Source organism: Carassius auratus, unplaced genomic scaffold, assembly GCF_003368295.1.
Source record: "Carassius auratus strain Wakin unplaced genomic scaffold, ASM336829v1 scaf_tig00023713, whole genome shotgun sequence".
Lineage (NCBI taxonomy): Eukaryota > Metazoa > Chordata > Actinopteri > Cypriniformes > Cyprinidae > Carassius > Carassius auratus.
Window position 1 is genome coordinate 7,423 of NW_020525293.1, and position 72,089 is coordinate 79,511.

At 35.7% G+C, this 72,089-nt stretch overlaps 4 protein-coding genes and 1 long non-coding RNA gene across 5 annotated transcripts in view; 1 reads left to right on the forward strand and 4 right to left on the reverse strand.

Moving 5' to 3' along the window:
- Positions 1 to 558: 558 nt before the first annotated feature.
- Positions 559 to 11,041, reverse strand: LOC113077985 (ethanolamine kinase 1-like). Its single transcript, XM_026250243.1, has 7 exons — positions 10,664 to 11,041; positions 4,363 to 4,622; positions 3,237 to 3,377; positions 1,897 to 2,039; positions 1,149 to 1,232; positions 893 to 1,053; positions 559 to 701 (listed from the first exon to the last, which is right to left on the reverse strand). Exons 1-7 carry the CDS (start codon positions 10,841 to 10,843, stop codon positions 624 to 626), a joined length of 1,047 nt encoding a protein of 348 aa, XP_026106028.1. The 5' UTR covers positions 10,844 to 11,041; the 3' UTR covers positions 559 to 623.
- A 2,169-nt stretch (positions 11,042 to 13,210) lies between these two features.
- On the reverse strand, positions 13,211 to 18,083 carry LOC113077988 (uncharacterized). Its single transcript, XR_003281440.1, has 2 exons — positions 17,993 to 18,083; positions 13,211 to 13,649 (listed from the first exon to the last, which is right to left on the reverse strand). It is a non-coding gene; the product is annotated as an uncharacterized LOC113077988 (long non-coding RNA).
- A 79-nt stretch (positions 18,084 to 18,162) lies between these two features.
- On the forward strand, positions 18,163 to 26,637 carry LOC113077987 (EF-hand and coiled-coil domain-containing protein 1-like). The gene is made up of 9 exons (XM_026250246.1): positions 18,163 to 18,327; positions 18,431 to 19,000; positions 20,050 to 20,584; positions 22,010 to 22,116; positions 22,917 to 23,052; positions 23,138 to 23,255; positions 24,509 to 24,607; positions 26,127 to 26,196; positions 26,279 to 26,637. Exons 2-9 carry the CDS (start codon positions 18,433 to 18,435, stop codon positions 26,431 to 26,433), a joined length of 1,788 nt encoding a protein of 595 aa, XP_026106031.1. The 5' UTR covers positions 18,163 to 18,327; positions 18,431 to 18,432; the 3' UTR covers positions 26,434 to 26,637.
- Positions 26,638 to 28,344: 1,707 nt separating this feature from the next.
- On the reverse strand, positions 28,345 to 51,902 carry LOC113077984 (solute carrier family 41 member 1-like). Its single transcript, XM_026250242.1, has 11 exons — positions 51,691 to 51,902; positions 49,492 to 50,206; positions 45,177 to 45,284; positions 38,441 to 38,512; positions 37,249 to 37,393; positions 35,534 to 35,680; positions 33,494 to 33,641; positions 33,275 to 33,354; positions 33,037 to 33,171; positions 32,764 to 32,912; positions 28,345 to 31,818 (listed from the first exon to the last, which is right to left on the reverse strand). Exons 2-11 carry the CDS (start codon positions 49,954 to 49,956, stop codon positions 31,633 to 31,635), a joined length of 1,635 nt encoding a protein of 544 aa, XP_026106027.1. The 5' UTR covers positions 49,957 to 50,206; positions 51,691 to 51,902; the 3' UTR covers positions 28,345 to 31,632.
- A 10,491-nt stretch (positions 51,903 to 62,393) lies between these two features.
- Positions 62,394 to 72,089, reverse strand: part of LOC113077986 (kelch domain-containing protein 8A-like) — a 14,605-nt gene continuing 4,909 nt past the window's right edge. Inside the window, 6 exon segments of the mRNA XM_026250245.1 lie at positions 62,394 to 62,748; positions 62,836 to 62,937; positions 66,062 to 66,172; positions 66,175 to 66,279; positions 66,862 to 67,026; positions 67,658 to 68,059. Of these exon segments, the coding sequence (XP_026106030.1) occupies positions 62,546 to 62,748; positions 62,836 to 62,937; positions 66,062 to 66,172; positions 66,175 to 66,279; positions 66,862 to 67,026; positions 67,658 to 68,033 (1,062 nt within the window). The 5' untranslated portion in view covers positions 68,034 to 68,059 and the 3' untranslated portion in view covers positions 62,394 to 62,545.

Consider the following 72,089-nt stretch of genomic DNA (forward strand, 5'->3'; position numbering starts at 1 on the left):
GATCGACTGCCAAATTCACAGAGGATAGCAGGCCGCAACTTATTGTGGTTAAATCTACTTTTCACCTCTTGAAACAAACACCATTAACTGGTTTCTATGGGTAATAGAAATAACAATCCACACTCATTCATTTTACAGTATGTGGGGGAGCTTCATATAAGACCTTTGCCTCCAACTGAGACTTTCATTCAGAGATTCAGATCTTATGTATTTTTAAAGTGCAACGACAATAGACATGGTATTGGGACTGTTTTAGCCATGAACCCAATGTGATTCTGTCTGGTGAATAGTTAAGAATTAACTTTGGTTAAAAGGTTTCTGCTCAAGAATTACCTAATTATCTTTTGACTTACATGAAAGAGTAAAAATACATGAATGGACATTTGGTTTAATTTGTCCAAAAATGCAATATCAGGATTTATTTCCAGTATACATCTTGCTTGGGTATTGGCTGCATTAGAAGTCACCACTTCCTGTCACTTACGTATCACTTACTGTACATTCTTTATCTGCCATTAATATCCATTTCTCTTAACACAGTCAGAGTTGATAAAGATCTTTATGCCTGTAAATAATTCCTCCCCATAACAGAGATGAAAGGTTTGCTGAGCTGGGTACACTGCTTACCCGAGGAAGTCAAACTCGATGGTGGAGTACTTGGCTTGGATCAGGGCCCAGAAACCCCAGAAGAAATGTGAGGCCTGCCAAAGCGAAAGAATAATAACTTCCAGCTAAAGCCTTCTAGCTCAATCCATAAACAGCAGTATCACTGACACCAATCAACATGCAAAAAGCTTTTAAATCCAAAAATCAGTATAAACAAACATAAATCGACTTGCTAAATGCAGCATTATCAAAACACTTCCTCCTCTTTGATCCTCTGCAAACTCACCAGAGCAAACTTGTTGACCTGTACATAGAGCGTCTCCAGTTCGAGCTGGCTCACCTCTTCACCTTTCTTGGAAAAGAGCTTGTAGGCCTGCAAGTAAGTGTGCAACCAGTCCAACTGCATCTCTCGACTGGGATAAAGGTTATAGTCAGGTTCACTCATTCCTGATAAACACACACACACACACAAACACAATGAGGTTAATGCAAAACAAATCCCCAAGGATTATTTTTATAAATTATATTTTAATGCTGCTCACCTGCAAATTCATTAAAATGATTTCCAATGTCAAATGCTTGGTAGTTGTAACTGGAGTATTCATAATCGATACACCGAACATGACCTGAAAACAGCACGGGGGGGTTGATTTGCAGTAAATAAGACAAAATATTAGACTTGAATGCATTTTTGAGACTAAATCTCAAAATGTAATGCCTTAGGTGAAAAGGCACTTTGGCTCTATGGTGTTGTCAATATTTCTTTGTTTGAGTTTCCCAACATGTAAAGTTCTGGCTCAACCAAATGCAGGATCTCATGTTTGCCTAAACAATAAAACCCAGGAGGCAGCGTGGACGGAGCAGCGGTAGTGTTTGAGAAATCTGGAAACTTGAGATATATAAATGCTATTCTGTTGCACACTGCAGATTTTAAAACAACAGAAAAAAGACATTCACGGTGCATTAAACTTGAGTACTATGACATAAGACACTACCTTCCAAAAGATTCAGATTTTTTTTTTTGAGCAGCAAATCAGCATATTAGAATGATTTCTGAAGGATCATGTGACCCTGAAGAGTGGAGTAATGATGCTGAAAATTCACATGCTCCCCTTCCCACATGACTGATTACACCCGAAGACCAGAAAATCCATTTCAGAGACAGAGAAAGATTTTGATACCAAATGACTCGCTTCTTATACACACTTTTGTGTACAATAAGACCAGGGACATTTATTATAAATGTAAATAGCGTAAGTTTGATTTCATACAGTGTTTAAGTATACCCACCCTCCTTTGCGTTGTGAATGATGTTCTTGCAGAGCAAGTCGTTGTGACAGAGCACTACAGGAGAGCCCAGCTGCGACAGGTGTTCCTTCATCCACATCATTTCCTGTTCTAGCACTTCCTGACTGGGCACTTCCTGCTGGATTCTATTTCCGAGAACACAGAAACAGATCAGTGATTCACATGACAAACAGAGAGTCAAGAGTGCATGACAAAAGAATAATGGCACAAAATGTTATTTATAGGAAATTAATGTTCCCATAACTAAATAATGTAATTCATCAGGTTTAAAGCTGCGGTAGGGAACTTTTGACGCTCTAGCGGTTAATAAACAGAACTGCTTGCGTCTTGCGGAAGAACATCATAGCCGGAGCTACTTCTCTCTGTTTATGTCTATGAAGAATCAAAAAGGTACTGGGTTACTCCGCCGCGGTATCCCCGAAGCAATCTAAAATAGTCAGAATATAAACACTTATTATAGGTGTACCCTAAAGATTCAGGACAGGCTAAAAACACGGTTTGGAAAATGGATTCATGGTGTACTCACTTATTATATACATTTTTCTACATTTTGAACACAAACAAAGTTACGGACTGCAGCTCTGATTGGTTATTTTTTACCGGGAGCGCATGACTTTCTGCAAATGGCAAAAGGACCACTGGGAGGAGTCAGAGGAGCTTGATTTTTTTCACAGATTATCTGTCTCATATTCTACTGTCAGGACATAATGACAGGTTTAACAAATATGTAAAAAATATTTTTCTACAAAAGTTCCCTACAGCACCTTTAACTTCAGAATGTAGTCTAGTTCAGCCAATGAGAGAGAAAGCCTGTCTGAGTGACCACTCTCCCCTCATAATGGGCTTAAGGAGCTATTTCAAGAATCTTCTTTTGTGCTGCAGTGGCTCACTCAAAACCTAGCAGTGCTGATCTGATTTACTGCAGAAGTTTATGACTTGTATAAAGTAACGGCAAACTACTGCATGAAATCATCCTTTTAGACTTGGGGCAGTAACATAACCTCCATCAGAGAAACTATGCTTATGAAACTAATGCTCGAATGACTGCTGATGACTTAAATGACTTCGCATGTGTATTATGTAAACAGCTGCCAACTTTTAAGAGCAAGCATCTTTGTTAATGCAGACAGTGGAGATGATTATGTGACATAACAGCTCTGTGCATGAGATTAGATGGACGAAAGCAATCTGCACCGTGAAACACCTGTCTAAGCAAAATCATGCTTTAATGGGTCTCATCCAATCTGATTCTGAGCTGTGAACTATGTGCGTTAGAACATTTCATGAGATAATTTAAGAGAGGTTCACTCTCTGGGGGTTACCTGACGTTGGAGGCTTGGTCTGTGAACTCAGTGGCCACCAGCGAGAAGTACTTGCGCATTTTGATCCACAGGTTGGGTTTGGGAATGCAGCCGTTGTGTGCGTGGATGGCGTGAATGCGGGCCATTTCTCGTGCGATCAGTCTGCCAACAATAACAAAGGAAGACGTTGGTCAAAATGGCAATGTTCAATCTCAGCTTAAACACAATGCCTGGAAAAAGCTGTTTTGTGTGGAAAAACAGACATCAGCCCAGGGTCACCGGCGCAGATTTTGATACGGTTCACTGTGTGCCTGGAAGGAGATTACGTGACCCTCATGAAGCGCAAATTAACTTCACTCCAAATTTGCAGTTAACTCAGAATATATAAGGAATGTTTGCACAAACCATTCTTCAATATTTCAAAGGGTGTCTACTACGTCAGCTTTGTTCTTGTTATTTCTTTTTCAACAAATTATGTTTCAAATAGGGATACTCCAACTAATTAAAATGTATTCATTGGCATGTATATCATTGGCATTAAACTGACCATAAGTGAAGACAATTTATTTTTACAAAAGATCTCTCTCTCTCTCTCTCTCTCTCTCTCTATACACACACATACACACACACACTATTTATAAAACATTGATAATGAATATTGATAATGAATATCAAATCAGCATATTAGAATGATTTCTGAAGGATCAATGTGACATTCAAATTGAAAAGTTATTTTGAACTATACTAATATTTCATGTAGCAATTTCTACTGTATTTTGTTATCAAATAATTGGTTAGCATAAGAAATCCCTTTTTATTAAACCATGCAAAAAAAAAAATTAATGCAATGCATTGGGATTCTCTTATCATAGAATAGCATCTTAGAATTTGGACAAGTCAGGTATAAGTAATTAGTATAATTACAAAACAGAAAGTAGCATAAGGTTTTGGAAAAGAGCTAAGGTCAGTTTTAATGACTTCCTTATTATAGTCACAAAGGGGCACAGTATTTTAAGCTCAAATCAGATTGAAGCACTCTGTGTTCTAACCCAAATGCCGAAGTCAAAAGACCAAACAGATGTGTTATTTTTAGAACGAACACCTATTTGGATCCTTCTATTTTGTGCCTTGTGCGGAACAGACCAACCTGAGTAACACGGGGTCCCTGACGTCTTGAGTATCCAGAGCGCGTCCTTGCATGAACTCGTAGCAGATGCCATTCTGAAAAGTGCAGTAAAGTCGTGGTGCACAACCATTGGCGTGCAGAACCTGGAAGCTCTTCAGTTCGTTGTCTCGGTCCACTATCAGCTCCGTCTTGTTGCCGTACACCCTCACCAGCACCGTATCATCAAGGCAGTCCTCCACATAACACCCCACCAGTTTGTTAGTTGTGCCATCTGTGAACAGCTGAAGGGACAAAAACACATAAAAATACAGAATGCAATCATGGCTACTTTTTGTTGCAGGATGCATAAACTTTACAGCCAGCTTGAAATGGCATTCAAAACCTTTTTTTTTTCTGTAATGTGATGCATTTCATGCATCAAGAACTGCACGTTGATTTGCCAAAAATTACAATTTACTAATTATCTGGCCATCCAAGAGTTTGTTTGTTCTTTGGAGAAATTTCCATCATTCCATCACCTGAGTCCTCCATCCATAATATTGCTTTATACAGTGGAAAATGTATCATCTGGATCAGGAGAGACATGTGCACAGATCAAGCGCTGCTAACAAGCAAAAACAGTTCTTAACCATTAACTCTGTGGATTTTGATGTGAGAGGACAATAGCATTATTATGGAATATATTTTGGCCAGAAGCTTGAGTTTAAAGTTAAAATGCCTTAATGGATTAATTTCTTAAAAACACAACATAGCTAATAAACGTGATAGTCGTGTGGATTACTATGATGTTTTCATCAGCTGTTTGGATTCTCATTCTGATGGCACCCATTCACTACATTTCTCCAAATCTGTTCCATGAACAAACAATCTTGTATACATCTTGGACAGCCAGAGGGTAATTCTTTTTTAGCAAACTTTCTTGGGTGAACTATTTCTTTAAAGAAAGAAATAGGCTATTTCAAATGTCAATCACGATGGAGCATATGATAAACTGGCAAGATTTCAAATGCTTTGTGTCTGTAGCAATGTATCCCACAATTCAATGCACTGGCCTTGCCACCCACCAATGCATTTCTGAGATTCCTGAAATGACTAATGTACAAACAGCACGACTGGTCGACATACAGAGGATGAATTCAACTCTGAGCAGGTGCCGTTCTGACTAAGTGTTGTTTTACAGTAAATGGGTTCAAGATAAATTGCTGACAGCAAATATTTCAGAATTATATGAATAAGTGCAGGATAGTTTGAATAGTAAAAACTGATTTAATTGTCAGCGTTTACAGTTGAGCTCAGGTCAACCACAACATAATGTCTAACTCTTTCAGCAATGTCGTATGACCATGCCGAGCTCCTAAACCGCTGGAACGCCAGAGCTCATCTTGTTGAGATCTGATGAATGGTATCAGTATGCCATGTGCCAACAGAGGAGCTTTATTTTGAGCATTTTGGCTTCATTCAAACAATTGCACCAAAGCAGCTGTGAACAATATATTTGGGCACAATGCGTGTTTTTCATTGATGAAAGCTATGCTGGCTATCTGTAAACAGTGCTGTGCCACCCACGTGGAGGTCGAACGGGATTAGGTTCATTCATCCTGGCTTCAAACCTGTAGCAAACACAACTCGTTATTGTCCAACAGTATGGGAGTGACCCCAAAATCTTAAGAATAAAATATGAAAATGAAGCTTATCTTGGGTCAGTGTAAGAGTTTTGGGCTATGTGTTATTGTCTCATGCAAATTTAGATAAATTTATTATCCCTTTTGTGTATTCTGAAGATTTGAATGTCACCAAGGTTAAATTATCTAGCTTGCTGACTTTCGTTGAAGTTTTGTCAAATTCACAATAAGGGCTTTTGAAAGGAATGAGTTAGAAACTCATAAAAAAAATAAAAAATAAAATAAATAAATAAAGGAATCAGAAGGTTTGCATCATATGTCATCAATTTCTTGAAAAAAAAAAAGTGTGAATATATAATTGCATATTCTCAATGTATTCAACTGTATGAGCCATAAAAGCCTAATGTATCAAATATGATACTAAAAAAATTAAATTCTTTTTTGCCTAAAGGTTTAATGAAGTGTTCATTTTCTGACTTATATTTCATATGTCATGCTTTACAGGGTTAATATAGTTGTATAATTTCTGGCATATTAAATCTATAGCATATGCCAAAAGACAAACAAAAAATAATAAGACTGTACAATAGCAACCTTCACTTCCCATAACATCATAACTGATAACACTCAAAGAGAAATGACAGATAAGGCTGACAATCGGTGCAATAATGCAAAGTTTATAGTTGTGTTAACTGTGTAGTCCATGTGGTGATGGGTGGAGACATCAGGCCAGACAGTAAGTGTGACTCACAGAGTCTGATCAGCTGCATTAGGATAAACTACTTTCTGATGAAGTCTTGAGATTGATCTGATTACGCAAATGGAAAAGGGCGATCACTTTTGAGTCAAACGTGGTTTTGGGTTGAGTCAATCTAATCAGATCAACTAGTTTCAAAGCAGAACGCCAGGTTAGTGATAACCTCTCATTCAGAGGTGACCTGAGTCAAGAACAAAAGAAGAAAGTGTGTAACTGTTGCACCAGCATAGTCCAGATTGACCATTGTGTAAAATATCCATGTGTATACACAGAAACCTAAGCACCACAACCGGCAACAAAATGTATTGACACCAAGTCTGACCAAAAATACCTTGTTTTTTTTTTTTAAATCGGTTTTCTGTAATATATGAATTTATATAAATGCCACATCAGTACATTTACATGATGGCAATGCACCTTACTAAGCAAGCTCATTTCACCGTACTTAAGAGATTTATTGAGATGTGTCAAAATGCGGCTGAACTGGAACATGCAAACACAACTGTGTTGACACTATAATGAAAGCACAGTTGAACATAACCTTAACAACCATCATAACCTAAACCTTTTAAAATCCCTTACATTTTCAAATTATCAAATTTAGATTAACTTTCAAGCTCATTGACAACCATATTGTACAGACTATATATACATATACAAACTGTACATACATATGTCACATAAGGGGTGTAACGATATGCCACGGTTCAGTTTATATCACCCTGTTGGAGCCAAAGTTTGGTTGTGTTTAGTGTGTGGAGGTAGGGTTCATGGCATGGAACCAGCAATGCTAAAGAATACTAGATTCACTTAACTTAATAATAATAACAATAATATCGATAATTTTTCTCTGTTAGTTCATGTTAGTTAATGCATTAACAAATGAGACTTCAAAACAGTTGCTTTGTAAAGTGTTAACAAAAAATCTACTGTCTTAAAAACTTTTTTTAATAATGCAAACAATCATTGGACAGCATTTCTTAGTCTACATATAAAAATACATGTGTCAAGCACAAATAAAATTTAATATCCGAATAATAAGGAAATTATTTTAATCAGGTTCCTGTGGCTCAGTGGTAGAGCATTGCGAGAATTCCTCAATCACATGCACACAGGGGAGCAGTTGGGTGTTCGGTGCCTTGCTAAAGGGCACCTCAGTCGTGGTATTGCCGGACCAAGACTCAAACCAACAACCTTAGGGTTAGGAGTCAAACTCTCTAACCACTAGGCCACAACTTCCCCACCTGCTTGAGTAAATATATTTGATCTATGGTATTCAAGTTTAACTGAAATGTGGTTACGCAGTAGCTAGATAGTGAATCAGATATTAAAAATGTAAGCTAGTTAGCCCTATTTCATTGACAATTCATGACGCTTGGTATCATGTGTAAGCTAGCTCAAGCTGTGATGCTCTTTCTTGTACCTTCAGCTAGCCAGTTTTCTGTTAAACATAAGTACAGTACTGGTTATAAGTTTGACAACTTATTATAACTGACAAGCTACGCAATATCGTGTTCATTATCGCAGATGAATCGCCTTGGATAATGAACGTGATATTGCGTAGCTTGTCAGTTATCTACAGCTTAAAGGGTTAGTTCGCTCAAAAATGAAAATTATGTCATTAATAACTCATCCTTATGCAGTTCCAAACATGTAAGACCTCCTTTTATCTTCGGAACACAGTTTAAGATATTTTAGATTTATTCCGAGAGCTCTCAGTCCCTCCATTGAAGCTGTGTGTACGGTATACTGTCCATGTCCAGAAAGGTAAGAAAAACATCATCAAAGTAGTCCATGCGACATCAGAGGGTCAGTTGGAATTTTTTGAAGCATCGAAAATAAATTTTGGTCCAAAAATAGCAAAAACGACGACTTTATTCAGCATTGTCTTCTCTTCCGTGTCTGTGTGAGAAAGAGTTCAAATCAAAGCAGTTTGGATATCCGGTTCGCGAACGAATCATTCAGTTCACCAAATCGAACTGAATCGTTTTAAACGGTTCACATCTCTAATACGCATTAATCCACAAATGACTTACTGTTAACTTTTTTAATGTAGCCGACACTCCCTCTGAGTTCAAACAAACCAATATCCCGGAGTAATTCGTGTACTCAAACAGTACATTGACTGAACTGCTGTGAAGAGAGAGCTGAAGATGAACACCGAACCGAGCCAGATAACGAACAAAACATTGACTCGTTCATGAGTCAAGAACCGTTTCTGTCAGACGCGTCCGATTCGTGAACCGAGGAGCTGATGATACTGCGCATGTGTGATTCAGCGTGAAGCAGACCGACACACAGAGCGTCTGAACTGAACTGATTCTTTTGGTGATTGATTCTGAACTGATTCTGTGCTAGTGTTATGGGCGCGGGTAAACTGAAGGCTTGAATCAAGGGCAATCATCGCCAATGACGCCATTACGTCGACCGCAAAAGAACTGGTGAACCGTTTTCTTCAACCGGTTTATTGAATCGAACTGTCCAAAAGAACTACTGGTGATCCGAACACCGATGCAACCGGTTCTTCACTCGTGAACGAGTCAGTCTATTGTTCGTTATCTGGCTCGGCTCAGTGTTCATCTTCACAGCAGTTCAGTCAGTGTACTGTTTGAGTGCATGCATTACTCCAGGATATTGGTTTGTTTTAACTCAGAGGGAGTGTCAGCCACATTAAAAAAAGTTAACATCTTAAGTCATTTGTGGATTAATGCATATTAGAGATGCGAACCGTTTAAAACGATTCAGTTCGATTTGGTGAACTGAATGATTCGTTCGCAAACCGGATATCCAGACTGCTTTGATTTGAACTCTTTCTCACAACAGACACGGAAGAGAAGACAATGCTGAATAAAGTCGTCGTTTTTGCTATTTTTGGACGAAAATGTATTTTCGATGCTTCAAAAAATTCCAACGGACCCTCTGATGTCACATGGACTACTTTGATGATGATTTTCTTACCTTTCTGGACATGGACAGGATACCGTACACACAGCTTCAATGGAGGGACTGAGAGCTCTCGGACTAAATCTAAAATATCTTAAACTGTGTTCCGAAGATAAAAGGAGGCCTTACATGTTTGGAACAGCATAAGGGTGAGTTATTAATGACATAATTTTCATTTTTGGGCGAACTAACCCTTTAAGTGCCGCTTCAAGGTTTTAACATATCTTTTAATGTGGTAAAATATATATTTTTAATAATGAGTGCTGGTGGCGTGGTCAGATTTTCCTGACTTTTTTAACTTTTTTGTCTCTAGTTGCTCACAGTTGGCCAATTACAGCAGACTGCGCTTGTCGGAAGGAGGGACTTTGTAGAAAACGAGCGTTTGAGAGAGGCTGGGCATAGAGGACCTACAATAATCTACAGTATTTGAAAAATAATGTTTTTATTTTTATTTTTTTACATTAAAGCATGTCAGCATATTCTGTTACACCAAATACACAAAATAATGATCTTTTAAAAAAAACATTATATGATCCCTTTAAATGTTTTGTTCTCTGATTTTCAGCTACATCGCTGACTGGCCAGTGACGTATCCAACAGACGTGCATCGCGTCAAAAATTTAAAATGAAAACCTCTTTTACCCTGCTCATTTCAACCACCATCTCCTCATGCGTAACGCTCATTGTTACATTATTTCTTCATACTTGTTTTATTATAGAATACGTATGATCAAATGTCATTGCACTGGATGTAATGTTAATGACTTGCAGCTGGCTAAGTTAGCAAGGCTAGTTTCCAACGTCACCCATGGGATCATATCTAGCAATATGACGTGAAAACACATAACAAAAAAAAGCTTCAACGTAATTCACACCATGTTAAGGACGATATTCCCAAGTGGAAAAAAAACGCAAAATACATTTATACAAAGGCCCTAAAGACGCCGGGAGTGACCTGCTCAAGCTACAGACAATCACACCTAACGTAACGTTAATTTACCTTCGTCCGAATCAGGTTCGGGTCCCAGCCCGGTCTGAGCTGTTTAATCAGCTTCATCGCCCCCTCCGTCACGTTATGTTCGTCCACGAATATCTGGAATTTTCTAATCGTCGGTGATCCAACCGGCACGTGGATCTCCGTCTCCATCATATTATTTAGCTTCCTATTAATGCCCGACATTAAAATTTCTGAAGTATTCAATACCTATATTAAGTATTCCTGGGTTCTGAAGGTTTTTATTTGAATGTGCAGTGGAGGTCCCGTCTGGTTCAATATGTTCAGAGAAAGAGGAGTGGTTCATATGCCGGTTTCTATCATCACGACTAGAAGAAACGGTACTTCTTCCTTCTACGGACACCGCCCACAAAAAATCATCCGATGACGCAGGCCTATCTCATGAATATTAATGAGTCAGACTCACTGGCCTTTTCTTTGGCTAAGGGATGGCTTATTAATATTAATTAGGTCACGTGACATTGCCTTCGTAGTTGTCCATTGTAAACACTTGGCTCATGAATATTACGAATAATCCTTCGGCATAGTAAATTTAGTAACCTTGCTCTCCGTCTTTATCAATAAAAATTTGCTCATAATTTGGTATTTTTTATAGTATACTTTTATGTGCCTTAGTATTAGAAAGAAACAATAGGCTATAGTAGAAAATGTGTAATGTAAGCAATATGAATGTTTAGTCAAAGAGGAGTGCGTTGTCAAAACTGATCTCAGGCCACTAGAGTCTTTTACTGCTCATTCATTTTTATTAGGCTACATGAGCTAAAGTGCCCTCTGGTGGTCAAAACTGGTCAAATTACATAAAAAATAATGTAATATAATATAATACGAGATTGTTTCTTTCTTATTTTCCTTGCAACATTCGCAAGCCATTTACATATTTTAGAACCGTTTTCTAAAATGTTCTAATATTTTACATGATTAGTATGATATAATATATTACTATAATTAATACTTTTATATATTATATTGTATTAGGCTAAATTGTAAATATTATACATGTTATATTACATAGCGAGATACTATCATAGTTATTATTACCATTTAAAATAGGTTTTTATTTTTATGTTTCATTTTAATTTAAGTTCAATTAAAATGTATTTTAGTTTGCTTTGTATTTTTGTCATTTTATTTATTTATTAATTATATATATATATATATTTCTTTATTATAATATTGTCATTTTATAATATATTGTCTATATATTTTACAGTTATATTACACAAGTTAAACTAAATAAAATCTAGTAAGAATGGGTAATTATAATAACCTTGGTTGATGGCAACATTCAGCCACTAGATGTCCCCAACTAGCTAACTTCTTTAAAGAGTATGCCTTATGTCACACTGGCATATTAAATTATTAATAGAGTGCTGTGTATATATATATATATATATATATATATATATATATATATATATATATATAGTTCTGTGTTAGTCTGAAATATCTTCTACTTGACTATGAATTTACTTTGCCAAACAGGAAACGATCCCTCTCAGGCATATTATAGGTGATGAGTGTGCCATTACACACACTGTCATGCTTTCACACTTGCAGATACATGTCTGTGTCAACTGTTTCCTCTTTAGTCAGGGATTCTCAATTGTTCTTGAGGACTGGAATGTTGTGTGATTTTTCTGAAGGGAGTTGGTCTCCTAACAATGTATCCTGGAAACTCTGAACTTGTTTCTGCAGAAACACTACTAAAGCAGTTCATGCAATGCCAAAGAGTAATGTGCACTCCGACTGAACAGACAATGAATTATCTGTTTACTTTAAAAGAAACCCAACTATAAAGAGTTATTCTTTCTGGGAGACCTGAAGAGTTCCACACCCAAGACAAATTGCCCTTTCAAAGTTCATGTTGACACTTCTGGTGCAGTTGCGTCTGTCCTGGCCTCTCTTTTTCATGCACGTGCACTTTACATTTACATGTATTCTTTCTACATTAAAAAAACACAGATACACACAAAATCTATTCTGTGAATTATTCTCTGCACAATAAATACAAATGCTGGGTAATTTAACAAAAAGGAGACAGATGGGTTTCTAAACATATTCATGACCCCACTCTTTCACCCCACAAGATGGCCATAAAACTGACATTTCAAAAGCCCCTTTCTTTACAGATGCACTTTTGTTCCACAAAAAGAATAAAAAATAAATCCTTGATAGAAAACAGACGATACGGATATATGCATGTAATATTTCACACATGAACAATTTACATAATGAATAGTATTATATTTATAATTTATATTTTATTTATAATAGTATAAGCTAATTCAAAACATTAATAATAACTTATAATAAATGACACCACATTGTTGTTTGTTGCATTTATTTGAATACAAAATAAATGAATTCAAGGTTTTAGGATATTTTCAGCTACAAAGAAAGTTTCATTTTAACATTTTTACAATCATGTGGATCATTTCTACTGAAACAGTATTGTACTAGAAACACCAAGGTCAGGGGTTTAATTCCCATGGAATGCATGAATTTTATTAATACCTTAAATGTACTGTAGGCTTTTTTCGTTTTTTTTTTTTTTTTTTCTGAAAGCATGCAGTAAATGTAAATGTCTATTATTCACTTTTCCCAGATTAATTCACTAAAGCTCTGCTGGTCCCCTAAGAAGTGGCAGAAGTGACATCATTAAAGCCCCATTTAGTCTGTGGATGGTGGATGTGAAGATCCGGCAGCCATCTGCACTGCAGTCAGAGTTTTTATGTCTTTCTTTAGTGTCTCATCCTCCCTCTCTTCACAGACGAGCCCGGATGAATTTAACCAGCTCTGCTGAGTGTCAGGCCACACACAGTCCTCCAGGTCTCTTGTAAATCCGCCAGAGCTGCTGCGTCCTCAGTCTCCTGCAGGTCTTTACAGCGGGAACAATACCTGATTTAAAGGCTGGAGAATTTACTGTTCCTGCCACAGCTATTTCTGCGTGTGGCATCTGTTGTCTGCAAAGCTAAAGGTAGACAATTGCCTTTAAGAGAAGCTGGTTCATTTGGAAAGAAAAAAGGAGAGGCTCAATGAACAGGTGGTGGAAACACATACGCATGAATTATGAAAGAAAGAAAAGCGCTTCAAAAGATTGTTTGCTTTAAAGTTTTCAGCCTCCATTCAGAGTGAAAAGACACAATGTAAATGCATGGATTGAGTTATATAATAGCAGAACAACACATAGGGAAAGAACCTGCAGGGTTAAATTTCAAAAGCTAAAGTTTCATAAGTTTCATAACTACATTAAAAAATTAAATATAATTAAACACAAATAAAAAAATTAAATTAAGTTATTTATATTTACTTAATTTCATTGATGTGAGTTTATCATTATATATTTCTTATTAATATATTGTTTCTGTATAAGAGATAATTAATTGTAATGATTACTTAAAACATTGTTTATAAATGTATACATTATATATATATATATATATATATATATATATATATATATATATATATATATATATATATATATATATATATATATATATAAAATTAAGTAAAATAAATATTAATTTATTATTTATATTTATTTACTTAATTTAATGTGTGTGTGTGTGTGTGTCATTATATATTTATCCTAAATATTTAGTTCCTGTATAAGAGAGATCATTAATTATACTAATTATAACAATTATCATTACAGGTTGCTGTGGTTAAAAGTACCTACTAAATGTATAAATGTAAATTGGTGTATATCACAAAAAGGATTAGGACAGAAACATCAAAGTGTTACGAACATAATGTCATAATAAGCCTTTATGCTAAGATTTTTCTTTTTGAATTTAGGGTGAAATATGAACCTTACATGTTCTTGGCAGGCAATATTTACAGGCTTTGACATCATATGTATACAACTAGCACACCATAATCTCAAAAAAAAAAAAAAAAAAAATCCAGTGAGGTTCAGGAACTAAGATCCATTTTTCCTACAGAAGAAAAGCTACTCCAAGAGAGTGTGTTCAGTGGTGGAACACAAACATGTATTTATTAGTGTCTTTTATAGGCTGTTGTAAATGTTGGCAAGATAAGGGACTGTGTGAAGAACTGAAGGAATTTCAGTCCTTCTAGAAATCAATGAGACATTGCAGTGGAATGCACATGTATGCATTGAAAACTTTTATCCAAAGCGACTTACAGTGCATTCAGGCTATACATTTTTTTTTTTTTTTTACCATATGTGTTCCCTGGGAATTGAACCCACAACCTTTACAATGCTCACGAAGCCACAGGAAAATTACACACCTCTGAAAGCAAAAACATCTAAATCTGAGATTATCAACCATGTTATCAACTGAAAGAATACATGTGATAACACGCAACACAACTGACATGCTGCCCTCTCAGCATATTACATTTCCAGAGAAGAATTTAATTTAAAATAGTTTCAAATAGACAGCAATGAGATTGAATTGCTTCTGAATTAAAAAAAGTTTCACATGGATCTAGAGTTTCAGAAGAGATCGCAACAGAGTCTGAGACCTAGACATCCTTAAGATGGGTTGGGATATTTCCTCTGAGACCCAATCTCGGTCAAGGGAGGAGTGTGATGATAGTGTTTGTCTCTACCTGCTCATACACACATCTCTAACCTGCGCTGAGTTCGACTCACAGAAGCACATATGGACTAAACAAAAGCCAAGATCCCAAACCCATCAATAGAGAAATTACCTTCCAGAAACATGGTCTGTATCTTCTCCCTATGGCCCTTTGACCCCTGACACCCCTGCTCTTATTATGGCACTGCCGTGGGCTCCAAAACCTTTCAGTTTCAAATAAGCTCCTTTCATGCAAAGTAAACCAGCTTTTGAAGAGCAGCTGCAGGTTTTGGATGTGAATGGCTCACTATTGATCTGAGGGCGTTTCATTTTCCATGCACAGCATTACAATCCCATTTGCCTAAGGACAGCAATGAAAATCAGAGTAATCTGAAAAAGATCGGCCAAAAGAAATGACATCTATTTCATGCATCATTAGGGAGTCTATTGAGAGGATTTATTCTGAGAGTGACTCTTTCGCACTGGTTAAAGTGCTCTGCTCTCATCACTCATTCAGTCTGTTCACGACTGTTTTTTGTGTTTGTGCTTTGCTTATCTTGGCGACTTCTTACAATACAAAATGTGATGATTAAATGTAGCCTCAAATCTATTTCCAAACACAAGAGGAAAACAATGAACACATTTGTGATGTTGAGGTTTTACCCGTTGATTACCTGAAGCAGGTGAAGAGGTTTCTGGGTAATCTTTAACTAAGATGGATGTGGGATGATTGCTGTGCACCTTTGAAATGTGTATTTTTTTTTTCTTTGGTTACACATTCCAAAATTCAAATAGCAAAGTTAGTTTATCAAAGCAGTTAGGTCAGACTTATAATTAATACTAGGTAAGAGGCCAATGCCATCATCTTGAGAAACAACATAATAATTAGTGGTTTTAATATGGTTAACAAATTATTAATAAATATTATTTACATTTCAGAATTACTCATATGTAATAAAGCTAACATATAAAAACCTTAAAGCTTAACATTTGCATCTCAACAAATGGGCAACACACTAAAATAAACAATATTATAATATTAAAATATACTATATATATATACTATATATATATATATATATATATATATATATATATATATATATATATATATATATATATATATGTATATATATATATATATATATATATATATATATATATATGTATGTGGTTATAAAATTAGTAGTTTAATTACAGATAATGAAAAATGTATGCTCCTAATCATATATTTTTAATAGACATCAGATAATTATCTTTAGTACTTATTTTATAAAACTATAAAAACTATGTTTGACAATGCATAAAAAACCCTTTAAAACAAACTTAGCAATTATAAAAGTCATTAAAAAGTCAAATATGAAAGTCAATGAATAGTGGATAAATAATGTACACTATATTATGTTTTTTTATGGTGTTTGATAAGCCAAATTCCTTAAAACACCTTAGCAGTCACATAACATGCAAAAACTATTTACTGTTATGTTTTTACAAAATGATACTAAAACGGTGTAATTTATGAGCAAAAAGTGTTTTCTGAGATTAATGGACCCTGGATGAACACGAACATGTCTGTGATCCATGATTGACAAAATTATGTCTGCTTTTCTGTGCAATAGGTCACGTCTGTGGAGTCTTGACTTGTCCCATCAAGACCTGACAAAAACCAGCAAACGTATGATAGCATGATATCTGACATCTATGGACAATCTGGCACTCCACGAAGAGATGCAACACAATTTAAGACATAACAACAAATGTAGGACAAAGATTGACTGCTGATTCACTTTCCAGAAAATGCAAAAAACACCTAAACAATGATGGTCTACTTCACCTCAGTGCTTACGCTCACCTTTCAACAAGAGCACTTTTCTCTGAGTCACTACACCTAAAAAAAGAAAGATTTGGTGGGTAAATACAACATGAGACATGACAGCATGAGCTATCAGGTGTATTTGTGGGAGTATTTCCTGTGGGATGACAGTATTTGTCATGAACTAAGATGATAGTCTATTAAGGTGAGGACAGTTATTTCCGGAGTGGTATCTGAGAGACACTAACACAGGACGTTTGTATCGTATGTCTGCTAGGGTCTTTTTTGGGGAAGTCAAAAGACTAGAAGACTAAAGCTGTAGGCCTTTTTTTTTCGTTACATAAATAAGTATTTAGGGTCATAGATAAACTGATATGTAGCAGAACTAGACACATTCACAAATTAAATGTTGGTTATTTTTATTTATAGACTATTTGATACTGCCTATATACAGTATATATATATATATATATATGTATATATATATATATATATATATATATATATATATATATATATACATATACATAGACATAGATAAAATATAAACATTACAATAAAATAAGAAAAAAATAGTTTATACATTATTTTATATATTACAATTTATTATATACATCAAACAATACTAATGAAAAAAAACTGTAATATTGTAAAATATTATTACCATTTAATATAGTGGTTTTCTTTTTAATATACTTTAAAATATAATTTATTTCTGTGATGATGATGATATATACATATATTATTGATTACATACATGATAACTTTTTTGCCATTTATGGATTTTTATATGTATGTTTTTGCTAGGAAAATAATTTCTCAGGGCTATATCTGCATGGGTGTTACCTGCTTCATTTTAGTCTCTTGTAAGTCAGTGAGTCATGCTTGAAAACTCCTCAAAGTGATCTGTAAACTTAGATAAAAGCTTCCATTTAAAAGAGTCCACATTACCTGTATGAAGTGTCTTTAAGCTCCAGACAAGATCACTTTCTTGGTCGAGGTCCAAAAATCCTCAGCCTGAAGTGAGCAGTGATTGGACAGATCTGAAAGCTTTCACGTGCCCTGGGAAACACACATACACACACACACACACACACACACACACACCTCTGTCAACCCAAAGGGTGGAGTGTGTCTTTTGAAGACGCACACAACCACAATCCCCGAAGGAATAGGTTGACGAAAGGATTTGAAGTCAGCAATGCAGTTTAAATTAAGTTAATATTAGGCTAAATGTTAAATTGACACTGTAATGTAATGTAATTACCTTTTTACACTCCTATCGGGTAAGTTTCCAGTCATTTAGAGCACATGTTTCAATTGCTCAATAATGTAAGTTGTTTTTAGAAAGAAATGTAAAAGATTGCAGTGTTGTGTGGATGTCTTCAGTCATGCAGGTCTCGCGGATCCGCGCTGCGCGTAAAAGCGAGTGGCTCAAATGCGCGCTCGCGCACCACTTCAGCCCAGAATCAGATCCCTGCGTGGAAAACGAGATCGTGGTTTTGGCCACCGGTGTGGACCAGTACCTCCAGGAGGTGTTTCATCACCTCGCCTTTTCCAACGGCGATCTCGTTTCGAATGAGGACTTTAGGAGTCTGTGTTTGATTTTGGGATTCCCCGCGAGCGCGGAGACTGAGAACGTCACCTCAGAGCACCGGGACATTTGCGATGGACTTCCTCGTCTGCTTAACTTTAAAGAATTCCACGCACGACTATGTGGATTTTTCTCGCTAAAAGCGCAGGAAGGGCAGAAGGGAGTTCGACTTCCGGTCAGTGAGGAGACCGAGCACATCGAGCGCGAGATCAGACTCCGGTGTCCCCGCGTCCGGAGGAGAAAGTGCGTCAGTTTTGATCTGTCTGCAGACCAACAGGTCCGGAAGGGGTCAGTGAGGAGTCCAGCATCATCTCAGAGTCCGGATCATCTGCAGAGTTCTGCTGCGGAAGCCAAGAGAAACACAGGTAAGAGATTCATACACACCTGAGCTGTCAGGACAGCTGGAATAATTGAATACCTGTATTTTTCAATTAAAAAACTCGAGCCTTAGGGGAATTTTTGTTTAGCTTTTAATGATTAACAATGAATATTTACTAAACGGAGATTTGTGAGTGTTTGACTGTGCCATAAAAAAAATGCATTTTCTTAGTGATAATAATCCAAATAAACTTGACTGATTTATTTACTGATCATATTTCATACAAAATTAAATCTTTTAAAAAAAAAAAAAACAAGTAGCTAGAAAATGAATTTATAGAAATATACTAAGATTTAGTATATATATTAGTGTGTGTGTGTGTAATATTTATTTATTTGTTTAATAAATTAGCCAAAATTAAATAATAATAGTAAAATAAAAATAAATATCCATAATTAAAAGCATATGTAATTTTAATTCAAATGATTTTACTTATCTCATAGATTCAAGATTTTGTATTCGTCACATACACAAACATAAAATATATGTTAACATATTTCATAACATAAAATATCCAAATTACATTATTATTACATTATAATAATAAAAAAGACCAATTATCATATTTATTAAAATAATGTTAACACTTTACAACAAGTTTCCATTTGTTAACCATATTTAATGCAATAACTAACATTAATGATCAATACTTGCTACAGTAATTATTAGTATACCAGATTTATTTAGTTTGTTAAGGTTAGTTAATAAAAATACAACTGTTCTTTGTTAGTCCATGTTAGCTCAGGACCATTAAAAAATTTGATGATACAACTTTTGATTTGGATCATGTAACTTTAATTAACTAAGACATAACTAATGTAATTAACTAATGTTAGCAAATGGAACCTTATTGTAACTGTTACCAAAATAATTTTGAAATAATTAATTAATATATATAATTGTATTATGATAATAATATTATATTTATAATTTATTTATATTACACAGTTTTTATTGAAATAGTTGATTAATAAAACATTTCTATATTTTTATTCACTAATTTAAAAGCAAAAGGCTGTTTTTTGTTGTGTTTAGGCATTACTGTGGCAGTGGATATTAACCCTCAGAGAAGACGGCAGGATCAGCTAGAGCTGGAGAACGCCAGTCTGAGGGAGCTGGTGGAGGATCTGCGTTCAGCCCTCCAGAGCAGCGACGCGCGGTGTTTGGCACTGGAGGTCGCGTTACGCCGAAGAGACATGCCGTCCCAAAATACTGCTGAAACCCAAAACTGCAAAACAAAAACACAGCAATCCAAACACATGGAATGGGACTCCAGAAGAAGCACTAAAGACCTTCTACGAGAGCTGGAACTGATCCGTGCTTCACGTGATGGACAGCTGGAGGAAGCCATGAGGTTTAACCAGAGGTTAGAGGAAGAGCTGATGGCAGCTTATGGAGAGATTAGCAGGATGCAGGAGCTGCTGGACAGCGTCCGGACTGAAAACACACGGATTAAGAAGAGGACTGAAGAGGTCAGAGAGTCACTGGCCGCAGGGCTGCAGGGGGTGAGGGCCTTACAAGAGCAGGCTCAACGAGCTCAGAGTCTGGAGAGCCAGCTGGAGACGTTCAGGTAGATTTCTTGGATTTATCTAATGCTAGAATTTCAGTCACACACATGCATGCCTACACTACAGTTAATAAAGAGCTTTGGGGGCAGTAATGTTTTTATTGTTATTTTTATAAAATAAATTAATATTTATCAAGGATGCATTAAATCAATCAAAAGTGTCAGTACAGACATTTAGGTTTCAAATGATTTTCAAATAATGAAATAACGAAGGGCTTTCTATTCACAACAGATTGTTGAAGATAAATAGTTCATGCAAAATATTGTTTTCAACATCGATAATAATAAGAAACACTTTTTGAGCAGCAAATTAGAATAATTTCTAAAGGATCATGTGACACTGAAGAAGAGTAATGATACTGAAAATTCAGCTTTGCATCAAAGGAATAAATTAGAATTTAAAATATATTCAAATGTAAAACAGTTGTTTTAATAGTATTTCAAATCAAATATCATCAATGTTCAATAACATAAAAAATCTGCTCACAGGTCTTCTCTAAGACTCGAGACGAGAAGACATATTCAACAAAAAATCTCGCATAACTGCACGATTATGACCTGCACTGATGTTTCAGTTTGTGTTAGTGAATCAAGAAGCAGCGGTTGACATGAGCAGAGTTGCAGGGCATGCTTTATTTTTCCTTGACGGATAGTAATGACCTGCTTTAATAACACAGGACGGCACAGTTTCCTGCAAACAGTTATTAGTCATTTGCTTTCAAGTATGAGTATTAAAGCAAATCATACAAATCCCTATTACAGCATCTAACTCTAGATGTCTTATTATTATATCCTGTGAGGAAGGATGTAAGGTCCAGACTCGTCTTTATTATGCAGGTATGCTGCCTGGACCATCAGACATCAAAGACGCATCTACAGTATATACAGATATACAGTGTAACAGGAAATGTGTAATTTCAGCGCCACTAGCATCACCAAACCAATTTTTACACAGGTTTCTGGAACACTGCTCTAACTGCAGTTTAGTAAGCATTAGAGATTACACAAACTAAAAACTGTATTAAGTTTAAGTATAATGAACTTATAAATGGCCAAATGCCAGTGCTGTAAAACTTTAGCTCACATTAACCTTGCAATCAATCAAGTGCAGCTTTCAGTAGACTCTTAGCAGATTAATATCTGTGTTAATATTGCATTATTTACATGACAGAGCGGTGATGTAATGCTCATTCCTCACCTGGAAAATCAGGTCCAAACCTGCCAAGTTCCTCTCTCAGAAGATCCACACGCTCTGCAGGGACAATAATCAACTTGTTACTGTAATGCATCAGCAGCATAAGAAATGCAGCGTGGAGAACTTTCTCTTAAAGTCATGTGACATTAAACATTTTGATTCCAAAACGTCTTGACTCACCTGCACAGAAAGTTATTTATTCATATTTACTGTGATTTATGACTTATTCTTAGGGCCCAGTGCACCTGTGCAAAGCTAAATATGAACAAAACCGAAATACTAGCTGAACCATGTGGGCCTGGATTCCCCTCCCCAACCAGTCATGATGATGGCAGAAGAGGTAAGGGGATCAAAAACACCCTAAACAAATCAATTTCTCATTCAGACTGTAAGAAATCACAATAGGATGTGATCTAAATGGAACACTAGCATACTGCAGACTGCAAAGGATGTGCACTTTTTCTTTAAAAAAATGCATCATGCATTAAAAATTATTAAACAGTATCATGCCTAATTTTTGTCATGTGAACTCATCTAATTGCATGTTTAATTTTACAAGTGCTGTGCAGAAATAAACGCAGAAATAAACATACATTTTTTTTTATTAATAATAATAGTAAACTAAAACATTAACAAAATTATTCATATTGGAACCTAATTTTAAAGATGTAAATAAATAACGTCATCTAAAATAAACATTTGCATGATTTTACATTGCTAGAAACCAACAATATTTACAATATATTGCTTACATTTTTTGAAACAAATAAATATAATATTAATAATAAATATAAAAAATGTAATCATTTAAATAATAAATTAGTAACTACATTTTATATTTATTTGAGATCTTTCCAATTATACATTTATTCACTTTGAAAGTAGTTTCACAATATAATTTACATTATATTTTATAAAATCTAATAAATACATTTCAGTGCTATAAGTTCATTCGTCACAGTAGAAGTGGGCGATCAAGCCGATGATACAGCTTTCCGAGCAGTTTGCCCTGCTGTGTTCTTCACATTTTGGCAAATCAAAGTATCCCACAAATTTTGTGTAAAGTATACATACTGGAAAAATAGTTGCATGCATGCAGTACATTAAAGGCAGTAGTGGTCATGTGACATCTCTGTGCAGAAGAAGACCTGCAGAGGTCAGTAGAGGGTTGTGCAGCATCCGACGAGGAAGAGGAGGAGAGGGGCATGGATGAAGGACAATGCTGCCACCTGCAGGTGAAACAGCTCATCAACAGATTACACTGCTGTGCCAAAGGGTGAATAAAACTTAAATATAAAACATGCTTTTCTGCATTTTGACCACAACACAGGTATGCATTAATTTGAATTGTTCTTTTCCAGGTGTCAGAAAGCTGCTATCTGTAACTGGCTTGTCTCTCAGAGCTCCGCTCACAGCAAAGAACCTAAAGCACGTGTGTGGATTCCTCAAGCAGATGAGAGGAGAAATGAAGCAGGAAATGTGAGCGTTAAAGAAGAAACTATAATAATTCAATTCAATTCAATTCAAGTTTATTTGTATAGCGCTTTTTACAAAACAAATCGTTACAAAGCAACTTTACAGAAAATTATGTTTCTACAATATTTAGTAGTAGCTAGTAGTTTGTGCACATTTGACAGGATTTTAGAAAAACTAAAAAATAATAATAATACAAGACGTAGTCAGCTAGACGATGAACTATCAATATTATTAATTAAGTTATTATATGATTAAGTCACACATTTAGGAATAATTGTTAGTTCTGTTTGTTCATTCAGGGTTAGCATCATCTGAGGTCCTCTGAGGGTCAGCATCATCTCTTCTCAGGTGTTCTGGATCCAGACTGGAGCTTGTGTAAATCCTAGTTACCACGGGATGTGAATCCCGTGGCAAAACATAGAAACAAAATACAGACATCATTAGCATAGCTGCTGATCCAACAAAGTAAAATTAGTTTAACCCAAGCTAATGAATAAAAATGCACCTTTGATCAGATGCAACTACACTCACAATTAAAAAGATACATTATTCGAATGCTTGGCGAAAGAGATGTGTTTTTAATCTAGATTTAAACAGAGAGAGTGTGTCTGAACCCCGAACATTATCAGGAAGGCTATTCCAGAGTTTGGGAGCCAAATGTGAGAAAGCTCTACCTCCTTTAGGGGACTTTGCTATCCTAGGAACTACCAAAAGTCCAGCGTTTTGTGACCTTAGGGTGCGTGATGGGTTGTAACGTGGTAGAAGGCTAGTTAGGTACACAGGAGCTAAACCATTTAGGGTCTTATAGGTAAGTAATGATAATTTGTAACTGATGCGGAACTTAATAGGTAGCCAGTGCAGAGACTGTAAAATTGGGGTAATATGATCATATTTTCTTGACCTCGTAAGGACTCTCGCTGCTGCATTTTGGACGACCTGTAGCTTGTTTATTGAAGAAGCAGGACAACCACCTAGAAGTGCATTACAATAGTCCAGTCTAGAGGTCATGAATGCATGAACTAGCTTTTCTGCATCAGAAACAGATAACATGTTTCGTAGCTTGGCAATGTTTCTAAGATGGAAGAATGCAATTTTTGTAACATTGGAAATATGATTTTCAAAAGACAAATTGCTGTCTAATATAACACCCAGATTTCTGACTGTAGAGGAAGTTACAGTACATCCGTCTAGTTGTAATGGATAATCATACACCACATCATCTCTAATGAACACCTGCCTTCTGTCATATCCTGCAGATGAAGCAGAAAGAGGAAGAAAGTTTGAAAGTTTATCCTTCACCTCTGGAGGAGAGACTGACTGACACGCTCACATTACTGCTGCAGATCCCACATAAAGTGAGAATTCAATTCGAAACTAGATTTTCACTCTTTCTGTGTAAAAACTGTCAAAGATATATGATATGATATGATATGATATGATATGATATGATATGATATGATATGATATGATATGATATGATATATGGCTTGGGTCCCTCTTTTATCATTCATCATTTCATAAAAAAAATAAAAAAATAAATCTTAATTATGTATTAAATCACACACACACACACACGTTTAAAAGTCATTAATTTATTTTAAAAATATTTATTCATAAATATTTTGTATTTTATATTTGATCAGATTTAAATGTTTTAACTATATAAATTAAACATTTACATTTTATATTTATATTAAATGATTTACTTAAACTGTATTTAAATGTAAAATAAAATTACTTATGGTTTAAGTCATAAAGAAAGCATTTATTTTTTAATGCAGGGATTTATCTGAAACCCTTTAACCAAAAAAATGTATCCACTGAGATTTTCAGTAAATATTTCAATAAGTTCACATATAATAATAATAATAATGAACACATTTGCTTCCTGACAGTTCTCTGATGTTGGTTAATGGTAAACTAACATGCAAATAAAACATTTCCTCCTTTTCATTTTATTATTTATATAATTAACTTTTTTTAATCATTAAATTATTTTAAATATATTTAATGAATTATTGGCTTTTCATCAACTCACAAAACCACTGCAGCTTGCCTGCCATCTCCAATTTGGAAAATCCTTGATTTAATGCATTGAGGAGAATCTACTGAAGCTACTTCTTGTGCTCAGCTGAAGGCCTTAAGCCTTTTGAAAGAAATACAATATTAACATATGAACATAAATATATATTATTAACATAGTTTGTAAAATGCAAATAGTTCAGTATACACAGGAACTATCACATGGAGGTAATACTCATCAGAAAACATCACTGTTTTCTGAGCCTATAATATTCAAAATATGTGTATGCTATACAATATATACTGCCTGCAATTTCTTTTACAAACATTTTTACACAATATACAACATTTCAAACAGTAGAATGCAATGCTGATATCACATGCCCTAACTAAGTTCACATATCATTTTATGGTTAATTAACACTTGTAATCCAGTTTGTGTCTCAGCTTTTCACAATCAAGAAAGACATTATAGACATTAAGACATTTAAAGACATTATAATGACCTGGTTAATATGACTTCCTGTTTATTCATCACTCTGGAAATGGAAGATCAAATCATGTGCATAATTGCATTGTGGGATATAATGTTTGTGCTTTGTGTTTGTGCTAAAGTGTGTGCTTTGGTTGTTTACTGCTCATTTTGGCAAATTTAGTGCACTTTATTCTATGCCTACAGAACTATTGACCATATGCATACTATATAGTGCAGTAATAGTATAGTAGTGTGTTTTTCTGAATAGCCTGTGCTAAACGGCACTGCAAAAGCCCACCCTGCCACCTAGTGATTAATCTCTGTAATGCACTTGTCAATCTAAAAACCTCTAACCTGTGTGTTCTAACCCTTGATAGAGAGTCTCTCGCAGGATCTTGGGGAAAATATTAGTCAACACACTAGATCTGTGTACTAGAAAAAGCCACGGTAAGCTCTGCTTTTCTGTGTTTTACTCACATTGTTTTCTTTCATGCAAAACTGCTGGATAACCTCCTGTCTGGTCCTTCAGACTGCACTCCGGTGGTTCAGGTGGTGGACACACTGTGTGGGCAGCTCCTCTCCAGTGACCTCCTGGATGGAGGAGAGGAGGTCAGCGTTGGGTCACGACCTTCTGTGACCTCAGGTCACCAGAACACGTCCAAACCCCTTCTGATGTCCTGCTGAGAGCTCACTGATGCCCCACTTAAGACGCTTTCCATCAGCATACAAATTGTCATTTTAAAGGCACAAGTGATTACCAAAGTTATTGTAATAAAAATTAGCGAACAAATATTTTTCATTAATTTATACGAAATAAATGAGCACTAGTAAAACAATACCTCATTTGGTGCCTGACCAGCTTTCTTAATTTAAAATAAATCTGCAGCCTTGTTACCCATTCTGGGTTACTTAATTATTTTTATGTTTATTTGTAATTATTTATAATTATTGCAAAAAAATATTAAAGACACCACAACTCAGGGTTTTAAAGCAACTGTATGTAAACTTTTTTTTTTTATTAAGTGATGGATGCTTTTGAAACACTGCTTTGAATGCGTTGTGAATCATTTGTTTGAACCCATAATTTTGAGCGAATGTCAAACTGTGACAAAGTCACGTAACGTCAGTAAAACAAGGATTCGGATGACATTTACATTTATTCATTTAGCAGACACTTTTATTCTAAGCAACTTTACAAACACCCCCCACAGATGAACCATTATCTAGTTTTTACCTGATCTCAGCTCAGTTTTACACATTTGTAGACATTTTTTATATAAAAACATGTATAAAACATGTATAGTGTTCCTTTGGCTTGGTGGTAGAGCTTTGTGTTAGCAGTGCAAAAGGTTGTGGGTTCAATTCCAAGGGAACATGCATACTGATAAAAATTTTTTTAGCCTGAATGTACTGTAAGTTGCTTTGGATAAAAGCATCTGCCAAATGCATAAATGCAGATGCATAATTAAAAGGAACAGTGGTAGTAGTTTACAGACTATTATTGGGCTGTTTAGACAAGCCCTCCATTAAACAAACAAAACAAGCCCTGAATTGATAAAAGAGCACATATTATATAAGAAATGTAATGTTTAATATTCAGCAATGTATTTGCAACGAGTTTGTAAAAGTTGTTTAGGCCTGGGTTTATGCAGCATTTACACGTTCTGACCAGCAGGCGTCACCAGTGTGGCGTCTTGAACACTTCGAAACAGTGAATCATTTTACAAAGCAATTGATTCAGATGATTCAAAGGTTCGAAAAGGCATGTTTCTCCCATCACATATAAGTATGTAGTATTTAAGTTTGGTGAACATGTATGAAATTAGGTTAAATTGGTGGACTGATTTACGACAGCAACAAAGTACAACTGAAGACTTTATATGTACCAGACTTTCCTTGAAAGGAACTTTAATACAGCTATCCACTGTAATTATGACAGTTAATTCCACTCACTTCACTGTAGGGGCTCATAAGTCGCAATAAAATGAACAAAGTTATGTACAGTTGCTTGTATTTACATGTTCCAAATTGTGGTAAGAAATGTCAAAAGTCATATATAATAAATAATCTTTTCTTACAATAGTTAGTTTGACCTCTTGAGGTGGAAAAACATCACTTTCTCACAAAATCACTTTCTACAAAACAAATAATTTAATTTAAATATCATTTTTAAAAAATTAAATTTATGCTATAAAATACCTGTATATTTGTTAAGATAAAAAAATAGAAAGCATTTAAATTTTTTTGTGCATGTTCATGTATATCTGATAATTTATTTTTATTTTTTTAATTTTTTTGACATTTGATACATTAAGCTGTTTATGCCCATTTAGTATCATACATAAAAAAAAAGAAAATAAAAAAAACACCTTAATTTTAGGCCCAAACGGAGCAAAATTATGCAATTTGGTGCAGTTGCTGATATATATATATATGGCCAAAAAGTTAGGTGTTCATGTTGAAATATTCCTAGCAATATAAAACATTATGTTATGTTACATTATGCCCACACATATTACGTTATGTTGATTTGATTAGAATTTCAAAAGATTTAATTCTGTGTCAAATGGAATGAAAACAGAAAAGCACAGGGCAGTCATATGAAATAATATAATCTTTTATTTCCAGCAATTTACAAGTACCTCTGTTAGGTCCCCATAACAGTGTCAGACTGACGCAGCGGCAGGGCAGAAACTGATGGGGAACAAATCAAAGCACTCAGATAACCACTTACCATCACTAGCTGTACACATTTGGGTAATCTGGTAAATTTGTTTTAGTCTTGCTTAAGAGGCGGTGGGATCTGACCCTCATGGCCAATTTAACTCAGGGAAGGTTACGTTTGCTTGTAGGATGTTATACACAGATTACTGATTAGAGGGAACATGTGACAGACTAGACAACCCACAAGTAAATATTAATTTATTCTAAAACTCATGGGGATCTCGGTGGCTTTGCTTTGGATGACTTTACCACAATACATCTGCCCTGGAAGAACAACGGATGGGATGATTTGTGTACACAAATCAATCAAATACAATATGAAAATTAATTTAAAAAAAAAAAAAAACAGATCAGAAGACCTATAAACCTATGTGTTGAGCCTTGTTTGTGATTTGTTAAGGCATATTACATGCTCAATTCAACGAACCAGATCGATGTGAGGTTTTGCTGGATATTAGGCACCAAAAAACTTTCATTTATTTGTTAAGAAAGAAAGAAAATGACTAATAAACGTACAGTAAACATCGCTACTGGTCCAATGCAAAGAAGAAGAAAAAAAATGCAACAAAATGAAAAATAAACATTTATAGAATAAATATATTATTTACAAATAGCTTTGTCACATCTATAGAAATAAATAAACAAAGCCTCCCGTCCCCTGAAGAAATATTCACACCTATAGAGAGCTGTCATGGTACAATGGCAGCACCGGTCAGCTGCACAGTAATATTCGTGATGGTTGAATGCATAATTGTGGTATAAACATATCTGCGTGTGCGTAAAACACATTGGAGCCGCATGCTCTCGTTGCACAAGTGCGAACTCTTGTGGTAAAGTCTGACATTACAGTACATCTTGTGCACAGTGATCTATTGTGACATGAAATGTGCTTGCAACAAACATATGACACTAGAACTCGCCTTAACACACTTGTACAGTTAAAAACAACAACAACAGACATTTAAGAAAAGAAAACAAAGTTTACAGTAAAAATAAAGGGGTGTGAAGTTTTTTATGTTATGTGCCCCGCACAAATTCCACTACTCTGCTGATGACTTGAGATGTGCGCGAATGGAGCGATGTTTCTAAACAGCCCTTTAGCAGTTGCATGCTAGCATTAACATACTGTCGATAAATAGAGGTCAGTTGCTTTATAAGGCCTGGCTAGTCATTAAAATTAGTTTACTGACAGCCACTGATTAGAGATTTTTTTTAATGGCTGAGAACTGAGGTAGCTACAGACTAGCTGCTAGCCATCCTGTTAGCCCTTCAAGTGTTTCTGAGTGGCATTAATCTCATAAAAACATTCAAAAGGAAACCATTTCTCTCCTCTTCCAGTAGGAAAGAAACTACATTTAAAATCAAGCATGGCTTCAAATCATTCAGAGAGCTGGTTCAACGGTTTTTTTTTTTTTTTTTTTTTTGCTATAGCATGCAGAGGTGTAGATGTCAAAATAGCCCTTTTTTTCAATTATCATTATTATTTATTTTTTGCATCATTCTACAGATATGCTTCGGTCCTTTTATAAAAAGTCTTTTAAGGCAGAGTGTTTCGTGTTTCTTTAGTTTGATCTAATTGAAATCACCAATTGACCTTTCGCTAAGCTTTGCATTAAAAAACATTCCTGAACAAAAAAGCTTGGATAATTTAGTGAGGGTTTACTTTGAAACAATTTTCACTCAGAAACTGCTAGTAAAGTTTTGCAAAGTCAAAAGACTGAAATAGTATTTTCAGGTAAAATATGCTCCAGTAATCTTTTATTTTACAACTTCATTTACAGTGAAAAATCATTTTACAGTGTATTGTGCAAACGTATATCCATAAGTTAACTGAGCTGTGAAAGGGGCATTTTCTCTTTTTAATTGATTGTGGTAAGTATTTTTTTGCCTTGAGTTTGCAGTGTCTGCATTTTTCTTTCAAGGAAAACGGCAGATAAAATGCTTTGCAATGCATGCTTCCTTCATCTCACATGAGAATAATTTCCCTTTTATTTTGGGCACTTTGTGAGCACTTTTAACTAAAAAATCATAGAAACTCCAGTTCTGTCCCTTGACGTGCTCTGTAAAACTTTTATCAGGTTTAGCAACAGTAACCAAGGGAGGCAGAGCTTAGCAAAGGGTCAACTGTAGAAATACTCTATATAATAGAATAATAAATTCATTGGGATTTGGAAAGCCTTTAAGAGTGCATTGTCAAATATGATTTCTGTTTTGATTAAAAGGTTCTGACAGCCAATTTTTTGTAGAATTCACAGCCCTTTTAAAATAACCACTTTGTTGACCATCACTACAAATCGATTAACTGCCCCAGTATTGTGAGTCCACTGAAGAGATTTTGGAGAGTAACAGACGTGGACGGCCTCATGTGCAATATTACAGGCCTTTGACTGGGAGAGACTTTTGCCCACGTAACAGAAATGTACCTACGCAAATGAGGCAAAGTCTGATATTTTACCCTTTAGGTGCCGAGCGTAAACAGCCCATGGGCCTTTTTCATCGCATTGCACAATTTGAGAATTTCAATGAAACAGTAAAGCATTTTGGGCTACTATCCCTCTCAGTAACCGTAAGCACAGCTATTAAAGCAAATTTAGATCCTGAAAACATAGCATTGCTTGTTAAATTAGGCGATCTCTACTGTATATGCATGTTTTATCATCAAAAGGTCCCCTTTGAGATTCAGTCTCTACTATAAGACATACAGTAAGTGACTCTTTTAATCTTTAGCCTGAAATGTTATTTAGGTCACTCTGTGATGGTCCAAATATGTTATTTTGTTTTTAGTTGGCAAAGGCTGTGAGTACCGCCCTCAAAACACATCATTTATATCACTATTTTGTAGCACTTGCTGATGTAGCATTCTGTGTTCCTTTGCCTCTCGTGAAATATTTCAAGTTTAGGTTGATGTCATCTTTACATGCAGCCAATGCGACAGGCCATAAAATTGGGCCGAACATCCCCATTGAAAAATAATGAGGATTGTTGTTCTCCCTGTAGCTAAACAACCATGAAATTACATATCAATACCAAAGCAATAATGTCATCCATATAATCATGGTAGCCAATGCAGCCATAACAATATAGATAATATTTCTCTATGTGGCATTATAAATAAAGACATTTGTGTTGCTTGGACAGAGTCAAAGGAAGCAGCGTGGATCAATCACCCACATCTGTGTCCCTATCTCCAATCAGCCACAGGATGTGGAAACACAGAGCCAGGAAGCCCGTCCCCAGCAGGTCTCCCAGGGCAGTCAAGTAGGGAATGGAGAAGTTGTCAGGATTCATCCCTCGATGCCACATCCAGTTAACCATCCAGTCTGCAAGGTACAGCAGGATCACAACCTAGACCGGAAGAGAATGTGTCAACATGATGGAAATGGACGGAAATCACCAGGATGCAAAAATAGAAAGTTATGATATTTTGTGTATATGTGTGCACATATGCAAGTATTATATTTGACCCTGGAGCACAAAATTAGTCTTAAGTCAATGGTGTATAATTGCTATAGCCAAATATACATTGTATGGGTCAGAATTACAGATTTTTCTTTTGTGCCAAAATACATTAGGATATTAAGTAGGGATTATATTCCATGAAGATATTTTGTACATTAAATACTGTATATATATTAAAACATAATTTTTGATTAGTAATATGCATTGCTAAGAACTTAATTTGAACAACTTTAAAGAGATTTTTTTTTAAATTAATAATAATAAATAAATACATTTTGTGTTTGATTTAAAATAAAAACAGTAATACTGTCATTAAAATTTAAATAACTGTTTTCTATAATAAAATATTTTTCATTTATTCCTGTGATTTTCAGCATCATTACAAGAGTCTTTAGTGTCACATGATCTACATAAATCATTCTAATAAGTTGATTTGCTGCTCAAGAAACATTTATTTTAAGTGTTGAAAACAAGCTTAATGTTTTTTAGGAGACTGTTATTTTTCCCAGAATTCTTTGGGGAAAAAAAATGTAAAAAGAACAGAATATATTTAAAATAAATATATTTTGTAACATAAATGATTTTTTTTGCTGTCCTAGCTGAATAAAACGATATAATTTTAAAATCTTTCTGACCCTAAATGTTTGAACTGATGCATTTGTAAAGTGTATAAACATCTTGCATTATAGCAATGAGAAAGTTATGTTCAGAAAGTTATGAATTTGTGAAACATGACCCAGATACTTTTTCCATAAAATTCACTCAAACATCCCACATGAAGGCCAGAAAGACTATTAAACATTTATTTTAAACCTAGATGCTAAGGTATACCTGAAGCAGAGCCGCAGCCAGATAAAATGCAATGAAGAGGGAGGTGAGAGTGGTGTGTCCACCCTGCATAGAGTTAATAGTGTACAGGAAGACAAGATGACCAGGAGCGACCAGGAGGAAGAGCACTCTGGCAGAACGTGAGTTGAGAGCTGAGGAGAGAGTAAATGTACTGTTACAGAAGTGATTAAGACACAATACAGGCAAATACGCTACTAGCAATATTTAGTGAAGTCTTTGCAAAACCTTGGGCAGCTGGTTGTTCATATCACTCACCTGAGCCAAAGAACGAGCTCCAGGGAGTTGGACATTTCTGCGGGGCTGGGCTGGGCTCTGCTATGGGCAAGGCGTTCATGTGCAGGTATGTGGAGATTCGACTGGCTTGAACCGCCACCAAATTGCCGCCCACACCTGCAGCAGGGCAAAGCAAACAATTCATGCAATGATCTCTGGTGTGTCATAGTAAGGGCTAGTAAACACACCCAATAAAACATAAGGTGATAAGAAGTCTCACCGTTGATGACAGGAGTGAACACCGCCATTCCAGCAAAGTTAGGGTTAGATACTGTTTTATCCAGAATAAGGCCTCCAACACTGTTTCAAAAGAAGTTCAATCTCATTTTAACCACACAAAGATACTGCATCTGTGGTGTCAGATAAATGATTGACATATGGGTGTCAGCCCAAGTGAGTGATCCATCCGTCATAAAGAGGAATGAGGAAATGTTCCTACCTGCTGATGGCCATGGCGATAATGACCGGCTCCCACCCTGAGTAGAGCACTTCCCGGGTGGAAGGTGTCCGCCGGGCGATGAGGACCCAGAAGGGTGTCAGGGCGACAAAGAAGGCACAAACCAACGGGTTGGCATAGTCATTGTATTCTGTAAAAAAAAATGACATGTATTGACAAATTCAATAAATGTCCACACCTCCATATGTTTATAAATTATACATATACACCTTTATGTTATAAATATATGTAATGTATAATAAATTAATATGTTTTATGTATTATAAATATGGATATAATATATAAATATGTATAACTGTAAAATCACCATACACATAATTATACGTACAGACATAATTTATAATGGTTTACACACACACACACACACACACATGCACAAGCACACACACACACACACACACACACGTATATATGTAGAGAGAGAGAGAGAGAGAGAGAGAGAGAGAGAGACATGAACTTTTTTTTAAATTGAATGCCTTTTAAAACTTTTGAATGGAAATATTATTATTATTACACTTAAAAAAGTAAGACAGGAAAAATAATACACTTTAATTCTGAAGTCATTGTAAAATAATGGTCATAAAATATGAATCTCTACTCTACTCGAGATTGAATTGTCATGAATAACATGTTTAATGCAAGACTTGTGGAATTCAACACCAGTTCAGTTAGTTTCCAAACCAAAGCTGGCTGAGAAATAACAATTACACAATATTCTTTTGGGCGCAATTTTATACCCAGATCCTGGAGAAGTTGGCTAAGATGGAAGCTTGGTTAAGCTACTATTTTCACTTTGGCCGTTTTACATGTTTACATCCAGACGGTTTGGTCTGTGAGGTTTGATAAGACATAAACATGGAATCAGTCTTTACCATAAATGTTTCCTTATGCACACTCTCACTTCAGTACTGTTCACCACACATCAAAACACTAAGGTGTTACTGAACTCTCAACTAGAATTGCAATCTTAACTAGAATATCTAAACTTCAACTTTATGTTGTTACTTTATGTGGTCTAAAGGGAAAGACAGGTGCACCAAAGAAACTCACAAAGCAGGTGGCGTTCACAAGCCCTGACATGCCCCAACAAGCTCCACTACGCTCTAACGTGACTCAGCATGATGACTTATGGAAATCTTATCTGACTGAATGTATTACTCATGAAAATCAAAAGTATACAAAAACCATGATAACCCGAAGGACAAAAAAGTTTAACTGTTCAGTTCTTCTATTTGAATACATTTTAAAATGTAATTTATTCCTTCTGATGCAAAGAAGAATTTTCAGCATCATAACTCCAGTCTTCGGTTTCACATGAGCCTTCAGAAATCATGTTGATTTGCTGCTGTTATTTCTGGATCATCAAGCAAGTGCTGAGATGCCATTTATTTTCTCCCTGACTGTTCCTCTGCAGAGGAAGTTTTCTGATACAGAAGGTGGCATAACCTGGCTACCGTATTTTCCGGACTATAAGTCACACTTTTTTTCATAGTTTGGCTGGTCCTGCGACTTATAGTCAGGTGGGACTTATTTATCAAAATTAATTTGACATGAACCCAGAGAAATGAACTAAGAGAAATGAACCAAGAGAAAACATTACCTTCTCCAGCCACGAGGGGGCGCTCTATGCTGCTCAGTGCTCCTGTAGTCTACACTGAAGACATAGAGCGCCCTCTTGCAGCTGGAGACTGTAATGGTTTCTCCTCGTTCTAAATAAATGCGACTTATAGTCCAGTGCGACTTATATATGTTTTTTTCCTCATAATGACGTATTTTTGGACTGATGCGACTTATACTCAGGTGCGACTTATAGTCCGAAAAATACGGTAATTAAAGAAGATGAAGACTTCTGATATCTTCAGTTAGGAAATACAAACACAAGTTCACAAGTTATCGGCTAAAATGTACAGTATGTGAATCTACAAAATTTCTTTGCCTGCTCATATATCTGCCTGACAGTAGATATCCATTTACGCCAGTGTTCCCCGAGAGCTCAGTCATAAAACTGAAGCATCCACTCACCGAGCTCCTTATACAGGCCCGTACTGATGCCAGCCAACAGCGCCAGGGTGATCAGGTCACCGAGGCTGGCTGCAATGGGGGTGGCCACATTGTCTGGGTTGATGCCAACCTTCCTGGATGCAATGATGACTCCAATCATGATAAGACCTGGGCGGAAGAGAAGAGGAAAGATTTGTCAAGTTAGCGATGAAATGGTGGAATTAACACAGGAGATTGTGAGTTGTGAATAGACATTCTTCTGTTTTGATACCTCCTGTTTGGAGGATATATTTCCACTCTAGTGTTGAAATGAGACTTCAGAGCTGCTTTGTTTTTCCAGGTTCAAAAACAAGCATTAGCTGCTACTCGCCTCAGCTAGTACGATTCTTTTTAGGTTGTCATTACGCTTTAAACTCTACATGCTTTATTCAACAGAAAACTTTTTAAAAGTAACACTATAACACAATACATATTGCGAGTACACATTGTAGAAACTGGAGATGCCACAGTTCAATACGTGCTTGTGAATTGTGTTTTAATATTTTCTGTGCATTTTTTTCTCCAAAACGGGTTCTGTTTGTGTTCCTGTGAGTCTACTATGGTTTGGGATGAGCAGACGTCTTCCTGCTTATAACGCTCTTCTGAAAAAGCATCTTGGCTTGTAATAATTTGCAATGAGAAGCATTTCTAAAACCTGTTGTCCAACAAAAGAGAACATCATAACATGCTTTTACTCCACAACATCAGTCGAACGTGATCCGATGTGGCTTCTTGTCACCGAATGGGGCAGAAATAAATTCTATACTGTAAAAAAGGCAATGTCGATTGGCAATGGATTATAAAGATACTTAATTATTATAAAAAATATACCAGAGAAGGCTTGAAAAACACTGATAAACCTTATATTGTCACAGTCAAGTGTTTATTGTCTTCATGCTTCATCATTCTCTCTTCTTTTTATTCAGTCACAGCGATAGCGATGCCTTTGTCCATATTAAGGATTTCCTGAAGGATTTGTGGCTAGAAGGGATACAGCTACGGCCAGAAGTGACGCAAGTTTAGCAAAATCTAGTTCTCTAGTTGGCTTCTTTTTGAAAAGATTTTGGCTCAAAAGAATTTGCTACAACATAGACTCACTAGTTGTCTTCTTTACTGTTCATTTAATATATGTTATTTTCTCTTTCACTTTTTCCTGTCCATCTGGTGAGATTTTATGTCACTTCCAGCCATAGCTATATCCCTTCTAGTTACAACAGCTTCAGGAAATCCTTAATATCGGCAAAGGAATCGCTATCGCTGTTCTATTACTTCTGTGATGCATATGTGACGTTTCTGCACAAGGGTGCCCTCTGGTGTCCAGTATAAATGATACAAACATTAGTTGTTTCATCCTATTTTCTTTATTTATTTTAGATGTTTCATCTCATCAATTCATCCTAATTTGGGTAAAATAGGAAAAATAATACTTATTTCAAAATAAAATAGTAGACATAGAATAATATACGTTTTTTTCTCTAGTATACAGATGTGTACAGCAGTTTAAAAAAAATTGAGGAATGTATTGAACCACGGGCTAACTATATTGTTATATCCCTATATCCCTAAAGGTATATACACATCTAAATAACCTTTTTCGATGGTTAAGAACCTTTTGTATAAGATTTTGTGAAAGATTCTTTATGGAACCATCAATGGCAATTAAGAACCTTTATTTTTTACCTTTATTCTTTACTCACCTAGCAGCAAAGAAGCGATGAATGCAGTGGCCACGCTGCTGGCACAGAGCAGGACGGCATGGCCCATCTTAAAATTACCCTCTGGAATCCAGCCAAAAATGACTGCAGCGATGGAAGCCAGGAAGCCGACTACTGTGGCCTGAACCTGAAATCAGAAGGGACACGATGAACTCAGACCCCTCTCACCTTCCTGAAGTTCAAAGTCTTCATGTCAAGTTTACTTTGTTCTCTTTCATCATTAGTGTTATTATTGGGTTTTGGGGTCATTTCCAAGAAACAGATCACCCAATCATTACATAACTGTTTAGTCAAGAATGCAATCTGGAAATGTCAAATCTCACATGATATGTGACATTGTAGCAATGACTTTGCACCCAAATCTGACAAATCTTTAGGAGATGAAATCTGATCTGTTTCTTCTGAAACTGCTGACTCGTTCATTAATTCAATATTCACTACATAGTCAATGTTATATACATCTCACTACATAAGGAACGATTATGAAAAATATGCATTTGAACAGCTTCAGTCAAAACTACACACTGCATATGGCGTAAACTATTAAAGATCTATTTCTGTAAATTAAACAAAGATGAAACTAAATAAAATGTAAATATTAGAAAATATTTAACTTCAATATTAAAATGAATGTTGCCTTGAATTCTATCTGAAATAAGCAGAAAATTCCATAAAAAGCTTAAGAGAAATATATATAAAAAAACTAATTAATGACTAATGACTAAAAAAGTAAAATCTAATTCAATGTCTTACTAAATGTAAAAAACATATATAAGTCGCACTGGACTATAAGTCGCATTTATTTAGAACCAAGCACAAACATTATCGTCTCCAGCCGTGAGAGGGCGCTCTATGTCTTCAGTGGTATGCTACAGGAGCACTGAGCAGCATAGAGCGCCCCCTCGTGGCTATAGACTGTAATGTTTTCTATCGGTTCATTTCTCTTGGTTTATGTTAAATGTTTTGATAAATAAGTCGAACCTAACTATAAGTCGCAGGATCAGCCTAACTATGAAAAAAAGTGCGACGTATAGTCCAAAAAATACGGTATTTACTTGATTCACAGTCAGATTGGCCAAAAAATCCACTGCTTGCCGGAACAAAGCCTTTGTGAACTGAAGAGTTTGCATGCACATTAGACAAACAGGATTGATATTTTTAGAAGGTCTCCAACCTGAATTAGTGCGAGGTTTCCCATGATCATTTTCCACATATCCTTCGCCGTATCCATTTGTCCAATATTAGCCTGGTGAGAGGGGGAGGAGAGAACACAGGAAGTCCATTTACAAATGCTCCCATTATAAATTGACCACAGCACACTTTCCTCAGAGTGAGCAACACTGATCTCGCTTAAGATGCTGTTTTACTTGTTATTGTATTTCTGATCGCTCAGAAAAGCTGCATGATTCGAGGAGTCCTTCACAGTGCGACTGGTGCAGGAAGGGTTGCGTGCTAATGTTGAATACTTCAAGCAGACAAAAGCCTAATAATATCATAGTTCTACATTTCATGATCCAATCAAATCTCAATGGATAAAACAAAGCTCCTTCCTACATTATTTCCCACTGGATATTCTGTTTCACGCTGAACTACACGAAGCACACTGCAAGAGCCATTAAGAACCACATAACATCTAATAGTGCTAATAGGATCATCATTAAACAGTGATCTTTCTATGAAAAGGAAACAATGAAACATATATGGCAGGAAACATACATTTTGCTGTTGCTCAGGCGCCTTCGGCCCAGCTTTCACTAGAACAAACAGTGGTCAGTTTACAAGACAAAAGAGGGTTTGATTAGCTGGACAGATGCATCTTATCTTCCTCTCCCTACTTATCTCATCTCTCTCAGTACAGACACTAATGTCAAGTGGCTCCAGCTCTACAGAGGCTCTCTGTATCATGGGACAAGGCCTGTCCTGACCTGGACACACTCAGACGGGCCAAAACTACCTGAATATTTTTCTGTTACAAAACAGAAAATTCCTATGAAAACAAAAGTTTTTTTTGGCTATTAGCTCTGAGGTCATTGATATGGTAGCATCCTTATAAAATTTGATGTAAAAACAGATTATGAATTACTGCAATGGAATACTAGCAAACTACCAACTGAATACTTTACTGTAGGGTTGTTATAGTTAACTATCCCTAAAATGTAAACCGAATGTTAAATAAAATAATAAATCAAATTTTAAAAACCAAATTCTATTTCAGCTAGTTGCCAAAGCAAAACTTTGCATTTTTAATTAGCTTTACTGCTCTTTTATAATGGATTTGAATTTCTCTTCTGTACACCAAGGATGCATTTGTTTTATCAAAACTACAGTAACAATTTATATATATATATATATATATATATATATATATATATATATATATATATATATATATATATATATATATATATGCATGCAATATATACAGTATATTTTAGCTACATATACCTATCTGGGAATTTCATGCATGCAGAAAAAATAAATGCATTTGACAAAATAAAAAAAATAAGTATTGCAGATTGCAGAAGATATTTAAAAATAAACAGTCCAAAAATGTCCTCATTCAATTTTAAATACATCAATGTATGAAAATGTACACTTTGGCCTACAGTTTCTTAAATGCAAATCTAGTACAGCAGCCCAACACACAAAAGTGAAGGAACCAGTGCTCTTTGCTAAATGAGACAGGAAACAGAATGGCCTGAGTTTACGTGTGCAGAATGCATTTCACAGAGGCTGACAGCCCAGCAGTCTCTTTTAGACATTCAGTGCACCTCACTGTAGCCTTTCATTATGTTTCAAAAGAGCTGCAGCACTTCTGAGCTTCCTGTGAACTCAACACTTCACTGCTCTAAAAAACTCAATTACACACTGCATGACAAAATAAACTAGATTTTTTACATATTCTGAAGAAAATGGGAGCTCTGCTTACTGGTACAAAAGTCGCTGCCACAATGCAAGAGTGTTGTCGGATGTTTCTTTTTCTATTGCTAAGGTTTTCTGGGTGGTTTTCACACATTTCTATGCAGTTGCTATTCAGCTGTTCTGGATGGGTGCTAGGTGGTTACTTCTTGGCTTAAAACAGCCCAAAGCTGTACTAATTTCTTTCATTTAAAGGTACATTGCAACCTCTTTTATAATCAGTATTTTATTCTTTTCTATTAAAATTCTTGACACATTTACAATTTAGAGACATGTTTTAAATTTAGTTTAAATAACACATTTTCTTACCACATTGTCACCACACTGTTTGTTTGCATAACTCTCACAAAACTGTGTTTAATCAATCAATCAATCATTAAATGAATAAATAATTAAATTTTAGGTAAATTACTCTTGTTCAAAGGAGTCTGAGGTATTTTTACTGAAAAACCAAGACAAAACACCGCATTTTCTGCACTGTAAATAATTTTTGCGATGTTTTATTTCCCTACAGCGTTTTTTTTTTTTTGCATAAAACTTAAATTAATTCATATTATAATTCATAATATATTTTAATTTTACAATAATCACACACACACACACACACACACACACACACACACACAGTGTTTTATTTTAATTAAAAAAATATTATTAAAAATATTAATAATGAACAAAAGTGCTTCTCAAGTAAATGCATCTTGTTTAAAGGATGTTTTAGATATTTTAACAGGAAAACACTGAAATTTGGTGCCGCATAACTATTTTATGGGATGTTTATGGTTTATCTGATCACTCATAAAAGAGTATAACTCAAAAGCTGCACGATTTCGGGCAGGATGCATAACATGCTGAAGTTTGCAATAACACTAGTGATAAAACAGCCAATTAAAGCCTCAATAACTGATTCTGCATTTTAGATTGTAAATTATTGATAATATGTCTGTTGCTCCCTCTTTCATGTTTGTTTGTTTGAATGGATGTTATTTTATTAATATAATAATAAAAAGTTAATCACAAAAAAAAAAAATGATTCTGCATGTCTACAAATCCTTGTCGTCCATTCAGTGTTCACCATGCAGGAGGAAAAACAACACTCTTTCTTTTTTCCTGCAATCTAATTTTCTGTTCTGAAACTACAATAACAGCAAATTAGCAACGCTACTATGTTACAAATATCCTGTGCAACAGGATGAAGGAAAAAGCAGGCAGGAGAGGCCGTTAGTGGGGCAGTCGTTGCCTATGTTTCAGTGAAGTAAATGTATGTGTGTGTATGTGCGCACAGGGCCTTCATGAGGCAAAAGGAAGGAGCTCTTGAGTCAGTGCCAACTGCCTGCTGCTCGCTGAGGTGACCCCACTCCGGCGGTCACAGTGACTCTTCCGCACTGTGTCCTGCCTTGTGTAGCTCTCTCACACACATGGCGTGAGAGGGAAACAGAGCTGGCTGGGCTACTTCCACTGCTCATGTAAGATTCAAAAAATAATTCAGAATACTGTCATTGTTTACTCACCCTCATGGCTTAATTTCTTCCACTGAACACAAAGTAATGGGACGGTCATTCCTTTCCAGAGAATTACAATGAGTAGCATCAGAATTTGAGTCAGGGAGTTGAACTTTTTTTTATGGCAAAGTGTTCTTGTTTTTGTTTTGTTTTTTGCATATAGTTCAGTAAATAATAAATAAATATATTATACATCTAAATATAATATCCATCTTTTTTTTTTTTTTGCTTCGAGAACATTAATCTTGTTTGGAGGATATTTAGATACTATTTACTGAAAAACAAGACAAAATAATGTGTTTTTGCAGTGCTAATACTGTATATCCTTTCTTTTTGTTGCCCCAAAGTTTTTTTATTTTTATTTTGTAGTGTAACTATTATTTGTTCACAAATGAGATATGGTTAATAGGCTTTGCCAGAGGGAAAGAGAAATAGTGAATAGCATTGGGGTAATGCATTACAAGTCATGTGAGATATGTACGTAATCAGATTACTTTTTTAAATAACTTGTAAATTTAAATAAATTCACAATAAAAAGTTACTCTTTCAAATAAGTAACGCAAGTTTCTTTGTTTTCCATTTTAATTCACTGATGCCTCTCCTGCCCCCACGTTGAGAGATATTGGGAGTGAGGTGCAAGGCAAAGCCACTTTGGGTCTTTACAGTTGCCAAAAATAAAACAAATGATGTTTTTTTTATGTCAAAAATAAATAAGTACACCCAGCTCAGGTGACAAAAAGCAACAGAAAAGTAGTGTTGGTGCTTTTGCATTTTTTTTTTTTTTTTGCTCAGTATCAGCCTTTATAAAATAATACAAGACTGGAAATATATGTGGATACTATATGTAAGTTACATTTTATTTTTTTCATTTTTGAGTGAACTATTCCCTCAACAGGCTATCACTTACTGATAAGTGGGGGTCCGAGTAATGTTGATAAGCTCTATGCAAATCGATCTATGCAAAACACAACGGTGGTCACACACACAACACTTCTACAAACCGATAAACCGTGCATTTCTGAAGCAGAGATGGGAGGAACCTCTGGCAGAGGCAGTGGCTCGAGCCACGTAGCTTTATTTCTAGTTTTTCGTCCACAAACTCAGATAAAATCACGCATGGCACAAAGCCAGATTAGGTGCTTTGTGCTGTAGAAACATGATACATGTTTATGTGACCATTAACATTTTGACAAACAAGTGCTTAATAACATCAAGGGCTAACACCCTCTTAATATTACTGGAACACTGAATAGCAGGTGGTTAGTCACCTTCCTGGAATTGTGGAATGACACAAGAAAACAACACTATTATTTCATAATTAATGACATAATGTTTTAAAATAGCTAGAATCTGAAACAAAATCAGATTATTAAAAAAAAAATGTAACATTCGATGTTTACATCGTATTTTACAGCATATAAAGGAAAAGGTTCTTTCCACCGAAGGAAATATTTGAATTAAATATTCAAAGATCTTTAATTTAATAGTTAAAATGAACTATACAAAAACTTGGGTATGGTAAGAGTTTTTAATGTTTTTGAAAGAAGTCTTTTCTGTTCAACATGGCTGCAAAATGACTTTTTGTTCGATTTAATGCATTCTTGCTGAAAAATAAAAATACAAAATAAAATAAAAATAAAAATAACTCTTACTGCTCCACGTGGCATGTTTGTGGCCATGCTTAAAAAGTCAATTTGAGCAAATATCCACATTTAAAATGTACAGTATCCAGAAAATGGGCCAAAATACTGATGACATTATACAGTCTCTTAAGCTTTGTCCAAATAAAAAGAGAATGTTACTTTTCATTGAGTAGCAGCAGCATTTTTGCAAATCAGAGCTATTTTAAAAAAGGATAAGCACTTTGATATGTTCTGCCTCAAGTTCCTTTTAGAATAGGATATACAAAGGACAGAAAATTTGTCAAACCATATGATGGGCTATTCAGGAAAACTTGAAATTGCATCATGTGACCCCTTTAAAACAATAATACAGGGCCGAAATGACATGAAGGTGAGCGAATGATGACAAAATTAAACTTTGGAATGACTAATTATGGTTACTTTAAATCACTGCACTCAAATTTAATGAAAAACAATTCCACCTGACAGCATTGCTCCTAGATTTAACCAGCTAACGTGGGCTGCTGAAGGATGTTTTATGATTAAACATATAATCTTGTGGTGGGAGCTCAGAGAGCCACAGCCCAGAAGAATGTCTGGCTTTGCCACAAAACTGGCACATCCATGTCTAGCCGAGGCACTACATCGAGTGTACGGCCATGTGATTAACAGGATTAAAATAATGTTAATTTGACCATAGTGTCCTACATGATGTCCTATTAAGATCTCAGAGAATGGACACATGGTTATTTTCCTACTTTTACCATAACTACAGCGAAGGACAATGAAGTGTTGTAAAAAATTTTAATAGCAGACAACTACTATTAACCTTTTATGTAGGTTTGTACAGACATACAGTTAAAAACAAACATCATTTTTACATGTTTTGAAGAATTAAAATTAAATTATATTTTAATGTTTTTTTTTTGTATCTTTTCTGCTCACCAAGGCTGCATTTATTTGATCAAAAATGCAGTAAAACAGTCATTTTTGTAAAACCGTATTTCAGTTTAAAATACACATTTTCAATTTTAATATATTTTAAAAAGTAATCTATCCCTGTGATGCAAAGCTGAATTATCAGCATTTTTACTTTAGTCTTCAGAAATCATTCTGATATGCTGATTCTCAAGTAACATTTCTTATTATTATCAGTGTGGAAAACAGTTGCACTGCTTCATATATTTCATGTTTTTTTTGTTTTTTTTTGTCAGGATTTTTTTGTTGAACAGAAAGTACAGCATTTATTCGAAATAGAAAACTCTTGTTACGTCACTTTAATTGAATTCAATTTAATGCATCCTTGACGAATAAAAGTTTTAGTTTCTTAAAATAACTGACCCTAATCTCTTGAACAGCAGTCTAAGTGTAAAATGTAAGTGGCGATTGCCTGTACAAAACTCATCGCCATGATGTTTTGGTCTTTTTTGTTTTTGTTTTTTGACAATTTTAGCATCTGTCTAGCACACCTCTCATACACACCACACAGACAGCTCATCAATATATTCTAACCCCTGATATACCAATATTTTCCTTCAAATAAGAATATTAGTGCATTAGTTTCGACAGGAGGAATGACTCATCATCATATTTCCAGCGGGAGTAACATAAAACTTAAACACACCTCCCCACACTGCACAAAGCAAACATCCGTCACCATCCAGACAAAAGAAAGAAAACAATGCAATGCAATTGAAATTGCGTCATGAAATTCAGATGATGATTCAGTCTGATTTTAACAAACATGCTGGTGTTTGTTCAGTATTCCTTAATTTTTTTAAAGGTCCCATTTTATCAAGATTTATCTGTATCTTCAATCATGTCCATTGGAAAGCTCATGTGTTTGATACTATACTAAAGGACTTACTGCAGTAGACAGTCTGGATGCGAGGGTCATCTCCAAGTTCCCTTTCAGGCCCAGGAGAGCAGGCACCAGGATAAAGACTTCAGTCACCTCTGTGAATACCGTCCAGTGCTATTGAGAAAGAGACACTTTTTAATACAAACCCCAATGGAACATTAAAGCCAGACAACAGTCTAGAGCTCATCTGTAAGCCTCATCTGTTACAAGTTACTAAAACTTAAAAAACTGAGAAAACCATGTTAAATAAAAACAAATAAAAATTCTTTGCATACTAAAAAGTATTCTCATAGCTTCATAAAATTAAGGTTTGACCACTGATGTCAAATAGACTATTTTAACAATGTCCGTACTACCTTTCTGGACCTTGAACGTGGATGTTACCTTGCTGTCTATACAGGGTCAGAAAGCTCTTGGACTTCATTAAAAATATCTTAATTTGTGTTCCATAGATGACCGACGGAATGACATGAGGGTGAGTAATTAATGAGAGAATTTTCATTTGTGAGTAAACTATCCCTTTAAAAACAACATGAATTGTGTTAAGATTGTGGATTATGATTCTGCCTGAAAACAATTGTGATATTTTGACCATATAAGAGAATTTTTGAGACAAAGTTGATATATAAAACCTCAAATTATATCTCCTGAGCTATGAAGGAGAGAAATCTCTGATAACATTGACCTTATCATCTGCCAATGTTACATTCAGGCCAGTTTTAGATCTATTGATGCCCTCGTCCATTTGAACCTTTTCCAAGCGTCCGACTTTAGATGTCTGAAGTTGATGACTCTGGTAGCTGGCAGGCTGTTTTTTTCCATTAGGCTGCAGTGCCTTAGAAGCAATGCAGCAGCAGACAGTATAGATCAATACATAGAAGGTGTGCTTATCTTTAGACTCATTCCCACTGGTGCACAGCAATTACAGGCCTGACACTGACTAGCTAAATCAATTCTAGCATCTTGTCACCACATGAGGAGAGAGCGAGAAAGCACGGCGGGCACTGCTAACATAACGCTGAAGTAAAAGCGAATGGTAAACATAACACAAAAACACTAAATCTTCTACAAATAGCAGCAAAAAGCACTAGTTAAGGAGTTTGAGCGGTGCAGCTTCCAGTGGGCGGGTTTCAATGGCCGTTTCTTTTTCCTTGAGTCTTTGGCAGTGCAGGGGCCACTTTTAAAAAAGGACGAACATCAATTGGGAGCTGGCACCCGGCCACTTTGTCTTCGGTTCCCTTTGACTGAACCTCCTCTTCTCTGTCCATGTCCCTCCCCCAGTACGATGTTGTCTTCAGGGAACAGCACAGTCCTGGCTCTAAGGGTTCTGCGAACTCGACGCACAGCAGTGCAGGCATGCACCCGGAGGGAGGGAGGCTCGGATTGCAGGATTGTGTAATGTTGGCTGGCAACGCTCCTCGGTTCCAGCACCTTGGTCTCCAAGGCTCAGCATATAAGTTCACAGAGGAATTCTGAGGACGCTCTACCAACCTGGGTTGTGCTTAACACCGGTGAACCTGCAGTGGTCTATGTGGATGCTAAGAGTTTCTAGATAAACGTATTGATCACTCACCCTCATGTTGTTCCAAATCTACACTCTTTAAAATTAGATTCCAAAAGAGTGATTTTGTAGCGATGCCATAAAAGAACCATTTTTGCTTTTCCAATGAGCCTTCCAGTGGACACTTCTTGAAAGAACCATTGTTTTTTAGTGTGAAGTACGTTTTAAAAATTTTAAAGGAACCTTTTCCACTATAAAGAACCTTTAGTGGTTCCATGGGTGTTATGATTTTTCATGGAACCATCTATGTCAATAAAGAACCTTTATTTTAAAGAGTGGAATACAACTGTGGAATACAAAATAATATATTTTGAAGAAGATTATGGTTCATTTACTTTTATTGACATTTCGTAAATACCTTCCTTCATGCTCTGCAGAAGAAAGAAACACCAGAGAGATGAAATATTAATGATGATTTTCATTTTTTGCGTAAGCTATTCCTTTAATAATCTGTAAACTGTCCGGAAAATGAGATGAGTGCTTACCCATCACTCAACCAATATTATTTCTATGTGGTTGCTAGTAAATTCCTATTGGTTGCTAGAGTATTGCGGGTGGTCGCTTACTGGCTGAAAACAAAACAAAAAACTACAACATAGATCTAGATATGGTTAAGGTTCTTCAATTTAAGTCTGTGGGACATTTATTGTTATTCTTCTCATTTAAATAGTAAAAACAACAAGCCACATAATCTTGAAGCACCATTTACAGTATACCGTAACAGTGCTGTTACTGTTAACAAAAACTATTAAAAACCGAAATAAAGGATGGTAGATCTCCAGGAACAGGACAGGGCATTCCTACACAAATAATTAATACTGACATTAGCCTTAGCAGGCTAAATAATCATTTCAGTGCAATTAAATAATCATTCATCAAGGAAAGTAGATGATTTAAGTCTGTTCGGCAAACAGAACGAGTCATTAGTTTGACACTAGGAGACAAAAGCACAATTTCGGCACCTGTTCCTGCCCAAGTTACTCTACAGGACATCTGACACAAATCTTGAAATCAGTCAGCTGCACTGGTGAGTAATAGAAGCCAATGATATGATCAAACATTAAATGGAACTACACAGAAACATATTATAAGATCTCAGCTCATGGAAGGTTAATACAGGACAGGTTATGCTTGTCTGCATCGAATACTATAAAATGAGATGACGGTGGATGTGTTAAACCCTAACTGGCTTCCTGTCAGGCCTTAATGTTTAGTCTGTTGTCCTTATGGTAAAAATAGTTTAGCACACATTCAGACTTTAGCGCAAACAGGTCTGACTAGAGGTTTTCTAGCACAATGCATTCCACATCAGCTGGGTAAAAGGCAAAATCACCAAGTCGGCTGAAAAACAAGTTTCCATGCCGGTTAAGACTACAAAGGGTGTGGAGCTCTGCATTATGTAGTGACGTTAAACCTCGTGGTTTTACAATGCTGAATAACAACTAGTGAATTCTCTTTCACAATAAGTTATAAAATGCCAGTCCATAGGTCTACACCCTTTCCTCAAAAAACAACCATAACAAGTAATAAACAATCGGTCTTTGGATTGTAAACCTGATTTCTATCATTCACAGAGGAAATTGAGGAAGTGAGGTAAGTATTACACGAAAAACAAAACACCACCTCGGAGACTCTGGACCACCAATGTTTTTGCTAAAATCCAAGCAGTTAACCAGTTTTGGTTACCTGTTGGTGTCTACCGGAGTACAACGGGAAGACATGCGGTATGTCCATCTGTAGAATAACACTTTTTCAGAAGGTAGCGCAGATTATCCAGCTACACTCTTAAAGATAAAGGTTCTTTAGATGATTCAAATCTTCTTCACACTAATTAAAATGGTTCTTTTAAAAAAAAAAATATTCACTGAAAGGTATTTGGGGAACCTAAATGGGATCTTCTATGACATTAGTGACTGAAAAAAATATATACTACCTGTCAGCTGGGATGTGCACCTTATTTTTAAACAGGCCTACTGTAAAACATACACACACATGCAGGATTGAGTACACTGGAAGTCTCTATCTCTCTCTCTGTCTCTCTTTCTCTCTATCAATCTATCTCTTATTTCAGTGGCTATCTGTCACTGGTTGAAAATAGACCCTATTAGTTCACAAATCTGTAGATTTCCTCTACATGAAAATCAACACCATTACACTCTTTCACATGCTCTTAGGGACAAGGGAAACCCTTAGCATGGAACAGCATGTGTATGGAAAGAACCTGTTATCTGAACATCTACCATCTGAACACTGTCAGACATGCTCTGCTGCTCTTAGTATCAGGTATCATCTGAAAAACTCGACTGATGGCTTTCTGTAAACGGCATCACAAGCATGCAAAACCTCACAGTCACACGAGTTTTACTACTGACATTTATATGGGTTATCCTTTAATAGAGTGCATCTTTACAAAATTTGATCATAAAATATCTCATAAAAATAAAGGTTCTTTACTGGCATCTATGAAGAAACTTTAACATCCATCAAAACTTTTCATTACACAAAATGTTCTTAATAGAGGAAAAAGGTTCTAGGAATTATTAAAATGCTCTTCACACTTAAAAATGTTTCTGTTTCGGTTTACTGAAACGTTGTAACCCTTTTGTAACCTTTATTTTTTAAGTGTACTAAAGTCTCTTTAGATAAAATTGAACTGTATTCCAGAACTTATTTACATATATTTCAATATTATGATTTTTTTTTATGTATTGATTTAACTCTATAATCCAAATTAACACCAAGGAATTGGTTTTCGCTTACCTGTACAATGTCCAGAACCATGCCAGCTGCAACTGTCCCAAACCCTGCCAGCAGGAAAGGGATCAAAACCTGGAGTCCAATAGAAAAGGATGTTTCCTTCAGAGGAGCCGGCGGCACCGGGCTTTGGTCCGTACTAGTGTCATCACTCTCGTTGCTTTGGCTGGCGTTCTCCAGGAGCGCGTCCTCTTCCCTCTGGCCCTTTGCGTTGGCCCGACAGTCGAGGACAACCATGTCTGGCCGTTCATTCTCTTGATCACTGTGGTCCGGTATGGAGGTCATTTCTGTGAGTTCGTACTCCCCAGGGGTCTGGGGCACCTCCTCAGGGCTGTCGGGTAATATAACCGGATGGACCGACCCGTTGGAGTGGTGGAACGCTGGCGGAGCCCCTTCCTTCTTCATCTCTATCCTTTCCGTCCCGGTGGACATGTCGGACAGTTTGTCTTGATCTTTCGACCAGAGTACCATGCGGAGGCCTTAGGATGTAAAATGTCAATCAAGAAGAAATTAAGAAGCTGGATGGTCTTACTTGAGTTTAGATCAGCTGTTCACCTGATCTCTGGAGTTTATCCCATTAAAGACTGGTGGCTGGTGTTGATGAATGAGTTTACAAGTCGAGGAAGAGAGGCAGGTGCGTTCCCCGACTCCAGGCTTGTGTAAGATCCTGCCTGAACTTGGGTAGCATGCAGATTATGTTCCCCATTCAAAGCGAATTATCCTTTAAGACATAACAACAGAAAGCCACATGTTAGTCTGTGTGCAAAGAAGAAATCCAAGTGAAATATTCTTCATAAAATTGACAGGCTTATGTCTCGCACGCACAAAATGTCACAAAAAGAATAAGAAAAAATAGGTTTTGAGGGTCCTAATGAACATCCACTGCTGGAGTCTCTGGGAGGCTTTTAACTAAAAGTTTCTGACCAGCTCTGGGCAGTTGGAGGGCTGGAGACATCTCACTTTACACCACGTGGTAAATTAGTTTTTGAAATGTATTTAAAGGTCTTTGGAGCCAGGGTAATGTTTCAACTCACTGAAACGCCTGAGTCTGATAAGGTCGACTTGTCACCTGCCAAAGGGAGCGACATATACTATTATAAGTTCTTAAATTATTCCATCTCATAAAAATCGACTTTCTTCAACTTCGTTCAAAAGTCATTGATATAATGCATCCATGTCAACCTACTAAACTGAAAACTTAGGTTTAATTATTGCCTTAATTTAAAAGAAATATGCAGATTGATCAGTTTTATGTAATGGCTTAATAGGATAATCGTGCTAAAACTCTAGAAAATTATAGAAAATTATAACGAGTTAATAGATTGTAAATTCAACGGATGGAAACAAATTATGAAATTTGTGAATTATAAAATAATGAAAACAACTGTATATAGATAGATAGATAGATAGATAGATAGATAGATAGATAGATAGATAGATAGATAGATAGATAGATAGATAGATAGATTTTTCAGAGAAATGAAACCTCCACAAACGTCTTCTCGGATCGGCAGAAGGAAGAGAGCATACGAGCCAACAACAATTTGCTCATTACCTCCACACTGAAACAAAATCCCTACTTAGTAGTCCGATCAAAACCAGCGCAGCATGGGACGACGTAAATTAACACGGCTCGGTGCCGCTTCGCTTCACCAACACCTCGCTCGTACATCCTTCAGTAAAGAAAGTTTCTTCCGTTCATTTAAGACTAATTTAAAACTTCATGCCAAATGAACATAGTGGCAGAACAGTACAAACTTTAAAGTACGTTCACTTTAAAAATCAAGGTCCTTCAGTGGTTCTGTCGAGCACTTTGAGTTCACCCAGAACCTTCCGAAATCCATTTCGGATGCACAAGGTACTTAGTTAGCTACATGGTTTCGTTAAATAAATAAAAAGTTTAAAAAACAAAAACAAAACACATGTACATTATAAGATCAGTCATGTTGCCATACACTTTTCTGAAGATAAACTAGAAAAGTTCTTTGTGGAACTGTCAGATTCTCTTGGAGTGAAGTGTTTTAGTGTCAGAATGGAACCCTTAAATTTAAACTTGGATACACTTTAGTAAGGCTACTCAAGTGTCATTTATGTAATTGAAACAGAACTAATGCAGTATTCATGTATATTGCCAATAGAGAAAAATAACTAGTTCACAATATGGTATTAAAAGACCCAGGTAAATTAGTCACCTCTTGTGCCTACCTTGTAAAGAAGACACTAAAATGCTGAATGCGGACCTGCTGTCATTCTCCTGTCATTCATGCGGATCTCGTGCCCTTATCTACGGTTATGGAGACGGACCGTGATTAATCAGTAACCTCTCGACTGAGGCTGTCAACTCCGATCCGTTACATTGTTCCATTTGACACGAGCTCGATCCTGCGCATCTATATTACAGGAGGAAGTCGTTAGGAAGGCAGTGCTGACGAAAATTACGAATCCTACTATGAAGAACGCTGAGCTCATGAATATTAAAAGAGCAGGCACAGGCGTTGCTTGGTAACCATTCCGGAGCGTCGAGTGACAGCCACGCAACGTAATTAATATTCATGAACCCACAACCTTCGCTCTAGTAGGATCCGTTCCTTCGCGAACTGACTAGCGCACTCTTACCCAGGGTGTACTTTTCAGCCAATCAGAAAGCCGAGCGTCACGGCATATAATTAACAATCACGTAAGCGTTTGCTAAAGTAATATGTGTTCAATTACAAGCATCAGGAAACGCTGTTGATTTTATTTGAAAAATACCCTGGATAATCATTGAAAGTAAATGTTTATCTTCTTGAAACCGTTTCAGAAGGCTGTGATGCATTCACTACCCCCATTGCAACCATACAAAATTAATTAATACGAATTATTCTTCATGTACAGCAGGAAACTATTTAGTAACTACAGTTAAATTGCAAAAAATAAATGTAGATACATTTAGAAACAATTTCTTTGTGGAAGGTTGTATTTGATCCATTATTAAATACAGAGAGCAATGAATGTTTCTATTCAGTTGAAGGAAAATAAAATATAGGCCTATATGTGTGTGTGTGTTTGTGTGTGTGCATATATATATGTGTGTGTGTGTGTATAGTGTAGGCCTATATATTTTAAAAGAAGAGCTCATAAAAAAATTTTAAATGGTAGAAGACCTGCATAAAGAAAACTAAATTGTAACTTTATTTTTCCTTCCAGTACATGCAGTATAAGCCTCAGCACTGACAAGGCATGGCTTTATTCTGAGAGCTATCAGAATGATGGAAAACCGCTCTCAGCCGGCCAACCAGGACACCACAACATGCTTACACCCCAAGGCATCAACACGATCCACAAACTGACCCCTAACAAGATCCCCTGGCGCTCTGTGCTCAGTAGTGCTTCTCAGGGGACTTTTGGTTAAAAAAAAAAAAAACAAGTTGCTTTGAGTGTTATTATTCTGCCTGCCAACAAGAATAAGAGGTCTAAGAATGCTTAGCATAAATTCCAAAGCTGTTTCTGAAATCCTGAACTTATAAAGCTTCAGATTATAAGAAATCAAATCCTTTGTGTTTTTGTCTCAAAATTACAAAATTGAATGTGTTTACTGCCCTGTGCTACTTAATGCAGGCCTGTTGTCTTTAGTGACCTTCTGGACCTGTATTTTGAAGCATGTATTTGTTTTTAAGACACTTTCAGAGGACCGACGTGCACTCACAGATAACCTTTGTATTGTCAGACGGCATTCTCTGACTTGTGATGTCATTTATTGTAGGTGGTTGTAGACCATGAATGACACATTGATTGTAGATGTGTACAGCATATTAACTATAAAAAAGAGACTGGATTATATCACCATTTGTTTAACACAAACCATGCCATACAATTACGAAGAGCAGAGCACCAGTGTGCTGATGACAGCTTCACATGCCATTCTTATGAGAACCAACCAAAGCACGCAGATAAACTAGTAAATTCATCATTTGGAATTTAGTTCAGTCAAATGAAGTTCAGTGAGTCTACAACAGCTGATAGAACGTGAGAGTTTGGTGAACTGCACTAAATTAATGGAATGTAAAGGTCACTGACTAATTTCAACAAGACCCTTCTAGATTAAGAAATGTGACTAGAAAATGTAAAAGTTAAACATCACTGTCAATGCATTTCCAGTAGAAGAGAATATAAATGAATAGAATAGAATTTTAATTATATGCTTTGGACTGTATGTGTGGCAGTGAAAAACAGAATATAATTATACTTATAGATTATGCAGTGACCAGAAACAGTACATAATACACAATATCAAAACAAATAAATACTGATTAAAAATGTTCTCCTGCTGATCTGGGTATGTGGAACCAAAAACAAAAAAAAAAGTTTAATTACACATACACTACCGTGTAAAGGTCATGCTCACCATAGTTGCATTTATTTGATCAAAATAAGAAATATTTCTTATCATTATCAGTGTTGAACACAATTGCATTTCTTAATATGTTTATGGAAACCACAATACATTTTTCCTGAGACTCTTTGATGACTAGCTCAACTTTCTAAGAACTTTCAGCCCTAGAAAATACAAAATAACAACTTTATTATTATAATTACCATTATTATTTGTAAATGTTTTTTATTGTTACTTTTGACAATTTAATGCATGCTTGCTAAATAAAATTATTCATTTATATATATAAAAAAAAAAAAAAAAAAAATATATATATATATATATATATATATATATATATATATATATATATATATATATATATATATATATATAAATCTTTCTAACCCCAAATTTTTACTCTGTAGTTCAAGTTATTTCACACATGGATTGATAAACCATACAGATCTTTGTTGTTTATTTATCAGTTTATAACATTTTCTTGTTTTACGTTGGCCACAAACCATTTGGCAGAAATATACTATCACTTGGCACAAAAGCAATATTTTTTTCAGAACAACTACTTTCAGAACACCATTTTTAGAAGTTTAATATTTTTTAACACAGCATATTTTGTTGTTTGGACACTCAATGCATCTCCAACACCTCTCTACATTTGTAACTGTGCTCACAATCCAGAACTTTACGCAGTATTCAGGGCTCATAACTCCTGAATTTTTTTCTCACTAGGTCTGATATTAGAACTGGCAGTGCTTGTCGAGCGATAACCCTGTGCATGTAAATCTAAAAACAAGCGTTTGTTGAAGTGTTGAAGTGTTTTCACTCCTTGCTGAGGTAGAGATGAGCCAACAAAACAAATCTATCCATAGCTACAGCATCATGACAACCACTCTCCCCTGGCAACCCTCCGGATATCTCTGCCAGATCGCTCCGCTGTGCCTTGTTTTTTGTTTCCCTCTCAGGAATGTTCACTTGGATTTGGACAATCCATTACTAAAGTGTAATAACTGTATATTAAAGCAGCTAACAGTGTACATTGCCTCTTAAAGGGATAGTTCACCCCCAAATAAAAATTCTGTCATCATTTAATTAACCTCCACTTGTTTGAAACCCATATGACTTTCTTGTAGAATGTAGAAAACCAAATAGTTGACGGTAGCCATATTATTGAACTCAATAACTACCTTCAACTGTTAGCATTCTTCAGAATATCTTCTTTTGTGTCCAGCGGATGAAAGAAACTCATACAGGTTTGGAACAACATGAAGGTGAGTAAATGACTACAACATTAACATTTTTGTGTGAACGATCCTTTAAAATTATATCATGGCTCTAGGAATATGTAATTGGGAACATAACTTCAAAACAGTAAACCTTGGATGAAATGTGAGCAACAAAAAAAGGTTGCCAAATGTTAAATAGTATGATTACGTAAAGGGGTTTCTCTATTTTAGAACAGGGTGAACATTTAGAACAGGTGACATGACATTTGGTGCAAGGTCCAATGCCACGAACTGCAAAACCCCACACATTTCAAATGAATGAATAACATAAAGAATTGATTTAAGAAGTTACATCTGTTTATTCTGGGTTATACTTCACATACCAATTTACGATCAAATGAGAGACAGAAAATGACATAGTAAAAATACAGATGTTTACTCTATGTTAAAACTTTCATAACTGCAAACCTCATATATTAACCATCTGAGATACTGTACTATTAAGTTTTTATTAATTATTTTATTATTATTAATTATGTTTTTTGTGTTGTGTTTTTTTTCTCCATTTTTTAAGTTTTAAATATGTCTATACAGTTTTATTCATTTTATTCAGTTTTTAACTAGCTGAAATAAAATAAGTATACTTTTTATATTAATTTTTATTTCAGTTAATTGATTTACTTTAATTTCAGTTAATTTGTTCAGTTAATTTAGTTCACCTGAGACTAATTTTTTTTATGGTTTTAGTTTTAGTTAATTAATTTTAGTCAACTAACTCTTGAGCGAAGGAATCCTAGAACATACAGTATTTAATGTTTTACTTAATGCATCATATTTAACATTACTTCAGTTCTACGAGTTACATGGTGATTATTCTGAATAATAGTCTTTGACGTATAATAAACCACCACTGGCCTTCCTGACATGCCCTGCTTTCAGCTTTGTTGACATGTCTTACTGGAAACATGAACAGTTAAGTTTGCTTACCTGCCAACAAAGAGAGTCACTTCCCATATTTCTGCTGGTATTATCTGATCGTGAGGACCTCTGTGTCTTACTACACATGTCCAGAAACATACATCCTGACCTTGTTTACCTTCAAATACCACATGAAAAAAAAATATATATATATTTCACCATTTGGAATAATCATTCTGGTAAATTACCATATGGTTCCTATTGGCTCTAGTCTAGTTTTGAAGAAGTGTCATGTTTAATTTTACATTTGAGCAATTTGAGGTTACGCATGGTCACCTTGCGGTCATCAAGTTCAGTCTAAGAACAATGTCAGCATGAATGAAACCCTCGGTCATTACCCAGCCGACAAAGATCTACCTCAGTGTGTAGGCTACGCAAATAGAAATGTCCTTAAACTCCAAATTTATCAGCATGACAAAAGGTACATCTGACGTTTTCACTAGGTTAATATGTATGTTTTATATATATATATATATATTAGTGCTGTTAAACAATAAATCGCATATCAAATAAAAGTTTTTATTTGCATAATATGTGTGTTCTGTGTATATTTATTATGTATATGAATACACACAAATACAGTATATATTTTGAAAATATTTATATATTCATAAAATATTAAAATATCATAAATAAATATGTTTCACATATAAACAACATATATTTCTAAAATATATACATGCTTGTATGTGTATTTTTATGTACAAAATTAAAATAAACAACATACAGATATTATTTAAACAAAAAAGATAATATGAGAGAAATATCTCACACCTCTGTTTGTGTAAAGTATCATATATTAAATACATTAAGTAAATAAATATTAAATGTCATATTTTAATTATTAAACACATGCGCGCACACACACAAAGAAAAAAATGCCAGGTGGTTGTTTAGTAGTTATCTTAAGCATGATATGTGACTTCTAGGGTGTTCTGAGTGATTGCTACAGTATGTGATGGTTTGTGTCTATCCTGCAATGTAATTTAGTGCATTTTTTCCCCATTTTACCATCTGCCAAACTTAAATGATATGTCCCATGATTTAGTAAAGTAACAGGACACGTCAAGCATCCATTCAATCTGAAGCATTATACTTCATGAGGTGCAGAGTTTAATACAAACTTCAAATGCGTAACCCTATAGCAAGCACCGCTAATGATAATACTATATTCCATTTTCAAACACAAACTCTCAAATCTGTCCAGATTTAAAGATAATCCCAGGTGGTTACAACTCACAGATTTAGCCCCGCATCGTGATGATTATGACAAACACCTAGCTAGATAAAGACATTCCCTTGAATTTTTTTTCCTGCTACTCTTTCCACCTCCAAACTCAGCAAGAGTTACACATCTGATTCAAGCTCACAAATCCCATTATGTTACTTTACTGAGCTTCAGCATGTAGCCGCATGCGTTCTATTTGTTTCAATGTGAGGACTGAAAACTGTGTTATATAAGACTGCTCGATTTGTTATTAAATAGAACATTATTTCAAACCCTGCTTGTTGCAATCATGTTCTCTGAAATAGCAGAAAATTTTATAATTTTCTTCCCCCATTCTGAGTCATAAGCATGCTAGTTTAAAGCAGAGTGTAAGCATTTTCCACTTTAGACAGACTTTGCTAAATTTTACCCCATTGTTCTTGCACCTAAACATCATTAAAGCTCTGCTTTAATACATTCAGAGCCGTGCTGCAGATAGCTTAACACAACTAATGTGGAAAATTCTCCACTGGGGTGAAAAAGTCGCCCCAGACGGTCACCCGGTGGTGCTGAGCTTGCCGAGGTCACGTGATCAGAATACTGACCGGGTTGATGAAGCTGCAGGAGGCACCTCGCACAGGAAGGATTGGTTACAGAGTAGCCTGACTGCATGTATCACATCTTAAAAAGGTACTTCAGCCCCAGAACATTTCACCTTCTGTTGCCTCAGGGTGCCTTCATGTCCAAAATAGAAAGTTATTCACATATGAATGTAGAGATTTATTTCTCCTTAAGACAAAAAAAGCATGTGTCTGTTAAAGAATAATGCAAGTTTGCTTATAAAATCTAATGCAATGCAGAATTCCGGATGTTCCTGTTATTCCTTGACCTTCTAGAGATTATGTCATAACTTTAACCCATTAGGAAATACAAAGCCAAACAAAATGGGTATTTGTAGTAGGCTTAGTATGACAAGACTATTCAGTGACTTTAAGCATACATGAACTGATTAACAGTGTCACCAAGTGGTAAACAGTATAAGTGCAGCCTTACCAACCAGTCACTAGCGTTAACAGTTCGGTTCATTTGAGTGAATCGCTCAGGACGGTTCGATCCAATGAACCGGTGTAAATTCATTGATTCTTTCCATCGCTTAATGTGTTCACTACCTTCTAAAATAAAACAAAAGGCGCACAAGCAATAAACCTACACTGGTCTTAGCTGGTTTTCCAGCACGGTAGGGCTGGTCTCGACTTTTAGAAAGGTTTCAGGAACTTTTCAACTAGACAAGGCGGGTAAAACAGCTAGTCGAAACCACCAGGTAAACACCTGCTGGTCAAGCTGATTTAAACGGGATCAACAGGTTTATGTGTTCCTGAATCTCTCGTGTTTTGTGTCAGATAAACATTCTTGCTTTGTTTGGTCACCATCACCAGCAATCGTTCCAACATTTCCAATGAAGACTTCGAGGAAAATCAACTTAAAAAATGCAAAGCTCCATTTGACACACCAGCACTAGATTCAATAAGCAAATACTTAACATTTTTACTCCCAGTCTAACCATACTTTAATATTATCCATGAATGATTCGTTGTGCAGTTGTCACGTAATGAACGACTAGATACTCGACAGGCAGAGTAATTATTTTATATCTTTGGCTGTAGGCCTATTATAGGCTAATGATTTTCTGTTTGGAATATGATCAAAGATTTTTATGTGGACGAGCTAAGGGAATTCTGGTATTGAAAATATGCTGTTTAAATTGAAGAAATTACATGAATAATTATTAGTTGTTGCTGTTTTTTTTTTGTTGTTAAAGAAATGTTAAGATCATGTGATTAAAATGATCCGACCTTTCGACCGACCCATCATTAATTTGCACACAAATTGGTTCGACCAAATCATTAAAGAATCGACTCAAATGAATGATTCATGAATCGGACAGCGCCGCAGCCAGCCAATGGATGGACAAATACAAATGTCAAACTATATTTATAATATTATTGTTATTTTTTTAATGATATTTAAGATGTGTTTTTTCTCTCTCTTACACCTAGCATTTTAGCATGCAAGTTAAAACAGGCCTATGTATGTTTGTACTGTATTGATCTTATCATCTCATTTCTCATCCACAGATAATTATGAAATCTTTAGCATACTTGCATTTGTTAAAGTTATACCTGTTTAAACTAACAGCCATGACTGCTTTACTACTTCCTGAAAAATCAGGCCAAGAGTCCTCAAAGCACTCTTTAACAAAGTAAAACATCAGCACTAGCCTCATTTTGTGTAGAACCACTGCAGCATTTTTTAACTGCATCTCTGCAGTGTGCTTCAGCAGGTCTGAGAGGACAGGACCGACAGGACCGCGAGACACATTTCTCCTCTGCAGAGGTGAGAGAAATCAATAGAGACAAATAAACCCCAGACCAGGAGTCCACTCAGTTAGAGTCGCTCCTCATTCTGTGTCAACCACCATCCTGCCCAAGTCTCGAGTAAGTGAGTTGCTATTTGACATTACTAAATATAAAGGGAAAAGAAAATCAACCGCCTCCCAGATAAAAGTAATGAAGATCATTTGAACTGAGAAATTTGGAAGCAAAAAGACTGGAGCAGGATATAATGTTAATTTAATGGCAAAACCACAAACATACAAGCATTGTAGAAAACCATTTATTACAGTGCTTCATTTTATTGCTATGTGCATCCAAGACACATTATCCTAACAAAATGAGAGCAAATGGCCAAGTGAAAACATCAGAATAGAAAAGAGTAAACACCATTTAATGATGTTGGCCATAGCTATGATGACATTCAACTTTATTTCTATTCAAAATACTGCATTTCTGAACTCTGTACTGACAATGAGTGTGTTTACTTGCACGGTCTTACTCTGATTATGTTTAATAAGGTCATGTAGAACACACAAGAGGTTTTCTTTTATCAGCTCATAAACTTCTGAAGCCACAATCCTGGCGGTTTATTTCGTGTGTGCATACTATGTTAAAAAATAGTTTAAAATCTCATGTAAGTGTTTCTTGCATTCCTGGGATTTGAGAACGAGCTGAATTGTGCATGTAAACACACTCAGTATCTTATTATTAAAAACCCCATGAAATCCTGCGTAGAGTGGAGTTTTTAAGTCTTGTTTTGGGGTATTTCCTATTGAAAAAGTTAGATGGGTAGGCCATTGTGAAAGGCTTGTCTTTAAAAAAAAATCCACAAAACTCCCAATTACTGATTTCAGAGTTTTTTTTTTAAAGACAAAATACTTGATGCTACTGTAAATCGCTGAAGACCCTGTAAACATTTAGAAAAGGATTGCATGTATTATGTGCTACAGCAGTGCAAGTTACATTTGACAAGGATGAAACTGACCAGAATGAGTGAAAAATAATCAATATTCACCATACGAACCAACAAAATCTGTTCACACAACACCTCCTACACAAATAATGCAGTGAGGTATGCACAATTAATATCCTAAAACTTCACTTCATTAATAAGACCTGCTGTATTACTAAATGATCATGCTAAAAACAGCAGTAGATTACTTAGCAACCCTGTAAATACCCTAAAATATCTCAATATACTATTATAGGGAGACTGCTAAATCTGCATCTATTTCAAACACTTATTTATTGTGTTTCTGAAGCTGTGTTTGTGAATATGTTGTTGGCTTAGATCATTCAGTGGGTGTTTGGTGCTGTTGGCTTTAAAAGGCAGATTGTCATTGCTGTACATTTTGTATTAATGGCATTTACAGCAAGCTTTGTGGAACTAAAATACATTTTGTTTCATACTATGTGCTTTAGTTATTCCTCGTCACATAATGTAGCTTATTTATTTGAACAGTCTAGCATTCATAAACCTTGTTGTACTGACATTAAGCCCAAAACATACTCTACATAAGTACATAAACAGCAGCTCTAGTTTGATTTCATGCATCAACACATTATGAAATATGTCAGCATTGCCACAAGGGGCACTATAGTAGGCAATAAATGTAAACATTGTCTTCTACTGTCATTGCTCTGTTTCAGCTAAACTACTGTCATGGCGGAGCAACAGTCTGAAGAAAACCTTGCACTGGGGTGCAAAAAATGACACGTTTTACATTTAAACTGTTCACATTTTTGTAGCTAGCTACCTGAATTCGGTTTAAGACAGATGTTTGAAGGAAACTACAGCCTCCCTTATTGCATTTGCAATGCACTCACTTTTGCATACTGTAGAGTGTATTTCAGACTTTAAGATGTGGTCACATTAGCAAAATTTTGCGGGCGAAATCCAGTCCGTGTGTCTGGGAGATTCGCATGAGTTCCCTGCGTAGATTTCGCTGCTGTTCAAGTTGGTCACATGAATTCACCGAGCTGAGCAACAGAATGCTGCTTGGTTATAATAAAGTTCCCCGTGTGGTCATGAGAATTCACCACATGAATCATGCAGCTTTCGTTAGTCAGCTTGACGAATTTGTGTGACCAATGTGAATGAGCAAAGACTGCATAAGGTCTTTGAATATCATAAAGTCAACACTGTATTTAATTTTGGGCATGAACTGCCTTCCTTAGACACTTGGGAATTAAGTTCAAAACATTATCTACATAAGTAGATTATGTAAGTGATTTTATCTATCACTGTATGAAATATGTTAGAAATGCCACAAGGGACAATATAGTAGGCATCTCTGTAAACGTTGTCTTCTACAGTCATTCTTCAGTTTCCGCTAATCTACTGTCATTGCAGCATTTTCGCTGTTCAAGTTGGTCATGTGAATTCACCAAGCTGACCAACAGAAAGCTGCTTGGTTACGATAAAGTTCCTCACTCAGTTTACGCTCATATTCAGGTTGGTCACAACAAGAATTCGCCACACGAAACCAAGCAGTTTTCTGTTGGTCGGCTTGGCGAATTTGTTTAAATAAGAGGAAAAACTGTGCTGGAAAATTTTTCACTCTCATGCAAAAGTCCCCGTTGTGCAGATCTGGATTTTTTTCTCTGCAAAATTTTGCCAAAAAAAAAAAGGTCCATTGTTAATAGCGTAGATATGACGCACAGCTCAAACAGAATCACTTTCAAACCAAGCAGATTTGTATTGCTCAGCATGGCTAAAAAATTGCATGACCAACTGAAAGAGACAACTGAATTGAGAATGTTTTTGCCTCTCATGTGAAAACTCAAAGCAATGCTAAACGTGACCGCAGCCTTTAATGTGAAAATTTGTGTTTTACTTGATCACGGAAGGCAACTTTTTCTGATGTGTGAACCTAAAGTTTTATGGTTAAAGAATCTCCTCCTCTTTTACATATAGAATCTCGTGGGCAGAGCTTGGGACTTGATTGACGCCTCCTACTACCAGTAAGCGATCACGGATCACGATGCTGGTGGCAGAGCAACGCGGCGAGGCCATAGGCGACAGCATCTCCCATTTCCTTTTTTCGGGATGGAAGGCTTCAACAGTGTCCAGCACTGATGGCTGATGGCCTGTATGAAGAGAGCAGATGTTTGGATGACACCAACTGTGACAGCAACTGTGCAGTAGATAAATATATCATGATGCAACTTCAGTACCTAGACCTCCCGCCACGATCATTCTGCCTCGCACTATGGCTGCGGCAAAGTCTGCTCGCTTGGTCTTCAAGGGTACAGTGTCCTCCGATTTTAACCAAGTTCCTATGAATCAAAATGGGCACAAACAAATAACAATAATAAAATGCTAAAGTTGAAGTATGTAATTTCTCCACCAATAGCAGCAATTTAAAAGATGTCATTTTAACAATGGCTGACATATAGTTTGTACATTAAAATGGGATGCAAGAGACTATTTTATCTTTGAATAAATCTATTCAACATTAACACCGTGTGATATAAAATCTGACACAATAAATCAGATTAATGCAATGAGTGTAAGAAAATTAACTGGCTAATATGTGATTTATTGGTTTTGTTTGACAGGTTTTCCTAAAAATAATAAAATAAAGGACTTTCCTGCAGATTAGAGCCTGCGAGCTGACAGACAGTTTTCCATTTGCAGGACCTAATATCTGTCTAAAAACTAAGCCAGTGGCTTGCTGTAATAAATGCAAGGGCCTTTTCCTCCAAAAAAAAAAAAAAAAAAAAAAACTTACTGAGCTAGAACACTTTAATTGCTTTGAAAAGGAAGTTGGAGCTGTGCAGCTTTCTGTGTTTCACAGAACGTTAATGTGGCACATTATTTACATTTCTCAGTCAACCTAATTGGCCAAAAAGCACAATCACAGCCAGCTACACACAAACGGCATTAAATAATGATGGTTGTTTGAGAGATGGCAGCTCCTTCTGTCATGCTTGTTGAAATACTGTTGAAAAATGTGATGAGGTTTTGATTGCAAAGACACGTGCAGATGCTCACAGCACTTATGTATCTATAACAGATCAAAACCATATCAAAATGGAGGATTAACACAACATGTTCTTTTCCATTGCAGGCATTTTTCAGATCAGGCAACCCTAATATGCATTTTCTTTTTATTATTATTATTACAGTTAGTAATAATGTTTAATGTTTCTTTAAATAAGTCTCTTCTGCTCATTAAGGCTGCATTTATTTAATTAAAAACTGTAATACTGTGAAATATTGCAGTTTAAAACATAACATTTGAATACATTGAATATATTTTAAAATGTAATTTATTCCTGTGATGGCAAAACTCAGTTTTCATCAGTCATTATACTCCAGTCTTGAGAAATCATTGGCTGATGGAAATTCAGCTTTGCTTTAAAAGAATATATACATATATGTGTGTGGGTGTGTTCAGTTTTTAATACAGGAATAAATATTTTTTAAATATCATTTAGCATCATGCTGACATTGCTTTTAAAAACATTATCTAATGTAAATGTAAAGTTCACAAACTCTGTTTGTTTGCTTTACATGTCAGTCAGGTGATCTCTTCTGGTCTAAGTGTGTAGTTCTTGGCCAAAATGAACAGCAATGTTGACTTTATGGTATTCAAAGGCCTTATGCAATATTTAGAAGCTGCTTTAAAAAGGTAGCAGCCTATATGTAGTCAGTGGACAACAAGGCTTTGTTTTGTGAATTTGTTTTTCTCTGGTGATTTTAGTTATATAATTTATTGATATTTTGCTGGCAAATTTTGCAATTTAGATCTGGATCAAAGTGTCTGACATGAATAAGCAATGAACTTGACAGGATATTGACTCTGGGCCTTGGTGGGCAATGCTCGCTCTTATGTTGGCCGAAAAACTGATGCTTTTTCTGCTGATCGCTGATGCCCTTTTGCTTTTTCTAATGCCAAGTACGCCTTTTTTCAGATGCAAAATCATATTCCCTTCAAACTGGTGGTGGGGTCTGTTTCATTTGGCCTGAAGTTATGAAAGCATGCTGTTCTGGGTCTAACGCTGATCAATTAGCAAGTACACAGTGTCAAGATGGATCTTTAATAAAGAACACATCCATCTTTCCTACTAACTGGGATTTTCTTGGTGTATATAACCCTCTCTGCAGCAGCTCGCATTAAGACAAAAGAGCAGATGGGCTCAACTATCTATCTGGATGAGCTATGGATAAGGGATGACAATGTGTTTCTGAATAGCATCATTTAACACCCCCCTCCTATCCCACGATCTTATCGCCTAGTTATATTAGATTGGGAGTCTTGTACGCGAGGGCTTTTATTGCCGGTGGCAGATTCGGGCAGAAGGAAATTAGATAGCGAGGCTTAATCCCTCGTGCTGCTCTGTGAACGGCGGCTCATGCACCTGTTGACTGACTAATAATTAAAAAAGAGAGAAATGATTCATACGGCAGTGTGCACAGTTCAGTTGCTCAAGATGACCTCCTCGCTGCCCACTTACGATAGGAACTTTTCTTATCGCCCTTGGGGCCAAAAAAAGTCGCATTTTCCCATCTGCTGAATCTGATTAGAAAAGATCAGATTTGAGCGGAAACGATGTAGTGGAAGAAAAAGCGTGAGAAGCTGGAAGAGAAATCAATAACTCATTTCAGCTGGGGTCTGACGTTTTGTCACACCTTGTATCTTTCGGTCCCCTTTTTTGGGTTAATCCGAGAAAGATAGAAAAATCGAATAAAAAAAGGAACAGTTACAGAGATTGCTATTATATTTGTGCGTTGAAACATTTTTGCTGATACGCATTCAACAGCTAAAATTATTTTTCTTGTAGATATCACAGATTAAAACTAAGAATTGTTTCGTGCCACATGCACAAGCAGTGCTTATTTAATTTGATGCCTATATTCACAGGTTACAGTATTCACAGAGTTTCAGCACTAAGTCTGTTTTTGCAATGCATTGAAGTAATTTATTCCTGTGATGCAAAGCTGAATTTTCAGCATCATTACTCCAGTCTTCAGTGTCACAAGATCCTTCATAAATCATTCTAATATGCTGATTTGCTACTCAAGAAACAATTCGTATTATTATCAATGATGAAAACAGTTGTGCTGCTTAATATTTTTCTGGAAAATGTGCTGCATTTGTTTTCAGGTTCTTTGATGAATATAAAGCTCGAAGGAATAGCAATTGTTTGAAATAGAAAACTTTTATCACATTATAAATGTCTTTACTCTTACTTTTGATCAATTTAATTCATCGCTGCTGAATAAAAATATTTCTTAAAATAAAATATTACTAGCCCCAAACCTGCTTGAAGACAGACAATTTAAGCATCTTATCGCTTCAGTTTAAAGGGGTCCTTTTTTATGTAAATGTATTGCAATTTGGATGTAAATAGGAGAGATGTGCTTTCATACTGTTGGTGTGTCTAGCTAATTTACCTTGGTTGGTATCAAAGATGTTAACATTCTTGGTAAACTTTGAACTTTGGTGTAGTCCTCCTTGTCTGAGCCCTCCTAACCAGCAGAGATGTCCTGCACTGTCCCATAAGACCCAGAATAAGATCTCTTGCAGGGCAGGCTGGGTAGAGAGGACCAGGTGCGGCTTTCCATGTCAAAGACTTCAAACGCCTTCACCAAACGCTTACACTGACGTCCTCCTGATGAAAAAGAGATATTGATGATGATTGGGCATTTTTGCATGGGAAGCACCACATTTTATATATAGTTGCTAATTCTACATTAAAACAAAAACAAACATCTGCCAGTGATTTAAAAAATAAAAAAGCCAAAGGGAATACAAGTTCTTTTACTCAATTGGCAGATATTTGTTTGAAGTATAAACTCACATAATTTAGTTCAGTTTCTCAGAAAACAAGACCTAATATCTTCATTTTCTCAAGTAAATGCATTTTAATTAACTGATGTAGATTTCTGTACTGAAAAACAAGACGAAAATGCAGAGTGAGATTCTTTAATCAACTTTAAGACTTTCTGCTCCAATTTAAGACTGTTTTAAAGCCTTAATTTGTAAAATGGTCAATTAAGACTTCTGAAAACCTGTTAAAGACCTGCAGAAACCCTGTTATTTATTATTTTTTCAGATTTAGCTAATTTCATGGGACTTTTTTTCAGCAATTGTGTCCCCAAAAGTACAGCAAGGTCAGGAACACACATACACAGAAAGTATTTCATGCACAAGGAGATTACAGATACACAAGGACTCTCTCTGCTCAGCAAACCTGCCACGTAGATTTTGGAGCCCAGTAGGCAGATGCTGGTATGGTAGCGCGGGGTGGGCATGGGTGGAAGGAGCGCCCACATGTCCTTGCGAAGGTCGTACTGCTGGAGAACACTTCTAGGCAGGAGGTCTGCTCCCATACCCCCAACAGCAAGAGCTCTGCCGTCTGAACAGAGGTGAAGAGAGTCAAATGATGGTCTTTATTTTGAACAAAGAACTCTTCAAAGTGTAATTTTTTTTTTAAAGAAGTCCTGTATGCAGTTATGTTCATTTTGCCAGCACAGGAATAAATTACAATTTAAGTTATATTTAAATAGAGAATTTTAATAATAATACACAATATAACTGTTTTTACTGTATTTTTCATCAATTATTATTTTCCATCAATTTACTTGGACAGAAATCCTAATTATTCCAAACCTTTGACTTGTAGTGTATATACAACATTTAATATGTATTATTATAATATTAAGATTTATCTTCATAATATTTCATCAGATTTTTTTAATGTTTTCAGTTCTTTCTCATCCACCTGAAATATAGAGACTTTCCACTATTCAAATAATTCATACTGTTAGTATTTAATTGTCTTTATTTTGCACAATTTACATTTTATACATATATAAAGTGATTTTATTTTTTGATTTACATGAACACAGCTGTTAAATATATTGTTAAATATATTTTATATATAGTATATTTAATATACTTACATATACAAATTATTGTATAGGTAATATACAAATGCATCAAATTTATACTGAGTATAGAATGGATTATAAAAGAAGGTTTTCTACCTTTAACAGTGACAGAAAGCCCCATGGATGCCTCTCTGAGTGAGCACCTCTTCCTCCACTTGCCTTCTTCTGTGTTGTATACCTCCACGGCCTTCAGGGGGCGCTGGTCCTTCCCCATTCCCCCGACCACCAGCAGCTGCTTACCTAAGACAGCCACCGCCGCACCGGCTCTCGGCGTGGGCATCGGAGGAAGACTGAGCCAGCGGTCCACCTCAGGGGAGTAGAGATCAAGAGCGCTGGTGGGTCGACCCGAGGCATCGCAACCCCCCACCGTATACAGCTGCCCCCCGACATCAGCCAATGAGTGATACACGCGGCCACTGGAAAGACACGCCAGGCTCTGCCAATGAAACTCATGGGCCGAGGGCACCGTCATCACCCTGTGGTCCCTCACAACAGCTCCTGTAAAGCATCAGAGGAAGCAGTTTACACGGCCAACTCTACATTCAGCCCACATCTACAATAGCTTTGATGTTTAGTAGTCACTGCTTTATCCACTGTGTGCAATTCATACAGCAGTTATGACAATGTGTACAGTGATTACAACATTTGCATTGTCCATATATTCTCAAGCTGCTGCCTACAATTAGTGCAATATTATACTTGACTCATCTCATTACATCTCCGAATATATGTGAGGCATCACTTTCTCACTTTGCCAGTCTGTTCCATCTGTATCTTCCACATGCATTTAGCCTGAATATTTGAGTAGTTATTTATTTTTGATATTTTGATTGTTGTGTATTCTTAGCTATCACTCTCAGAAATTGCTATAGGGCAAACTGGGCAAAAAGTATTAGATGAATCAGATAACAGTCAAATGCTTTCCTTCAAAAAATGTGCAAGTTTGCTGTTATATGCTCAATTTTTCAAATATAATTTTACTGAATAAAATACAGAATAAACTAGCAACATAACAGATTAAACGGCCAAAAGTGTTGTTATTGTAAACTAACTCTCGAATTTGTTTGCTTTGAAGTATACTAAATTTACTAAAACAGAAAAAAGCTAAATATAATTTTTTTGGTGTATATATATATGTATGTGTGTATGTGTGTGTGTGTAAACTGAATTGTTTCAGGGGCAGCGCCAATTGCTAAAGGTTTACAAAGACAAACCTTCTTTAATGAATAAATAGTGCACATAAGAAAGTAATTACATTTTTATTTCATTTTGACTTTAACATACATTGTACACTTAGTATCAGTTGAGAGTGAAACAGATAAAGTATCTGCTGAAAACAAACAATAATCTGTAATCATATTAAGACAAATAATACATGGGAACTAATTACAGGAAGCTAATGCATATCAAAGACTTTGACCAAGAAAAGTCTCACAGATATGTATCCCAGCAAACATGCAGAAAGACACAATTTGTGTTATTTATGGCTGTGAAGTCTACGGCTTAAGTTCTGCAAACACTTTTTTATTTTCTATTTTCATCCAAGTGGAGGCAGAGATATGGAAGACGGCCCAGAATAGCATCAACACTTGATTCAATTGACGCAGCCAATTTCACACAACTGTTCTTCTCTCCTCAGCTGTGTACACAATGAGCTTGAAGTGAGCTGTTGTACCGCGGCTTAGCATCCAGCAGTATCCAGGCAACCATGCTCTTCATCTCACTATATCTCCCTCAGTCTCTATCTTTCTTCGGGGAACCGTTCCCATGCTTCCCGTACAACAGCTCACCTTCATTTACAACCCTAGCTGAGCACAAGACTTTCCCAAAGAATGAATATGATGGGAGAAAATTAGAAGTATTGGAAATATGTCAACAAACCACACATTAGCTTCAAAGCAGATCCAATTATTACTGAACAACCTAGTTGTTTTTAAATCCACACAACAACGGTGCTTCATAATGTGAAAGGACACTTCTAAATTCGAAAGAAATCCTCTTTCCACATGTAGGTAAACTCTACTGAGTAACTGACATTTATATAAGATCTTATCTTAACTGTTTTTAATTGATTTGTATACCTGGCAACCATTTTCTATCATATATATATATATATATATATATATATATCCCCGGGAACACATGATAGGTAAAAATTGATAGCCTGAATGTACTGTAAGTCGCTTTGGTTAAAAGCGTCTGCTAAATGCATAAATTTTCTTTTAATTAAATTTAATATATATATATATATATATATATATATATATATATATATATATATATATATATATATATATATATAGTAAAGAAAGTAGAAAACAATTATTTTAAATTGTAATAATATTTTACAATATAGTGGTTTTACTGTATTTTTTTATTTATTCATGATTGTTTTACGCTATACATAGCCTAAAACAAAAAAACTACAAAACAACCTAATGTAATAAATATAATGACATGAAATAATAATCATACAAAAATGAAGTATTCAACATAACCTAAAATAAAAGGGACCAGAATATTTGAATTTTTGAAACCTGAAACTTTTTTTCATTTTGAAAACCATTCATTTGCAAAAACTGGACGAACCAGCTGATTCAATTGAGATTTTCCAGCTCTACAAATGAAAGATGTTCACACATGGATGAAAGCACTGGAGCTCATCGCTGTGTCTCTGTGCTGCTAAAAAAAGCAGGAACACACTGAACTGGTAAAACTACATTATTATGAAATCACTTGAGCTGCTGCCACATAACTGAAACTGTGGCAAAGTTAGTACAATTCTTCTACTGTAATTAGTCTACAACTCTAGTTATCAGAAAGTGTGAAAATCCCACAGGACACACAGGATCTTCATTCAGAAATGTTCCCATCTCAATGCCATTTACAGCCGGTCAGGAGAATGATGAGTCCCTTGATCACCAACTAGAAGTGTTTGGCTGCTCTGCTCTCAATGCAAGCCATCAGATAGTACTTTAATAACGATTAAACTGGGTTATTACAGGTTGAGAGCTCTGGGCCTCTAGTGATTGTGTTAACTACATAGAGACCCCTAAGAGGGGTGAACACTTCATCAAGTCCAATCACAGTTTAAAACGAGCCGATCTTTCAGTGTGTCTTTCTCTCATGCTCTCACACAGGTTCAGAATATCACTCTGTCAAACTTTCTCATTTTCTTTCAACACAGGGTGCTCACAGAACCAAAATCCCGTTCCTCAAGTATATTAAACATCAAACATGAACGATAAGTAGCAATCGATTTGTGAAAGATTGAGATTGAGAAACATCATTTATGACCAATCCCTCAAGCTCTACGAACCAAACATAGTCTCTTGTGTCACCAAGGCTGCATTTATATGAACGAAAATACAGAAATATTGATGACATTTCAAGTAACTTTTTAAATATATTATGAAATGTAATTTATGCCTGAATTTTCAGCATAATCACTCCAGTCTTCAATATCACATGGTCATTCTATATCAATACGCTGATTTGCTGCTCAAGAAATATTTACCATTTTTAAAAATCACTGTTTGCTTAGTATTTTTGTCTAAACTGTGGCACATTTCCGTTTGAGTTTAAAAGAAACAGTTTATTTGAAATAAATGTAACATTATACATATCTTAATTGTCATTTATGACCAATTTAATGCATCTTAGCTGAGTAAAAGTCTTAAAATAGTATCCTCCAAAAACAAACATACATACATACGTACATATATATTAATAAAACATTTTTTTTTAGACTTTTTACATTTTTATTTTTAAATATGAAAAGTATACATTTATTTTAAAATGTATAAAATTATGTTTAATAAATAAATAAATAAAATGTATAGGAAAAAGTTCAATCTATGCCCTTCCCACAGAGCTGGAAAACATTTTTTACGAAACACATGAAGTTGACAGGCAAAGTAAACTCATCACAATAAAAAAAAAAAAAAAAAAACACACACATTAATAGATAAGGATCTAAAGGCTTTTTAACTAGTCTAACTCTCATGGCCAACCAGCCTTTTGAAGAACTGAAAAATGACAGGCCATGCTAATCTACAATAAAATCCCTTTCCAATGTGGAAAAATGGACGTTTCCAGTTAGCTGTTTGATGCTCAGTCAGCTACAAAAACATTGTTCTATGAAAAGCATTTGTAGTGTAGATGATCGGTTCAGATTGAAATAAATATTAAGGGGTAACATTTACAAAGAGACACGAAGCTGAGCTGGGCGAGCTGTAACTTGGGGAGATATTCTCAGATGTAAATTGACTGTCAAAGGCGAGCTGAGATGAGAAGGGTTTTTTCCCTCTGCGTCCAACCCCCTGCCTTTGTTTTCCAATCGCAGTCTTTCACCTGAGGTTTCGACTATCTCCACCATCATTTACAGGCCAAGCTGTCTTACGACTCATCCAAGAGAAGACAAAAACTTGAAAGAAAGCTCAAGGAAAGACACATTTCTCATGTCTCGTTTTCCTCTCCCCACCCCCTTGACTCAGTATGCAGAGATGGGTTGCCATAGAAACAATGA

What these genes read in the sequence shown, in the direction of transcription:
- LOC113077985 (XM_026250243.1), bottom strand. Translation starts at nt 10,843, where the DNA reads ATGTCGGGCATTAATAGGAAGCTAAATAATATGATGGAGACGGAGATC. An exon ending in CGAACCTGATTCGGACGAAG is followed by an intron (nt 4,623 to 10,663) that starts GTAAATTAACGT and finishes TTGTCCCTTCAG; the next exon opens with CTGTTCACAGATGGCACAAC. An exon ending in CATTCACAACGCAAAGGAGG is followed by an intron (nt 1,233 to 1,896) that starts GTGGGTATACTT and finishes TGCTGTTTTCAG; the next exon opens with GTCATGTTCGGTGTATCGAT.
- LOC113077987 (XM_026250246.1), top strand. Translation starts at nt 18,433, where the DNA reads ATGCAGGTCTCGCGGATCCGCGCTGCGCGTAAAAGCGAGTGGCTCAAA. An exon ending in GGAGAAATGAAGCAGGAAAT is followed by an intron (nt 23,256 to 24,508) that starts GTGAGCGTTAAA and finishes CATATCCTGCAG; the next exon opens with ATGAAGCAGAAAGAGGAAGA. An exon ending in GTGTACTAGAAAAAGCCACG is followed by an intron (nt 26,197 to 26,278) that starts GTAAGCTCTGCT and finishes CTGGTCCTTCAG; the next exon opens with ACTGCACTCCGGTGGTTCAG.
- LOC113077984 (XM_026250242.1), bottom strand. Translation starts at nt 49,956, where the DNA reads ATGGTACTCTGGTCGAAAGATCAAGACAAACTGTCCGACATGTCCACC. An exon ending in GAAACCTCGCACTAATTCAG is followed by an intron (nt 37,394 to 38,440) that starts GTTGGAGACCTT and finishes TTCTGATTTCAG; the next exon opens with GTTCAGGCCACAGTAGTCGG. An exon ending in GAGCTCGTTCTTTGGCTCAG is followed by an intron (nt 32,913 to 33,036) that starts GTGAGTGATATG and finishes CTCTCTCCTCAG; the next exon opens with CTCTCAACTCACGTTCTGCC.